This window comes from Urtica dioica, chromosome 5 (genome assembly GCF_054948205.1).
Source record: "Urtica dioica subsp. dioica isolate 48M chromosome 5, U.dioica_male_clone48M_v1_H2, whole genome shotgun sequence".
Lineage (NCBI taxonomy): Eukaryota > Viridiplantae > Streptophyta > Magnoliopsida > Rosales > Urticaceae > Urtica > Urtica dioica.
In genome coordinates, this window is record NC_142760.1 from 29,588,191 (window position 1) to 29,660,279 (window position 72,089).

At 38.8% G+C, this 72,089-nt stretch overlaps 3 protein-coding genes across 3 annotated transcripts; 1 reads left to right on the forward strand and 2 right to left on the reverse strand.

Annotated features, from left to right (window-relative positions):
- The first annotated feature begins 26,764 nt into the window (after positions 1–26,764).
- On the forward strand, positions 26,765–28,640 carry LOC149397784 (uncharacterized). Its single transcript, XM_089616076.1, has 3 exons — positions 26,765–27,021; positions 27,996–28,054; positions 28,149–28,640. The coding sequence occupies exons 1-3, from the start codon at positions 26,911–26,913 to the stop codon at positions 28,495–28,497; spliced, it is 519 nt and encodes a 172-aa protein (XP_089472202.1). The 5' UTR covers positions 26,765–26,910; the 3' UTR covers positions 28,498–28,640.
- Positions 28,641–42,958: 14,318 nt separating this feature from the next.
- LOC149397785 (uncharacterized) lies at positions 42,959–45,139 on the reverse strand. The gene is made up of 7 exons (XM_089614354.1): positions 44,975–45,139; positions 44,621–44,890; positions 44,453–44,534; positions 43,943–44,238; positions 43,451–43,849; positions 43,236–43,384; positions 42,959–43,158 (listed from the first exon to the last, which is right to left on the reverse strand). The coding sequence occupies exons 1-7, from the start codon at positions 45,137–45,139 to the stop codon at positions 43,017–43,019; spliced, it is 1,503 nt and encodes a 500-aa protein (XP_089470480.1). The 3' UTR covers positions 42,959–43,016.
- Positions 45,140–53,334: 8,195 nt separating this feature from the next.
- LOC149397786 (adenylate cyclase) lies at positions 53,335–55,614 on the reverse strand. The gene is made up of 2 exons (XM_089615925.1): positions 54,694–55,614; positions 53,335–53,601 (listed from the first exon to the last, which is right to left on the reverse strand). Exon 1 carries the CDS (start codon positions 55,302–55,304, stop codon positions 54,696–54,698), a length of 609 nt encoding a protein of 202 aa, XP_089472051.1. The 5' UTR covers positions 55,305–55,614; the 3' UTR covers positions 53,335–53,601; positions 54,694–54,695.
- Positions 55,615–72,089: the final 16,475 nt, after the last annotated feature.

Sequence of the window (72,089 nt, forward strand, 5' to 3'; positions counted from 1 at the left end):
GACCCATATGGTTTTTAGTGGCAACTGTAAATTATTATCGCCTCCACTAAAACAAGTTGGACATTTATTAATTTATCACAGAGTTTTCAAACTGCAACATCACAGATGAGTCATGGTTTGGTACCATGTCCCACTTCATTATGACTTTATCTTGAAGTGAACCTCTGAAACTACAGAGACACAAAGGCCTCCTCAAAACATGACTGTGTTTTACCGTGTAGAGCCAGAAAACCCTTCCATGACTGGAACTGATTTCCTTAAGGTCTCGAGGTGATGGTGATGATTATTTATGGTAGCAATTTTTTTTCCCTTTTGTTGCAGGTTATCGGTCGTGGGAGGAGAAGAAGAAGACAAGAAGAAAGAGGAGAGAGAGAGAGAGAGATTTTATATAGAAAAAAATTAAAAATTAATTCAATATACTAAAAATACTATTCTACCCTCAATTGAGGTAACATGTGACTAAAACGTGCTCAAAAATTGGATGTTAACGGAAAAAAATTAACAGAAGGGGCAACGCGTTAACAGAACAAGAGTTCAGGGTAGTTTTTGTTGAAAATCCGAGTTGATGGTGCACTTCGTTATTCGAGTAAGAGTTCAGGGGGGATTCTTGTAAATTATCCTAAATATAAATATTTTCTAAGTTATTATCTCTGTTACAATTTAATTAGCTTTTGAATATGTTTTATCGTTTAAGAACTATTTAGAGCTTCGAAAGCGTCTAAATAAATATTACCATTATTCGACAATGACTTTGCGAATAATAAGTAATAAAGGAGACACAACTAAAAGTTAGTGTTGATGATGAATTAAATTAGTGGGAGCTTCCTTAATTGGAATCTAGTCACTAATATTAATTCATATTGATTGAGTGGGAGCATCCTTGAATGGAACCTAGTCACTCTAGATTTATTGATTGAGTGGGAGCATCCTTAATTGGAACCTAGCCAGTCTAAAATTCAATAATCGAGTAGGAGCATCCTTAGCTGGAACCTAGCTACTCTTATTCATTGACATAGTGGGAGCATCCATAAATGGAACCTAGCCACTAAATAACCAATATTATTGAGTGGGAGCATCCTTAATTGGATTCTAGTCACTATTGTTCAATAAAAGAGTGGGAGCTTTCTTTAATGAAATCTAGCCACTTGTTGTTCAATAAATAGCAACATCCTTCACAGGATTAAACCCATCATTGAAGATGGCATCCTTAACCGGAATGTATATTCTATTATTCAATAATTAAAGTGAAAGAGTAATCAATGATTACCTTGCCACATGAATCAATGAATTGAAAGGAAGGATAATTTTGAATTATCTTGTCGTTAAAATCAATAACCTAGTGGGAGCATCCTAGAATGGATCCTTGTCACTCTCATCAACAATAAACTTTCCTTAAATGGAAAGACATGATCTTGAGATATCACTCTCGATCATACTAACTTGTCTGAAAGTTATTAGCCCATATTTAATAGATCTACTTGTTAAGCTATTAGCTTAAAGGAATAGAGAGGTCTATAAAAGGATTAATGAAATGGTTTAAGCTTTATAAGCTATAAGGTAAGGGATTGAGCCCTTAAGGAGAGACATTATCATCAATGATACTCTTCTTTATGATACCACAAACCACTTCATTAGGGATCTTCAAAATTGAAGATGAACTATCCTTTGAGGATGAAGTTCCAATAACATAAAGACATGGATCGAAGTAGTTATACTACTAAACCTTTTGAAATATGAAAGGTAGATCCTAAGTACTTAACAAACTAGTCATGATTGTACATGGATGTTTGTTATAATCGATATTTTGAGAATGATCGATAAGTATAGCTCCTAAACAAGTGTCATGAATAAAGTCATTACTATTATAGTTCTAGACCTCATTATGACACAAGTAAATTGACTGAGCTAACTGTTTCTAAAATTAAATTTAGAAACGACATGCTCGTTCCATTATGTCTCAAACATACTTATTGATATAAGGTATGAGCTCAATGTTGAGGCTATCAACATTGTCTTTAAAAGGACTAATAATTAGACCTTAGACAATGTCGTATTTCCGAGAATAACTACATGTGTTGTAAACACTGTAATTTCTGGAAATAGTGAGATATTTAGTTATTTGAATTTAGTAGATCCTTAAAGTCCCGTGTATATATTGAATATGAACACGACAAACAAGGATGAACTATAAATAACCAAGTAATGGAAACAGGTCAATAAAGTTCTTATTTAAACACGTTCAATAAATCACACTATAGTAAGTGGTGATGAGATCAAACCATGCAATGGTGCAACCTGTTTTGGCACCAAAGGGATGTACACCTTGATAGGTAGACTTGTTATCTTTAGATATAAAGTCTGGTGTATAATCTAAAGGTATGCGAAGTGTTAATTTGTTCTAAAGTAAATTTATTTACTATGGACAATTTGACTTGACCTTAAATGGTAAGTCAAAGATCACTTGCAAAAATGCATGAACTAGAATAATGGGACATATGTCAGATCGACATAAATTATAGAGTATAGATAAAATGGGAATCCATATGATGGGAATCTCAATCCTGGGTCAAAGTCTAAACTGTCTATAATGATGGCAAAGAATTAAATTGGCTGAAGGAAACTTATCTTCTCTGGTCAAAGTGGGAGATTGTTGGGAATATTGCCCACTTGAAGATAATGATTACTAAATTCGATAATAAGATTACTTTATTAGCATTATATGATTAGTGGGTTGAGTTCTAAACAATTAGAATCAATAACAACTATCTTCCACATCCTCCGTATCTAACTGAGTCACGTGCTGGGCACCTGAGTTCGGGCGGTGTGCTAAAACATGGTCGATGACTGATATACGCTTGGAAAGCTATATCTAAAGTCATATATGTGGAACACATAGGTGAAGGCTGATCACTATGTAGGAGCATTCTACACTTGTGGTAAGTGTACGACCTGGACAGGTCTTGGTGTAGATGTGTCTTTTAAGGACCGTTACGACACACTAACCGAGGTCACTATGATGGTCACAGTGAGATTTGATCTAAATCCTGAAGTGATCATGGACACTGGGTTATGTTACTGGGCTCTTTGACTCATTTGCTAAAAGGCTATTCATGCTAATCACAGCTTATGTCTTGGGAGTTTTCTCAGAGCATAATTCGAGTGGGAAGTGATTTACAGATACGGAATCAAGCCTTCCTAAAAGAAGGTTAATGTTCACTCACCTAAGGGTTGATTCCAGAACCGATAGATTGCTAGCACTTTCGAAGTAAGTAACGTTCGAAAGAATCTTTCGCTGGGGAAGCAACAATGCTTAGGGCTGATATGTATCAAGAGAAGTATAACGGAAAAATTGACTTCTCTTGACACGGGTTGAACCTGGAGGATCTTGATCACGAACTGACTATATCAGTGGACACTCGTCACGATGAGTAAATATAATTCTAGTATAAAGGAGAGTTCAGTCTTGGCTTACAAGGTGGAGTATTTGACCAAGATTAGACGAATCGATGGACAAAAGAGAAAGGACTATTTCGTCTTTTTCATCGGATTTGTTAAGCTCCTATTACTAGGTCCATAGTCCCCGATTCGGCTCTGATAAAGGCGGATAAGAACTTTCGTATAATAATGTTTATCATTATTAATCTCACTTGCTGTAATTGTGATTGACAGCATTAATTCTGGTAAACGGGTATTCGCATAATTAAATAAATATTTATGGTAGAATTGTTTATTTATTGTTTGATCAAGTAAATAAACAATTATTAATTATTTGTTTATTGTTGGACCAAGTAAATAAATGATTAATTGGGTTTTAAGCAATTGGGCCTTGCACACATGGAAAATTCGAATTTGGTTATTTGGCACTAGGGTTTGCGCAAATCTCCTTGGCCGTGTGCCATCAAATTCGAAAATACATAATTGGTATTTACCAATATTTTCTCTTTAGTTGTTTAAATATAGGAGAGAGAAAATATAAGATATAGTCCTATATTTTCTCCTTATTTAAAGGAAAGTATTTAGGAGAATATTTAGGACAATAATATATTCTCCTTTATTATCTCACTAAATAAATTATTCTCTATTTAAATAAAAGAATAATATCCCATAGATATTGATCTGATGGATGAGAGAAAAAGTAGGATTCACTTGTTGAGATACAATGGCCTAGATTTAATCCACTAGTGTGAACACAATAAAAGGAAATAAAATATTCTGGAAGATTCCATGAATATCTCTTTTTTACTACTATAAATAGGGGTTCATGAGAAGGCAAAAATAAGCAGTTAATTTGTGGAAAATTTCGTGGCTCTCCCTCTTGGGTGTGCGAAATTTTCTGCCTCTCCCCCTCGGAAATTCGTTTCCATTCTTAGTAAAATAAGAGAGAGATCTCGAAACACCTAGTTTTTTGATCTAATGAGATAAAGACTGTGCCCACTCATCTTTCTTATTCGTCTCGGAGATTACGTTTCGGAAGACTAAGGTGTCATCCTCGAGTCCTTCATCAAGACGACGCAAGGAGTACGCGATTGGATTGGAGCGTTCTGTAGCTGAACCGAAAATCAATGTAAGTACTCGTTTACTCTTATATCGGTTGCTTGACTTCTATGCTCTCGTGAATTAAATTAATTAAACATAACTAGATCTTGTTAATTATAACCATAATTTAATTAGCTTATGATCAGCGTAATTAATTATTTTTTCCGCATTTATATGGTTATATGGTGGAATCATCTCAAACGAGTCGCATCGGAGCGATCGTTTGTGTCCGATGCGCGCTCGATCCACCGACAAGTGGTATCAAAGCGATTGTTCGTGTCTGATACCCACTTTATTCCCCAACAAGTGGTATCAGAGCTAGATGTTATGATTAATTAATCGATTTGTTATTGTAATTAATTTAAATATAGTTTGAATGAAATTATATGTGGATGTGAATTTCATGCAATTCAATATATGATATGTGAATTGTGATTCGTGGTTTGATCGTAGAATATTTGATTATCGCTTTTCTAGATTTTTTGTAAACCCGAAATTCAAAGGGTATAGGTTTTATGTAATTATTATTATTATTGTTGTAATCCGATGGTGCGACGTTCTTGATCACGACGATTGGCAAGAGACGGACACACAACGAAGAAGCATGACGGACGAAGAAAGCCTCCACGACTACACCACAAGAAAACTTGTCACAAAATTTTGTGACAAGTTTCGGCCGTCCTTTTTTTGTGCCGGGCCGCGCCCTCGTGGCGGCGGCGGTCCGGTGCAGCCTTAAGTCTAATCTTGACATTAGAGGATTCGTCCGGGCCTCAGCCCGGAAACCCTAGTGGGCCCACGGGCCCACTCATTAAAAAAATAAATTTTACCGAAAAAAAAATTAAGTTTTTAAATGGTTTATTTAATTAATTGTATGGGCTGAGCCCTAATGCTTTTTTTATTTAAAACATTACAAAATAAATGATTATAATATCGATTTATTTTAAATGGGCCATTACTTAATTAATTTTTTCGATAAAAAACTAGAAAAATTAAATAATTTGATATTGATTTATTTTTCTAAGGGACGTAAGAATGGGCCCAATTGAATCCATGGGCCAATGTGATTCTATGCTCTTATACTCGTTTACTCTTATATCGGTTGCTTGACTTCTATGCTCTCGTGAATTAAATTAATTAAACATAACTAGATCTTGTTAATTATAACCATAATTTAATTAGCTTATGATTAGCGTAATTAATTATTTTTTCCGTATTTATATGGTTATATGGTGGAATCATCTCAAACGAGTCGCATCGGAGCGATCGTTCGTGTCCGATGCGCGCCCGATCCACCGACAAGTGGTATCAGAGCGATTGTTCGTGTCTGATACCTACTTGATTCCCCAACACTTTTTCCTCCCCCCAGACACCCAAAAGCCAACGACCATGTGGAAGCTTTGAACAAGATGATTAATGAGAACTTTAAGAAGAAGCTGGAGAAGAAGACACGCTTGAGTCAGTATTATTAGTAGGGGTACGATGTCGCAAATTACACGCCTTATTACTACTACACAACTGGTCATTTGCGGCGCTCAAAAAACAACGCTATAGGAGATTTGTGTCACTTTTCGAGCGCCGTTATATCGCCCGACATTTTTTACGTAAAGTGTCGCTTATTTCGAAGCGACGCTCCACGTGGATCCACGTCGGATTGGGCATTGGATTGGGATGGGGCGTCGCTTGTTAAAAAGTGATGGTATAGAGCCCGGCATCACTTGTTTTTCAAGTGACACCCCCCGTGTCAAACCGCATCACCCACTTTTCAAGTGACACTGTAGGTATATTTAATTATATTTATGGCGTCACTTGTTTATCGAGTGACGCCCCACCTTTTTTTAATATTCGATAAATATTTTGATTTGCCAATATGAAACCTGTAGCGAAAACAGATTCAAAATACACATAGAAACAACTTTAAAGGAAAAAAAAAAAAGAAAAAAAAATCCGAGTATATGAATATCAATATCCAATCACTATACTATGAATATATATATCCTCGCAAAAACATGTACAAACTTTGTAACGAAAAAAACCAGAAATACTTGTATGGATATAAAAAAACAACTTTTTCGTCACAATCACCATATATATATATATATATATATATATATATATATATATATATATATATATATATGTCTGCAGATTTCAATCTAACATGTGCATTAATCATTTCAAAAATTTATATCCATACAAGTATTTCTGAAAAACATAACATATAGGAAACTAACTTCTCACAATCTAAAAATTTATCTTCAAGTAGTTCTAGCTAGACATACCGTTGGCAATAATTTGACAATACTCATTTTAAAGCTCTTCCATATCCGCTTCATTATATGACAATAAGGGTAACTGAAATTGTAATATCATACATTATTTCTAATTAGTAACATTAGATTATACATTTTTAACTTGTGATACACATCAATAGCTAATTATATACTTACTTCTTTAAGAGCGTGTTTATATGCTCGTGCCCGAAAAATGTCTTTATCATTAGTAGCACATAATACACACATTCCCAATACGAAAGTTGAATTGGTACCTATAACAAAATAATTAATATATATATATATATATATAAATATATATATATATATATATATATATATATATATGTAACTCATACACATTATATAAAGACTTTATAAAATGTACCTTGATGATATGCCACTCGGTTGGTAAAGATGCTTCATAAGCATCATATGCCCTACATATTTACGTTTGTAAATACTTAGTTGGATAAATAAAACGTTTTAATCAACTAGACGAATTTAAATCATCTTGTAAAATTTAGAAATTACTTACTTGACGCAAACTTTTTTTAAATCCGATGGTATGGATTTTTTACCGAGCGGATCTAGATAATAGCAATTACCATCACGGTCCAACACGATAAGTGTCCAATGCTTTCTAAACAAATACAAAAGATAACGAATTAGTGACGAAAAAAAAGATGAATAACTTTTTTTTTATAAACTATAATTATTGTTATAAACTTACGTATAATTCCAAGGCATTAGTAGAACGGGAATGTCTCTCAATGTGCATAACCGCGATGTAATGTGAGTTGCTTGCTCTTCGATGCTACCGCGACGGTCTATTGCGACCTCATGCGAACAAACGAAATCATATCGGTACGATACCTCTTTAACGAACAAGTTCCTAATAAAATAACGGAATTAGTAACAATAAATTTAAAATAATTAAATATTACTATTTAATCATACCTCATATATATCATAATTGGATAGACTACAATCTCTTCTTGCTCCAAAAATTGTTGGATATCCTCTTTTAACACCATGAGCCTCGTAGGAATGCCAAAAAATATGTGGTTCGGCCTCTATGGTGTTTATCAAATCGTCTTTGGCATTGCCCATGATGTCTAAAATCTGAGGGATCGGATTAGGATTTCCTTTAGGGAGCGAGGTAATTGGAGGAGCCAAAGGAGGAGATCTTTGTTGTATTTTTGGCACCGTCGGAGTCGATTTACGTGTCTTTTTCGATCTTTGTGCATTATCCTATAATTATTGATTTTAATATAACATATTAATTAAAATTCAAAATTAAAATTTACTATCTTGAAGTAGGACGAGGTTTTTTTGGCCACGCTACGATAGCCTTTATCGCATCGGAGAGAATCAACAATTCATCTTCATCCAGCATCCCTTGTCGTATACTACTTTTGGTCCTCTTGTCCTCTTATTCGTGTCTTTTGGATTTTTCTTCACAATCTTCTTCTTCACAATCTTTCCAAAAGGCTTGAACTTCATCTGTGACACAATATCAAACGTCTCAACCCTAGTTAAAGGTTTACGAACTACTCGAAACTCCTTCTTACCGTTGAATGCATCTTTACATGTACGAAATCGATGCTTTAATGGTAAAAAGCGTCGATGATTCATGTAAACAATCTTTTTCCCATGTTTCAAGCGTATGCCTTCAGTATCTTCCCCACAAATCGGACATCCACTATAACCTTTCACCGAGCACCTAGATAAATTACCATAAACCGGGAAATCATTTATAGTCCACAAGTGGACAGCTCGAAGGGTGAATGTCTCTTTACGATATGCATCAAAAGCTTGAACTCCAGTTTCCCATAATAACTTGAGTTCATCTATTAAGGGAGCTAAATACACGTCAATGTCATTACCAAGTTGTTTAGGAGCCGAAATTAGTAACGACATTAACATGAATTTGCGTTTCATGCACAACAAGGGAGAGAGATTATACATCACAAGAACCATTGGCCAACAACTATATATGCTGCTTTGGTGGCTAAAAGGGTTGATGCCATCAGATGATAATGCCAGTCGAAGGTTTCTTGGCTCATTCCCAAACATAGGCCATTTTGTGTCAACGTATTTCCAGAACGGTGAATTAGCGGGATGTCGAAGTTTTCCATCATCGATTCTCTGATCAACATGCCAAGTTAAATGTTGAGCTTGCTTATGATTTTTCAATAATAGACACAGACGTGGAATGATCGGAATATGCCACAACAATTTCGCAGGAATAGTGGATTGCATCTGTTCATCATTCGTCTTCTTCCACCTTGGGTCTTCCCCTTTCCGCTACATTGTTGTAGATTTTGGTACTCTTTACAATAAAGGATGCAATCATTTGGACATGCGTGAATTTTCTTATAACTCAAGCCAATAGCCGCCCAAGTTTTCTTGTCCTCATACATGGAAGACGATAATTGATTTTTTTCAGACAACATCTCACTGAGCAAGTTAAGAAGTTCTTGAAACATTACGTCGCTCGATCCAAATTTCGTTTTTAGGTTGAATAACCTTATTAAAAACGAAATTTTGAACTTGACACAGCCGGGATATAAAAGAGTTTCTCCGTCACTTAATAGAGAGCAGAGCTCGTCAGAATTGTCAAATGGCTCTTCTTACAAATCATCAACCATTTGAGCTATATGAGGAGCATCAACTTCATGTCTTCGGAATTTTATTCAACTACATTGTCGTCTTCGAGTCCATGATACTCGCCGTGATGTATCTATTTTTGATAACTTTGATCGATACCATTTATGATCAAGTGATCGTATAGAGTACATATGTTAACAAAGTTATAATTTTCACATCTAATACATGGATATGGAATTCTTTCTACGTTTTCGCAAACAATTTGACAATGCTTTAAGAAAGATTCTACTCTATTCACATATTGTATTGTATCTCTACGAGCCGACATCCATATTTTATCCATAATTTATCTACGATAAAATGAATATATATATATATATATATATATATATACTTTTTAATAAAATGGATTTTTTAATAGAAAAAGAACAATCAATATCTAATTCTTAACACGTCGGTTTTTAAAAAAAATGACTTCAAAACAACACTCAACAACTAAGACACACTATATTCCAACATTAAAATAATGTCTATACCCTACCACACTTTCAATTCAGCATAAATCAATAAATATTTATCAGTAAAGAACAAAAACAACAATATCTATGACAGTCAATAAAAAATAAACATTCATACTCTACCGATCAATTTTAACATTAACCAATTACCATCTATCACTAAAGCAATCAATAAAAAAACAAAATGACACCAAAATCACAAACGCAACAAAAAGATTGAAATCAATTTTTTATACCTATATAATCACTCAATTACCAAATGATGTCCACAAGAACATTAAAAAAATTTACCTAGATTAGAAGCTTGGCTGCGGTCAAAGTGGCTAAGTCGAAGTGGCTGGAGTAGTACTGGTCTCGGCTGGGTCGAAATGGCTGCACGGATAGAAAAAAAAAATTAAACCTCAGACTAGAATTAATTCAAATGTAGTAAAGTCATACAGACGAAGATAGAAGGCTTTGTATAAATTGAATCCATACAATCACAAAAGCGTAAGATACAGATACATTTGAGGTATGATGTTCTCAAATACCCTAAAGAGTTTTATTTGTTTTTTTTTTCGTAAACAAAATCTCCTAGATGATTAATAAGACAACTAAGCGGACACGGTACAAAATAAATTGCCCCCCTTTACGATACCCAGGGTATCTAATCACAAGGAACGAATAAGCATTGTCCAATTGACATCAAGAGAAAGAAGAAACAATGAGAAAGAAGAAGGAAGATGAAAGATGGTTCATCGTCAATTCCAAGCAAGAAGCGCGCGACCAAAGACTAGAATTAATTAGGTTGAAAACTAAAAAAAAATTAAAATTTCAAATTGGGATAAAAACAACCCCTAAAATTAATATAGAAAGTCAGAATATTAATGAGGTCTCACAGATGCTTTTCCAACCGAGAAGAAGAAATTTAATACGACGGCGTGAGCGTGATGAAGACGGAGAAAAAAATAGAAGAAGAATAATCGGAGAAGAATAAACGGCCGGCGGCGTGGGTTTGATGAGCAGCCGTCTAAAAATCAAAGAAGATGAAGCAACGGCGTGGGTTGGAATACCAAAGGCCGGCTGAAGCTTCAAGAAAAGTACTCAGATTGTGTTCGAGTTTTTTTTCCCTTCAACAATCTGTTTGACGAGGGTAATGAGACTCTAAAAATGTTTTTGCAGGAAAAATTAATGGCCCAAGAATCTCTACCTTGCTTGCTTGTGAATTGGCTGAGGTTTTCTCTGTTCTTTCTTCGTGTAAACGCTGTCGAGTCCCTTTTGATTGATTTGACAGATCGTAAATCCGACCAAGAGAAGAAATTTTTTGAGGCGTGAACGATGGAGATGCCAGCCACGCGCATGTTTAAAGAAGAAAAGATTTATAATTACAACAGTTACTAATATTTAGTCCAAAAAATCAGGAGATCTCTATAGCGTCACTCATAAAATAGGTAATGCCACATCTCCGACTCCAATGGAATAACGACACGTGGACCGATTGCATAGATCGAAATTTACTTAGTGCATCACTTTTAAATTGAATGATACCCCGCCACATGTCGTCACCAGAATCATTCTCATCAATCTTATAGCGTTAAAAATTTAAGAGCGACGCTAAATCCCGTTTTGGCGGGATAAAAAAAATGTGGCGTTGGTTGTATACAAAGTGACGTCGAGATTAGTACACGTGGCACATTCATAAAGATGCCACGTCAATTTTTTACGCAAAAAAGAAGTAAAACGTCGCTCAATTGTGCCGATGACGTTATATGGGCCACTTAGAAGCCCATTCTTGTACTAGTGTATGTCTTTATTTCAGTTTTTTTAAGTCATTATGTAACAAGGCCAATGGCCAATGAATATACCAATGAAATTATTGTAATAAAATCTGACACTACGTTCCGTCACGTGTTTCCTATTTCAAAGTTTGTTAGGCTCACTTCTACAAACCCAAAAAACTTGCGGGGCTAATATGGATAACACAAACCAAAAAAAGAAAACTAACCTTCTACGCGACATACTCGCTAGGAACAAGGAAACTTTGACTTTCCCCAAAATGCTTATCGGCGCCACGCTCGCCGGGGATAAAATCATCACCTTCTGGCTCAGCCCAAAACGTGACATGCGCACTGACAGGCATCACGATCATTGAGAATCGAGCCTTCAACGTTTGGCTCTCCCCAAAACGTGACACGCACGCCAACATGTGTCATGCTCACTAGGAACAGGTCTTCGACTTTCGACTCGACCCAAAATGAGATACTCACGCCGACAGGCACCACACTTGCTGAGAATCAAATCTCAATTTGGCCGAACTCGAGACACGACATGTGCACCACCATGTGTCACACTCGTTGGGAAAGAAGCCTCGCTCGCCGCCCAAGACTTGACTCCTACGCCGATAGGCGATGGACTAGTTGGGTTCAAAGACCTGCGCCCGCATGACGACTAACGGGTCTGGCCAGTGTCCACATAAAACCAATTCATTCAACGTGACATTGTCACCCCACGGGGTTTGAGTTGTGCAAATTGATTAGACATAAAATCATTCAATCGAGAAAATAAGACACATATCGGCAAAAAGAAAGCATGATAGGGCTAAAATGTAAAACAAATGGGTTTGAACAAAATCCATAAACAATGAAAATATAAGAGAGTGACAAGAAAGGGTTCCAGAAATCAAAGTGCAAGCGCTAAACAACACCGCAAAATCCAACAACACAAAACATGCGCTAAACAAGTGCACAGATGTGAAAGACATAAAGTGACTACTCAGAGGTATAGTCGACCTACTCCTCGTCACCCAGAGGGATCAAACTGACCAACTTTGTTGCTTTCATGAGGACGACCGACCAGCTGAGGAGCCTCGCCATCAGATACAACAATACAAACACTGGCAAGCGCTGCGACGTACGGCGGGGGGAACATCGCTTCAAAGAACTTAAAAGTAGTCTTTTGGGGGGCGTTCTCGGCTGCGGTCGCATCACGACATCAGACAGTCGCGACACATTGAGCCTCTTCCTAGGTGATTTGCCAATCGTCCTCCAACTCCGTCTTCTCCCTCAGGGCGTTGGCTTTCTCCCAGTTGGCGACATCCAATTCGTCTAGCAAGGCCTCGCTCTCGCGGTCGGCTTGGACGCGGAAAGCCTCGCTCTCCGAAAGCTATTTCTACATGATCTTCAGCTCGTTGGTGCATCTATCGAACTGGCCCTGGAGCTTCAACACCTCCTTGCAAAAAGTGTCGGAAGAATGCTCAGTACTCTACAAAGAAGACTTCTCGGTCTCTAGCTCCAAAGTCAGTCGCGCGACCTCTTCACAGTATTGTTTAAGCTCCACCTTGAGTTTCTCAAACTCTGCAGCAGGACGGATACCTACGAGGGCGGCGACGTACTAGGCTTCAGCCTGCGCTACGTCATCTTTCATCAACTGCATCCACAGAGCAGGTTATGGAAGAGACGATTCACGCGCCCTTGACGAGCAAGCATCTGTGGCAAATATAGAAAATGGCAAAGTATACAGTCAAGCAAAGAAAAAACAAGCAAATGAAGCAGTAAAGAACGTGATCCTACTGACAGACGTCATCGAGGCCATTCTCAAAGAACTCCATGTCGCTAACCGTGAGGAAGTCCTTTGAAGTCTATCCACGGTATGCCCAGGATTTCTTGAGAGCACTGCTCCCACAGCTTGACCGCCTCTGCCATGAGCATCAATCTGAGGGCTCATCAAGTTCTGGAGTGCGGGACCGCTTTAGGCTCAGGGGAGCATCGCGAGTCATCGAGGAGAAAGGATGTTTCGACAAAGAGCGAGCCTCACCTGACGACAGTAGGCGAGGAGGGGCGAGTGCCCTGGCTATCGAAGACTTCCCTTCGTGAGCAGCGATCCGAGCACGGACCGCCGTTGTGGCACCAAGATTGGGCTAGGTCCTATGTAGCCATGCACGGGCACGATTGTGAGGCATATTTCCTACAATAAGAACAAAGAATAGATGATCAGCATACGAAGAATACACCAAAAACAAGAATAGCTTAGAGCATAATACGATAACGCGAGGGTGCATAAACATTCGTCTACCGTTTGAGGCTCGGTAACGGACCAAACAATCGCCCTTTGTCGCGGAGGGTCCCCAGATGAGACGTGGGCGCGGTAAATACAAATCAACCAATAATTGTCTTCAGGTCGAGGGACTCAAAGTTCGAGGCCCAGTGCCATGATGCCGTAAGTGTAGTCAATGGTGCCCATAAGAAGAGTTGCAGTCTTTATTTTGTACATTTGATGTAATAAAGTCTCACGAAGACTCTTGCTTGTAATTGCTTATTCATTAATAAAAAGTTGAAACGTTCATCCATTCTTCCTTGTCTGTTTGAAGCTTTATGATAAAACACTAGTCTTTAGTCCATAAACAAACTTAACAACTTACAAAGAGACAAATGTAGATTTGTATGAACAAACTCTTCGTAGTTTGCTTAAAACGATATATTCGCAATCTAAAGTCAAAGGACTATTGACCTCAATACGGTTGTTAGGAGAATCTACGATGTCTGGTTATGGGGCATTGAGAGTTGGAGACTCTATAGTTCTTCTAGGTATCTTCCGAAGGTACTGAATTGACCAGTGCACATCTAGAGACAAGATAAGAACAAACCATTTAACCTCTTATGTCTCGAAGTCACTACGTATGAATTGCATCATGCTTACCTTAATCCTGAAATGAGACATGCCATTTCACAACTTACGTATTCTCATTTGAGAAAGTCAGAGTTCGGACTCACTATGTGATTCCGAATAGGGCCTATTGGTGAAGTACTAAGTTGTGAGAATGTCATGAGTAGCTTTGTGAAGTTCTCATAGATATGGAATTCATGTACAAGATTGCTGAAATGCAATGTATATAACCTCATGCTTTGTTCCTTGGAATGTGAATAAATGAACTGGCCAGTGTCCAAATTGAGTCTTGACTCTTTTGGATGAAACAATGTGACTTGTTAGCTCCTCGTCAATACATTGTTTCTAACTTATTCACAAGCGACAAAGGAGTTGAGGAAATAACAGCTAGAAGGGTAAAATGGTAATTTTTGTAAATCGCGACTAGCTGATGATATTCATGAAGGGTAAGCATCGATAATATTCAGTGGATCCGCTCATCATAATTTGGTTGAATTCTTGAGTAGAAAATAAATTCATTTGAACCGAGAGATTTTCAGTGTCAACTCTTTAGTGCAGGCAGTTGGCATTAAGCTAAACTAGGAAAAGGTTTGTGAACTTTTGAGTCCAAGTATTTAGCTCAAGCTTTGTTCATTTAGATCCATGAGGTCACTGTCACAAATCATATCGAGTAGGGATAGTTAAACTAGAAGCTAAGTCAAAACAAGAACGATACAAGTTTTACGAAAATTGTCAAAATGGTAAATTTGTCTTTTTGGACATAGCATGAAATGAATGTCAATAAATTTTTTTGACATGGTCATATGATGGCCTAGATCACTTGGCCATGATGTGTTCATTGGGCCTTGTGGATTAATTTCATTTCATAGAATTTTACTTGAAAATTCTCAATGGGCTTTTCTTATGTTGTCATGAACAAGTAAAGAAATATCTAGAAAGGCTTTCTAGAAGCCCTTTGGCCGTCCAACCCAAGAGAATGGGAGACTAAATTTCGTGCAGCCCTTAGTGTGAAAAATAGATTATTTTTTGCATTAATGTATGAAGATACTTGCCAAAAGAAAAAGAGGAAACAAATTTCCTCTAGAATGAAAGTTGATTTTCGGCCAAGAGAGAAGAAACCAAATGAGGAAACAAATTCAAAGCTTCCATGAAGCATGTTGGACGCCCATGAGGTGTGAAAAAGAGGAAATAATATTTCCTCATGAATATGTGATATTCTATAGAGAAAAGGAAACTACCTTTTGAAGGTAATCCTTCTCCTATAAATACCCCACCTCATTCCTCTCATTTGATTCATCCAACATAAGTTAGAGATTGAGAGACTCTCTCTCTAGACATTGTTGGCCGACTCCTCTCTCTCTCTCTAGTCAATTTCGTTTTTGTTTTGGCACCTAGGTCCTCATTTGACCTAGTGTTTTAGCTCTTCGACTCTAAGACTTGTTCTTGAGTCGTCGTGTTTAAAAAGTGCCCACACACTAATTCCTTTTTCTCTCGAGTGATTTAGCGATAGAAACTTTCGTGGTTGCTCGAGTTGCCGAGGAAGGAAGAGAGACGTGCTGCGAGGGGAGACGAACGTTGCAACCTTTTCCAAAAGCTTCTCAACGTTCAAGCTTCTAAAAAGGTTAGTAATCTTTAAATGCTCATATTAGTTTTTATTTACATGTGCTTGCTCTTTGTCTAGGTTAGTAAAAATTGTTTTACTTGTAAAAGAAATTTTTTTAAAATTCTGCCGCTTTCCGAAGCGTTAAACTTTTTCTTAAAGCCTAGATCAATTTCAACAAATGGTATCAGAGCTATGGTCAAAGATTTGCATGTACATGTAATTAAACTTATGAGCTTGAAAATCGTTTTCGAAAGTTTACTTATTTTGTGACAAGTTAGAATTGTTTTCTTAGATTTTTTTTTTTAATTTATTGCTCTTGCCTTTAAATTAAAATCATGTTATTTTTCTATGAGTTTGGGATGGTTTTAAAACACAATAGAATCAGTTCTAAAAGCTTTTAATTTTTTATATTGAAAAACGTGTTTTAAAAGTTTGAGAAAATTTCGAGTAAATTTTGTGAGTAGTTTTCTTGTCTTACTAGTTTCTTTTATTTACTTGAATTGTTTTATGCTTGTTGTTATTTATTTTATACCATGTTATTACCTTGCTAATAAAACACAAATAAAATCTTTAACAACCTCCTAAAACGTTCCGTTACACTCGATTCTTTTTCGCACCTAAAAAGACCGAATTTTAATTATTTCTTTTTCTTTGAGATGGAGTAAAACCCGCAGTAAAAGTGGCATACCTCTCTGCTCAGAAATCAAAATTTAATGATTCTTGACTCAAATTAAAGGTCTGTCTGTCCTCTTTCCAATGCCACCGGTTTTGGGTCAAAAGGACATTGGAACCGCCAGTTATGGCGATTTTACTCCGATGTGTGCGGCTGTTCTGAAAGTCCAGTTTTTTAGAATTCCGGATTTTCAGCCCCACTACCATGAGTTATATAACTCTAATGAGAAAATTTTCTTGAGCAAAAATATTTTTCATAAGATTATAAACATGATGTGTAAGATTACAAATGTTTTGAATTTTGAAAATTTAACTTGAAATTGAATTTTTACAAAACTAGTTTGAATTTTGAAAAACCGTTTTCATTTTCAAACTTTAAAATATTTTGTAATCCAAATCAAATAAGTTTTCAAAATGTTTTCAAAACTATATCTATATCACATATGTTCAAAATCTATATGCTCTTGAAAATTTGAGTGGGAGGTCTCCTTGTAGACAAGCCAAAAAATTAAAAGATGTGTAATCTCAAACTTTCAAGTGTTCGAGGGAGTTGAAGTTCACACTTCCCTCATGCACTTTCCCGAAATAGAAAATAGAAAAAGATCCGAGTATGTCCCTTATGCCTTTATGCACTAACACTGCTCTGAACATGAAGATCTAGGATTCTTTTCTAGTTGTCCGCTCTGTCGCTCTGTAAATAGGAAATCCATTTCCGAACTTATAAGAGTCGATGTACCAACTCCAAAAACTAAGTGGGAGGGTTATATCTGTTGTTTGTAACCCACGATCCCCAACACTAATGAAAAGTGCAATTGTCGCTAGACTAAGAGTCACCATCGTGGCCCTCTCTTAAATGAGAGTACTCAAGGGCGCTTTGCACTGATCATTGCTCAATGAACTAAATCCGAAAATGAGACAATGAGACAAGACCTCCCCTCGGTGGATTGTTTTTCAAAATCGATCTTTTGGACTAAGTGGTTGGTTACACACTTAGACTCAATCCCTAGTAATCCTCCCTCGAGGCTCTGCGAAAGGATGTGAGTGATCAACCCAATTTAAAAGGTGGCTGGTCAAAATTGGTGTATTGACATCTTGGCTAAGCATTAATGATGTGTCATTTACTTATAAATGGAGATTTTTTGCGGCCTTCCCTCGAAGGAGTAAATTATCGTTTGGTTTATAACACATTTGAATTTTATCAAATGTTTAAAAACTTAAATCCTAAACCAAAGACTAAATCATAAACTTGTTTCAACTTTATTAAGCAACATGTCTCGCAAACATCCCTCAATCATCCTTTCCTCGAACAAACTCGAAAACAAAAACTACGTAGATTCGAAACATAACCTCGACATAATAGTTACCATTAACAAGCACAAATGGGTACTCACCACCCCGTGTCATCCTCTAACGAATGATGATTCGACTCAAGAGGGCAAAGACGCCTTAGCGGCCTGGCCTCGATCCGATGAGATTGCGAGATGCTATATCTTAGCATCAATGAACAATGTGTTGCAACAACAACATCGTGACATCGAGACTGCCGCCGACATGCTGAACAATCTCCATGAGATGTTTGGAGGGCAAAGGCGTCAATCAAGGCAACAAGCAGTCCGACAGTTTATGAACTGTCATATGAAGGCTAGGACTCCTGTTGGAGACTTTATGATACCGATCATTAGTTTTCTGAATAAAATGGAAATCCTAGGATCTGAGATGGATGGGAAGAATGTCATAGATATGATCTTAGAAACTCTCCCCGCATCTCTTGATACCTCAAAGATGAACTACTCCATAAACAAGCTAGAGTACACTGTTACCAAGCTCATGAAGGAACTTCACACTGCTGTAGGTCTCACTAAGAGAAAGAGGAATCAAGGAGAGGCACATGCTATTGAGCACAAAGCCTCCGCCTCTGGAACTGAGAGGAGACCTCACAAGGCCGATAAAAAGAACTGTCCTGCCTATCTCAAAGCAAAGGAACATAGTATTGTACTAGTTACCGAAGCATGCTTAGTAGCTGATAATGTATCAACGTGGATTCTTGACTCCGCTGCTACTAACAATATTTGTTGTTCCTTGACTGGTTTCAAGAAAACCAAAGGCTTAGAGGAAGGCGAGTTCTGTTTCAAATGGGGTGATGGGAGTCTGGTGTCCGCGAAGGCTGTGGGATCCGTGACGCTGTCTTTTGAAGAACACACTTTAAACTCGAATAATGTTTATTTTGTTCCTACCTTTGGGAAGAACTTAATATCTGTTGCTCGTCTTCTTGAGCAAGATTATTGTTTAAAGTTCATTAAGAATGGAATTCGTATTTCGTTTCCTGATAATTCTTTTATCACTGATAAATGTATGAAGAATGCTCTTTTCTACATCTATCCCACTCAACCTTCTCTTTTAGACACCGAAATAGATAACGATCTAGTTAGGGAGCCAAAGAGGATCAAACTATCTGAATCCTCCGATCTAATAAAATCAACATATCTCTGGCACTTAAGACTTGGTCATATCAGTCTTGATAGGATTAAGAGACTTGTGAGGGACGGTCCACTCCAAGCCTCTGCAATAGGTTCACTACCTACTTGTGAATCTTGCATAGAAGGAAAAATGACTAAGCGACCTTTCTCCGATAAGGGTCGAAGAGCCATTGAGCTGCTGGAACTAGTTCATTCTGATGTATGTGGTCCGCTCAGTCACCAGGCACGTGGAGGATACGAATACTTCGTTACCTTCACCGATGATTACACGCGATATGGTTTTGTCTATTTGCTCAAACACAAATCCGAGACCTTTAACGTATTTAAGGTCTTTAGGGCTTTAGTGGAAAAGCAAACTGGCAAAGTGATCAAAACCCTTCGATCTGATCGAGGTGGTGAGTATATGTCTGGAGAGTTCGATGACTTCTTAAAGAAGAAGGTATCGCTTCTCAGCTTACCGCACCTGGCACACCCCAACAAAACGGAGTGTCAGAGAGAAGAAATCGAACTCTTATGGAGATGGTTAGATCAATGATGAGTTACTCATCACTCCCTCTTTCCTTTTGGGGATATGCCCTTGAAACAGCCGCTTACATTATGAACCAAGTTCCATCCAAAACGGTTCCTAGTACTCCTTATGAACGATGGACTGGCCGTAAAGTAAATCTTGGCCGCATCAAAATTTGGGGTTGCCCTGCACACGTGCTGAGGCAAAAGACTAGAAAGTTGGCTAGTAAGTCAAAATTGTGTCTGTTCGTTGGATATCCGAAGGAAACAAAAGGTTTCACATTCTATAGTCCCGAGGACGATAAGACTTTCGTTAGCACGAATGCTCGTTTCCTTGAGGAGGACTTTATGAAGGATGCAAAACCTAGAAGCAAAATTGTGCTTGAAGAAAAGTTGGGTGAGGAAGCTTCTACCTCATCTGTAAGAACTGTTCTTACCCCAACTGAAACACAACCTAACTCATCAGAATCTCGTCAAGTAGTACTTCAATGTAGTGGGAGGGCTACTCAAAAGCCTGACAGGTACATGTCCTATGGAGACTCTCTCGTAGCCGTCTCTGACATGGATGATCCTGTTTCCTATAGCCAAGCGATAGCTTGTTCTGAATCAAACCTTTGGCTTGACGCCATGAAAGTTGAGATGCACTCGATGTATGTCAACAAAGTCTGGAAACTTGTAGACCTTCCTGAAGGGATTAAACCCGTAGGGTGTAAGTGGATATACAAGAAGAAAAAGGGTCCGGATGGGAACGTCGAGACGTTCAAAGCACGACTTGTGGCTAAGGGTTATACCCAACAAGAAGGGATTGACTATGAAGAAACCTTCTTGTTAGTCGCGATGCTTAAATCCATCCGCATACTCATATCCATAGCTGCAGCTCTCGACTATGAGATCTGGCAAATGGATGTCAAGACAGCCTTCCTGAATGGCAATCTTGACGAACGCATTTACATGGCTCAACCAGACGGTTTCGTGGAAAAAGGTCAAGAGACCAAGGTTTGTGAGTTGCTTAAATCCATTTATGGACTAAAGCAAGAATCTAGGTCATGGAATATTAGATTCGATGAAACTATGAAAAGCTTCGGCTTTGAACAGTCAATAGATGAACCTTGTGTTTACAAGTTAATACACGAAGGCAGAGTTGTGTTTCTGGTATTATATGTCGATGATATATTACTCATAGGTAACGATGTGGGTAAATTATCTGAGGTTAAGGTCTGGTTAGCAAAGCAATTCGATATGAAGGATCTAGGAGAGGCCGCGTACATTTTGGGGATCCAAATCTTTCGAGATCAGAAAAACCGGACCCTGTCGCTCTCTCAAGCATCTTATATTGATAAGGTGATGGATCGCTTCTTGATGCAAGACTCCAAGAAGGGCTAAACACCCTTTAGGCATGGAGTCTCACTCTCTAAGGACCAGTCTCCCAAGACTACACAAGAGATTGAAGACATGAGGAAAATTCCTTACGCCTCTACCATAGGAAGCCTAATGTATGCTATGCTTTGCACTAGACCTGATATCTGTTTTGCCGTTGGCGTAGTTAGCCGTTTCCAATCCAACCCTGGACCCAAGCACTGGATTGCTGTTAAGCATGTTCTTAAGTATCTTCGAAGAACTAGGAACTTGATGCTTACATACTCAGTTACTGACCTGACTACGACGGGATATACCGACTCCGAGGCCCAAGCGGATAAGGATTCCAGGAAATCCACTTCGGGATCTGTGTTCATCCTCAATGGTGGAGCTGTTGTGTGGAGGAGTATTAAGCAATCTTGCATTGCTGACTCCACAATGGAAGCAGAATAAGTGGCTGCTTGTGAAGCATCTAAAGAGGCTGTATGGCTTAGAAAATTCCTTAAGTATTTGGAAGTTGTTCCAAACGTCGACGAGCCCATGACCCTATATTGTGATAATAGTGGGGCTGTCGCTAACTCAAAGGAACCTCGAAGCCATAAGCGCTCTAAACATATTGAGGGGAAATACCATTTGATTCGAGAGATCGTGCAGCGCGGAGACGTGGAAGTGAAGAAGATCTCAACGGTGGACAACCTGGCAGATCAATTCACCAAGGCCCTAGCGAATAAGGTCTTCGACCAACGTCGAGAGGGATTAGGCATGAAGGACTACACACATCTTCTTTGAGTCAAGTGAGAGTTTGTTGTCAATGGTGCCCACAAGAAGAGTTGTAGTCTTTATTTTGTACATTTGATGTAATAAAGTCTCACGAAGACTCTTGCTTATAATTTCTTATTCATTAATAAAAAGTTGAAACGTTCATTCATTCTTCCTTGTCTCTTTGAAGCTTTATGATAAAACACTAGTCTTTAGTCCATAAACAAACTTAACAACTTACGAAGAGACAAATGTAGATTTGTATGAACAAACTCTTCGTAGTTTGCTTAAAACGATATATTCGCAATCTAAAGGTCAAAGGACTATTGACATCAGTACGGTTGTTAGGAGAATCTATGATGTCTGGTTATGGGGCATTGAGAGTTGGAGACTCTATAGTTCTTCTAGGTATCTTCCGAAGGTACTGAATTGACCAGTGCACTTCTAGAGACAAGATAAGAACAAACCATTTAACCTCTTATGTCTCGAAGTCACTACGTATGAATTGCATCATGCTTACCTTAATCCTGAAATGAGACATGCCATTTCACAACTTACGTATTCTCATTTGAGAAAGTCAGAGTTCGAACTCACTATGTGATTCCGAACATGGCCTATTGGTGAAGTACTAAGTTGTGAGAATGTCATGAGTAACTTTGTGAAGTTCTCATAGATATGGAATTCATGTACAAGATTGCTGAAATGCAATGTATATCACCTCATGCTTTGTTCCTTGGAATGTGAATAAATGAACTGGCCAGTGTCCAAATTGAGTCTTGACTCTTTTGGATGAAACAATGTGACTTGTTAGCTCCTCGTCAATACATTGTTTCTAACTTATTCACAAGCGACAAAGAAGTTGAGGAAATAACAACTAGAAGGGTAAAATGGTAATTTTTGTAAATCCCGACTAGCTGATGATATTCATGAAGGGTAAACATAGATAATATTCGGTGAATCCGCTCATCATAATTTAGTTGAATTCTTGAGTAGAAAATAAATTCATTTGAACCGAGAGATTTTCAGTGTCAACTCTTTAGTGGAGTCAGCTGGCATTAAGCTAAACTTGGAAAAGGTTTGTGAACTTTTGAGTCCAAGTGTTTAGCTCAAGCTTTGTTCATTTAGATCCATGAGGTCACTGTCACAAATCATATCGAGTAGGGATAGTTAAACTAGAAGCTAAGTCAAAACAAGAACGAGACAAGTTTTACGAAAATTGTAAAAATGGTAAATTTGTCTTTTTGGACATAGCATGAAATGAATGTCAATAAATTTTTTTGACATGGTCATATGATGGCCTAGATCACTTTTCCATGATGTGTTCATTGGGCCTTGTGGATTAATTTCATTTCATAAAATTTTACTTGAAAATTCTCAATGGGCTTTTCTTATGTTGTCATGAACAAGTAAAGAAAAATCTAGAAAGGCTTTCTAGAAGCCCTTTGGCCGTCCAACCCAAGAGACTGTGAGACTAAATTTAGTGCAGCCCTTAGTGTGAAAGAGAGATTATTTTGTGCATTAATGTATGAAGATAATTGCCAAAAGAAAAAGAGGAAACAAATTTCCTCTAGAATGAAATTTGATTTTCGACCAAGAGAGAAGAAACCAAATGAGGAAACAAATCCAAAGCTTCCATGAAGCATGTTGGACGCCCATGAGGTGTGAAAAAGAGGAAATAATATTTCCTCATGAATATGTGATATTCTATAGAGAAAAGGAAACTACCTTTTGAAGGTAATCCTTCTCCTATAAATACCCCACCTCATTCCTCTCATTTGATTCATCCAACATAAGTTAGAGATTGAGAGACTCTCTCTCTAGACATTGTTGGCCGACTCCTCTCTCTCTCTCTAGTCAATTTCGTTTTTGTTTTGGCACCTAGGTCCTCATTTGACCTAGTGTTTTAGCTCTTCGACTCTAAGACTTGTTCTTGAGTCGTCGTGTTTAAAAAGTGCCCACACACTAATTCCTTTTTTCTCTCGAGTGATTTAGCGATAGAAACTTTTGTGGTTGCTCGAGTTGCCGAGGAAGGAAGAGAGACGTGCTGCGAGGGGAGACGAACGTTGCAACCTTTTCCAAAAGCTTCTCAACGTTCAAGCTTCTAAAAAGGTTAGTAATCTTTAAATGCTCATATTAGTTTTTATTTACATGTGCTTGCTCTTTGTCTAGGTTAGTAAAAATTGTTTTACTTGTAAAAGAAATTTTTTAAAATTCCGCCGCTTTCCGAAGCGTTAAACTTTTTCTTAAACCCTAGATCAATTCCAACATTAAGCTATCAGATAATCACCCCAGTTTGGCCGCATCGACATCAACGATATGAGAAAAATTGGTTGTCAGAAAGACGGCCACCACCAGGGAGCCCGCTGCCCAGACACAACGACCCTTGGCAACCGAACGGTCACCAGCCGGCCGGGTTTCAGCGACCGAACGGTCAAAAGCCGAACATGCCTTTGCAACCAAACAGCCACCAGTCGACCGGATCTCGGCAACTGACCGATCACCAGCCGATTGGGCCTCAGCAACCGAACGACCAATAGACGATTGAGCCTCGTTAACCGATCGGGCCTCGTCAACCAACCGGGCCTCGACGACCAAACGACTCGACATTGCAAGACGCCGATCGGGCGTGACCGATCGGCCGTCGCTCGAGTAGTCCCCCGGATCGTGCGCAGCCCGATCGTCGGCTAGGAGGCCTTCACCCGATCGATTCTTGTCAGAGCCGATCGGTAGGTCGAGGGAGGGATACTTACTCGGGAGATCCGGTGGGCCGTGGAATGCCACTGCGTCGAGCGTCGCGCTGCCGATCGACGCCAGTCCGAAGTACGCCTCCGCCAACGACGATTCTTTCGTCGCTTCCCCGAACGCCCCGCCTTCTCCGAGCACACACACAACTTGGGCTCCACCGCTACGTCGCCCTAGTGCCAGTACTGCCTATTCTTCATCCCCGTCAAACAACCACTCATCGACGGTGCTGAGATCTTCTTCTCCAAAATTCATGAATTTCGTCTGAGAAATTCCGAAGCCAAAAGAGGGAGATGGGTCTTGGGAGAGAGATAGAATTTGTGGGATTGAGGGGTGACCCCAAATGTCATCCATATTTATGGACAAGGTGGAGAGAAGGTCGAGATGTCGCCCTCGGTACCTCTGTCAAGGGACCCATTTGACAAAAATGTGTTTGGAGGGTTCATGGGCACGTGGATGGTGAAAAGACACGTGAGGGAGGTGAGAGACACGTGCGCGAGATTTAAAGAAATGAGATAGAAGTTTACCTGGCCTGGCTTCTCTTGGGCTTCTTGGGAAATGTGACTCCGAGAAGAATTGCCACGCACGAACCTCCTTGCCACGCTCAAAATAACCAAAAGTATTATGAGTTTACCGTCACGCGCAACATCACCAAAAAGTATTATGATTTTACCTCTTAGCTCCGCTTGACAATAAACTTGGGGGGCTAATGTTGTCCATCCATTTCGGGCCTTCAGAATGACTCAATAGACCGGCCGGAAGTAGGCCCAATCCAAGGCTCGCCATCCATGAATGCTCAGACGATTAACCGGTCCGCCACACGGCCAGTCAGCCACGTAGCCACGCGACCACACGACCAACCGGACGGCTCACAGCCACACGACCACGTGGCACACGAATAACCGGTCGGCTCCCGGATTCACGGTCAGTCGGTCACTCGGCTCCCGGACACGTCAGACAGGTCGGCCCATCGATTGTGAAGCACGTTCAACATGTTTCCTCACCCCAAGGAAGCTCCTACGACTCTATAAATAGGGTCCTCGACCCAAGAACCAAGGTAATCCAATTTTGAGCCCCAAAACGCTGCCGAACCTCTGAGACGCTTGTTTAACTCATCTTTGGCCTCTAAACACCCAAACACCCATTTTGCACATCGATCCTCCTAATGTTGAGCGTCAAAGAGGTAAACAGAGGTCACGCCTCTGTTTTCCGTTTGTAGTTCACATTTCCTTCTCTTTCCAGGATACCCTGGAGGACGTGGAAGATCATTCACAGCTAGGGAAGAACTCGCGATATCGAGTTTGGGACGTTTAGGCTCGATCTGATCACTTGGTCCAACCTTGAGTCGAATCGCACGAGTCTCTAAATCGTTATCTGAAAACGGACGACAGCAATTTTAGTTTAATAGAGCAGATCAGTAATTTATTATATATTTTTCAATTAATCAATCAATATCACGTCCACCAAATATACTATATTTGGGTGTTTTTGTAATATAGACTATTTTAACATTTTTAGATAAATATAGACTATTTAGAAAAAAGACTTAATTTCAATAGACTATTTAGTCAAAACAATTATTTATTAATTTTTAAATATTGATTATTTTGTCCTCCCCAATGAGGAGAATTGTTATATGCTAATTATTTTGTAATTTTATTTCTTTTGAATGGCTATTAAAATCTCAATGTGGTATCCCTTTTATCTACAGAAAAGTCAAAACAACCAACGTTGGATGGAGATAGAAGATTAGTACGACAAATAAAACATTTTAAGGTTCGGGTGTAGCTAAAATGGACCGAGAAGCAGGAGATTCTGTTCGTAGCTAATGAGCATTAAATACGTGTCCGTAACACAGGATCCAAAGTTTTTTAAAATCTAAGATTAGTCCTCTCAAATCATAAAGAACAAGTCAGACCCAAATTTATACTAAACCCACTCCAATTTTCTCTATTTCCACGCCTCCTCAAAGCCTTTCAACCAATCAGAGGCCCAGAACCGTGACCCACGTGTGCCCATAGCAAACCTGGACGTGGAAATAACAAAATAGCGAACAAAAACCCTAACCGGACCAAAACTAACTCTGGGTTTTACACAACACACACACACACACACTCTCTCTCTAGTTTCCTTCGAATTGGGGATTCTCTGGGTCTCCGTGTGCGTGTTTTCTTGGGGTAATTGCTTGTGTACTTTTGAGCTTCTATTTTGCAGCAATGGAGGTCGGTTTGTCGCTCAGCCCTAAGGACATGAGCTCCGTTTTGGAGGCCATGGTGGTAGAGACTCTTCTCTCTGCTGGAAAGTCCCTTGCGTTGCTTCTCACAACGGTAAAGATTCGGTCTTTTATTTTTTTATGTCCATATCAACATTTAGGGCTCTTGGGTCAGACTTATTTCTCTCACTTAGTTCATAATAATACTTGTTATGGATTTCGGAATTTGTGTATATAGAGTTATTGTATCTTATTGGATTTTGGGTATTAGGTTGAGTAATTTCCCATTGAACGTCACATGTTTCTGAGGAAGTGAAAATGTTGGGTTAGTTCGTGTCCCTTTTTTTATTGAAAGATTTGTGGGCCTTAATTGTGTAGTCACATTATATTTTAGATAACTGAGGTTTGTAGCAGAATGTAAGAAAACAGAATTTTCCAATTCTTCTTCCTCACTGTCTTGATTCATGTTCCTTTTCAAAATTCTGTAGTTATATAGTTTGTATGAGATATTTGTTTTGTGCTTCAAGTGTTGGCTTGAAATGGGTGATAGAGAACAGAAAGCCCTTTTTGTTTCTTTATTGATTTTCACACAATATAACTTGTGTCTATTGGTCCATTTTCTCTGGTATCCAGTTATATGCTTTCCATTCGATTACAACGTGTGTGCTGTTATCATTCGGGTGCAAATGATTTAAACTGTTTTGTCCTATATTTTGTTTTTTCCGTCTTCATGTATGCAAGATTGGGTGATCTTGTCTCGGCACACTTATTCGTCTAAATGTTGAAACATCGAAAGCTTTTCCTTGCCCTATCTTCGTGGTAGCAGAGTTATTATCATATGTGCGTAAAAAAATATATGCTTCTTGCTACGATTGGTATCTAAATTCTCGGGGTTCTAGTGTGTTCGTGATACAGTTTGTTCAACAACAAATTGTTAAGATTGTTTGGATGACATGAGCAATAAGGATAAAACTTAGGTGTTTTTTTTTTTTTTTTTTTTTTTTTTTTTTTTTTTTTTTTTTTGGGTTTGGCGTTTAATTGTCATGTTTGTAAGTTCCCTCACCATCAACTCAAACCAATTTTTTTCAGACTGTCTCACTGCTGGAAGTCGCCGGCGAATCATCAAAATTAACTGCAATTGACGGAAGGTGATTAAATAAAGAGAAATATATATTTCACTTTCTGTAGTAGTACTCTATGCTGGGAAATCAGAATGGCTTGAAAGATCTTTGGGCATTGCAGGTTTCCCTTCGAGGAGCTTCACAAATCGGAGAGACGGGTCGAAGAAAACAAGGACTCGAGCGACACCGAGGACGACGACGACGAAGAAGAGGAAGCCAACGACCCCGACGACGATGACGAGGGCGACGAGGACTTTTCCGGCGCAGAGGACGCAGGGGGCGAAGATGCGGACGATCCCAAGGACGACCCCGTCGTTAACGGTGAAGGAGGAAGCGACGACGATGAGGACGACGATGATAATGATGACGAGGACGACGATGACGACGACGGTGATGACGATGATGACGAGGATGAAGAGGACGAGGACTCGGATGAGGAGCCTCAGCCACCGGCGAAGAAGAGGAAGTGAAAATTGATTCGGAATAAGAGTGAGAGAATGAGAGAGAGAGTAGAGAGGGATGTGATTCTTAGTTTGTCAGTTGTCTTTGCATAGAGTAGAAAAGTGTTTAATCTCCTTGTTTTTGAATTGACACTTAGTTTTTTTTCTTTCTTTTTTTTCTTTATTGTGTTAGTGTTGTTTAGATGTGTGATATATGTCCTTTTTCTGTGGAATTGGTGAACTATTGTTGAATTTCTCTTTTTTTTTTTTTTTTTTTTTTTTTTTTTTTAAATGAAGTGTTAAGATTGATCTCTCTTTCTCTCTCTGTCATTTGAGCTTTTTTGCCTCTTTAATGGCTGTGAAATCACTCTGATGCAAACTGCTAAACCTTTGATACAACTTGCTAAAAAGGCTACTATACAAAACCTCATATAACCTCTATTCCTCTGATTCCCTTTTTTTTGTTCCTCTCAAAAGTATTACTCTGTCCATCAATCCCTAACAGAAATATTCTATTGAAAGGAAATGAAAGGATTACAGGCAGTATAAACTTGTGTCTTCCAATTGACGTCCGAGGACTCAATGGCATTTAGATTAGCTGGTGCGATAAATATTCTCCCTTTCAGTTGGGAGACATGGAAAACTGGATGGATTGTTGGCAAGGAACAAGCTTTTATCCGTGGAATGAGCACTATCCTTACCACATCGCGACAATCCCACAGAGTGCCTGTAAAATGGCTAGCTAGAGAGAAGAGTCATTATTGTTGTGTTGCACCATAACTCGGCCCATACAACCAATATTTAGGGCCATGACTTGGCGGTTGTAGTTGTAGCAAAGTACTGTAAACGAGCGAGTCGCGACTCTTCTTTACCGATTCTGTTTTACCATTCATTTTCAGGGGTTATACAACTTATGTGGCACAACTCTATGCTCAAGTACAAGGAAATGCACGTACATCTACAAGCGGTCAGCGAGGAAGAGTTGTTCTACACATCCTTCCAGGGATAGCGAAATCCCCACGAAGCCCATCAGGACATATCCACCGTACTCGAGTTGGGACCAATATAAGCTTAAATGTTAGTTTTTGGTCAATTGTTTCATTTTACAAGAAAAATAGTGGCCAATAAAAATGCCCATTTTCGAAAATTTTGTCGGGTATTCCAAACTTTCTCCAGTTTTCGATGGAATTTTCGGTATTGAAAGCATTGGATTTTCACCGGTATTTTTCTTTTGAATACCACAGAATCTGAAAAAGTTACAAGGAAACTAGATAAACCACTTTCGATGGCTAAAGGGTGGCGACGATATTTTACCATAATCCATTAGAAAGATATTATTCCACTTTTATGACACTATTGCCATTAAATGCAATTGTTGAATGACATGTGTTATAATAGAGTAGAAAAAACCGTTGCTAATAGATAATGAGAAAAATATTATATTCAATCATACACTTCGTGAATGAGAAGTTGTAGGTATGCCGAGGCGGACCCTTGTAAACCAAGTGACCATCGGCGATGGAATACACAAGTTGAATTATACGCTACGCCATAAATGTCTGTTGATTTCAGCTCCATCTGATGTGGCGATCTCATTTATGAGTCCCTGACGTAGTGTGTACGTCAATGGCTGAAGACGAAGATCTGCATCCAAGGGTGGAGACGCAACCGAGGATTGAATAAAGACGCTTGTTCTGTTTGTATTTGTAACAACTTCATTTTTATTTTTGAGAGAAAAGAAAAACAAAGAACTAGAGAGAGAGTCTATGAGAGGTGTTCGTTCTCAGATGTATTGATTCTCTGAGCGTGTTTCTTTGTTGAAATTGAAGATCAGTAATTGATCTTCGAAGGTTTCTTGGAGAAGTTGTACTGAAGAAGAAGAGAATTAAGTTTTGATAATCAGTGCAAATCGAACTTCCCTCTGAGAAGTTCCCGGGGATTAACCTCAATAACGTCAAATGCGCATTTGTTCGAGTTTAGCTTAATCATGTACTTTCGAAGGAGAGCGAAGGTCTCCTCTAAGTCTTTGACGTGGTCCGGTGCCCTGAGGCTATTGACGAGCATGTCGTCAACGTGAACCTCCATCGTCTTCCTAATCTGCTTGGCGAACATCTGGTTTACCAAGCGTTGGTAGGTCGCTCCGACGTTCTTCAGCCGGACGACATTACTTGGTAGCAAAATAGTCCTCGGTTAGTGGTGAATGTGGTCTTCAGTTCATCTGGTTCGTACATTCTTATCAGATTGTATCCCGAGTATGCATCCATGAAGCTCATGAGTTCGTGCTATGCGCTGGAGTCAACCAGCTGGTCGATCCTCGACAAGGGGAAACAATCCTTCAGGCACGCCTTGTTGAGGTCGATGTAGTTGACGCAGATTCACCACTTTCCGTTTGACTTATTCACCATAACTATGTTGAAGACCTAACTGGTGAACTTTGCGGTGATCAACTTCTCAACTTCCTCGTTGATCGCGAGATATCTTTTGAGGTTGAATGATCTTCTCTTATTGACTTTTTCCTTCTCTCCGGGGAGCACATTTCCGGGTTGATTCTCGGCATATCCGCGTGCGTCCATGCGAAGACGTCCTTGTGCTCTCGGAGGAATGCTCCGAGTTGATCTTTCAATTCGGCCAGTAGTTGTGCTTCGATCATGATGACCTATTCGGGTTTGACGTCGTCGAGTATCACGAGCGTGAGAACGCTCGATGCTTCCACTCTCTTAGTGTCAGCTTCCACACAAATTCAGTATTCTGGTGCAGAAGGGTAAGTCGCACCTAAGCGGGTATTAGGTGCGACATGTCGCACCGGACATCCTTCCGGAAAACTAAAATTTTCGCTAAATTTAACTGGTATCCGGTGTGACATGTCGCACCTAATACCTAAAGGTTTCAAAAAATTTAAGCGGGCATAAATCCCTCTGAATGTTTTTCACTGTGGAATTTACTTTTCGGTGCGACACTATCGCACCTAATAAGCCCAACAGGTTCGACATGTCGCACCTAATCTGTGCACAGTTGCACCAAATATGACGCGAAAAAAATTATTATATTAATATAAGTGGTATCGAGTGCGACGTCGTCGCAGTGAATACCTTTCGGTGTGACATGTCGAACCTGATAAGTCCAATAGGTGCGACATGTCGCACCTAATAAACCCAACAGGTGCGATGTCGTCGCACTTGATAATTTTAGGTTATTTAAAACCACCCGGCCTCATTCTTCTTCTTCCTCACTCTGAATATTCTTCTTCTTCTCTCTCTCTCTCTCTCTCTCTCTCTCTCTCTCTCTCTCTCTCGCCCACGAACCCGACTCCAGCGCCGCCCGTGAACTCGACTCCAGCACTCGCCCGACCGTCCGCCCGCGACCCAGCGACGCCGCCCGCGCCCGACCTTCGCTCGCGACCTGCGCCGCTCGCCTGCCGGCCTGCGACCAGCACCGCCCTCGCCCGCGCTCGCCCCCCCCCCCCCCCCCCCCCCCCCACGCTCCTCCTCGCCGCCGAGCCTAGGTAAGCTCTCTCTCTCTTTTTCACTCTCTTTCTCTCGTCGAGCCTAGCTAACTCAGTTTCTTTCTCTGATATGTCGGCCGACGACCTCAGCCCCGCCGGCCACCGTGCGCCGCCCCTCCTCGCCGCCGGACCTCAGCCTTTCTCTCACTCGGCGTCACTGCTGCCCTCCATCGTCACCAGCACCTCGACGTCATTACTGCCTCTCCGGAGGAGACCGTCGCGAGCCGCCCAACGCCGTCACAACCCCTCCTTGTCGAGTCTGTCGCCGCCGCCGTCCCAGCTTGCCTCTCCGTGCCAAAAACTGTCCCAAGTAAGTTTTTTTTTTTGTTTATGTATTTATTTAATTAGTAAGTAAATATAATTAGTTCTAATTATAATTAATAATTAGTAATAAGTAATGTTAGTCTAGGATAATAATTGTTAATTGCAAATGAAGTATTTGAATTTCACTTAATTTAAAATATATTTAGAATATGATTAATTAGTTTAAGTTAATTGTAATTTTACATGTTAAATTAGTTAAGCAACATATTTAGGTAGTTTGATTAATTTAATTGTGATTTAAATTTAATTGCAATAAATTTAATAACATGTTTAAGATGATTAATTTAATTGTGATTTAAATTTAACATGATTAATTTGATTTTACATGTTAAATTAGTTAAGCAACATATTCACGTGTGCTCGGGCACGTCGCCTTGGTCACCCTCGTCGTGGAGTTCTCCAACGGGTGCTTGCCCACTTGTCCGCTTCTTGCCCGGGCGTGGCGCTTCATGACTCGCTCTTCCCTGTCTCTTGCGAACTTGCTCGTTAGCAAGAAAAGACTATTCTCGAGACGCTCCATCCGGTCATCTCACTCGATGAACACCGAGCCGGTGGGATTTGTCGCGCCGGTGGGATTCGGATTGCCCGTCGGGGCAGCGCTCATTGACGGACCTGCGCTCGCCGGTGGGGCTCTTGGTGCATGTCACTGCCTTGCTTGCATTTGTGCTCGCGTATGGAGTGCCATACTCTCCCCTCGCCGGGGAGCGCTACTCTCAGAGAAGGCTGCGCGGTTCGACATAGTGGTTTGTTGGCGTAGGGGAAATTCCTTGGTTGTCGTTGAAACTCCTTCCTACATGAGAAAAGAGAGTTTTTCCGGTGGAGAGCCCGTACGTGGTTCTCGGGATTCTCTTATTCTAGAGCCAAAATGTTAAAACCGTTTTTTGGATTAACACTTCCGGCTACGTGGCGTGAGTGGACTTGGACACATACCTTTGAAATCGTGGGATTAGTGGTGAATTTTCCTCTTATCAAGTGACGAACATGATAATCGATTTCTCAAGCTCATGGACACTTTTGTAGAGGGAATATAATTTGGCTTCGAAGCCTTTGTTTGTGAGAGAGAGAGAGTGAATTTTTCTTCTCCCACTCTAGAGGAATGGAAGTAGATTGTTCCTCTTTTTTTGTATGAAATTGTATGAGTGGAGTGGATTTGATTTCTTTTTGTTCTTGATTTTAGTCTTAAATGTGTTTTTTGTGAGATAAATAGTTGAATAGATAATTTGGCATAATCTAGTTAGAGAGAGAAAACGCCTCCCTTTGACATGTGTCTGTATTAGGTATTTATAATGATGGGATAAGAGTTGAGGTAAATTCGTCATTTAATCTGGTTTTTTTTTTTGAGGCAAAGATGAGCACCTCCTTGGAAGAAAAGAGCGAGGACCCTCTCCTTGGTGGAATAGGATGATGACCCCCTCCTTGGCGAAAACATTGAGGACTCCCTCCTTGGTAGAAAAGGCTGAGGAACCTCTCCTTGGCAGAAAAAGTCGAGGATCCCCTCTTCGGCGGAAAAGGTTGGGAACCCCCCTCCTTGGATCTTTCAGACTCTCGGACTGATCTTTTGATCTTTCCAATTCGTTTCTTGTGTCGGGCCTGCCATGCTTCTTCGTATTTTTTTTTGTTGGACTTTCATATTTTAAAAGGTACTAAAGATCATTTTATGGTAATTGGACCATGTTCTTGATATTTCCAATGAATGAGGACGAGAAATACCTCAGGCGTTGAGAGCATGATTTCTGTTTTTAAAGGTTCGGTATTTACGTATATGAAAATCATGAATTAATGTCACTCATGCTCTGTTAATGGAAAAAGAAATATATTTTGGAGGCAGAATATATAATAGGCGAAGAAGAAAAGAAAATAGAATTTCGTATACTAGTGTTTGTACATGTAATTGTCTATAAGAATAAACAGATAAATCTGAGAATGGTCATTAGGAATGGCAACGGGTACGGGTTTTAGTGGGTAGACCATTACCATACCCGTACCCGCAAAAAAAAATACCCGTTAGCCCGTACCGTTAACCCGTCTATTTAAACGGGGCGGGTAACGGGTATACCCGCCGGGTGACGGGTGCCAAAAGTGTGAACCCGTTAACCCGCTTTTTTTTAATAAAAAAATTGACTCATACACAGGTTCTATAAAAAAAAAAAAAAAAAAAAAAAAGAACACAAGCTTGTACGTAGTCACAAGTACACAGGTTCTATAAAAAAAAAAAGGGATTATTCCTATTCTATGACCTCCACAATGATTTTGGACCAAAATCAAATAAGTTCAATTTAATCCTAAACTATGACTATCTATTTTCTTTAAGTACAAAAATACCCTCAATAACTCACTGTGACTTTTTATTGACATTAATACAAATAAGTTCCCATGTTTATTGACATTAATTTAAAAAAAAAAAAAAAAAAAAAGACCAAACAAAATCCATAACAATGCAGTTACACACGGCAAAAAAAAAAACTAGCATACACGGTCAAGTCTCACGGCCAAGTCCAAAACACGTCCAAAAATCAGCAAATCCATGGTAAATTCATCCAAAATTTGAAAACAGCCCAAATCAACAATCTCAAGCATAATTCCAAACACAAAATCGACTCACAATATCAACAATTCTCAAGATTATCAAAACCCCCAATTTCTAATGAACATACCCTGATTTTTCGGCCAAAATAATCAAAATAATCTCCGACGCTGAAGCTCCTGGGAACGACGGTCATGGCCGCCGAAGAGCAGCCCATGGCCATCCCGGCTACGGCGACCTCGAAGTGTCCGCCGGAACAGCCCGCCATGGATTCCGCGTAGAATTTCTGTGGTTTTTAAAGTTAAAAAATCAAAGAAAAAACGATTCTCGGGATTCTGGATAATTTTGAAAAGTTTCTGAATATTTCTGGGTTTTCGTTGAAGATTTATTGACGTTGATGTCAATAAAAATGCATATTTATTGACATCAATGTCAATAAATCTTCAAATGAATTTTCCAGAATCGTTGAAGATAAATCTTCAACGAAAACCCAGAAACGTTGAAGATTTATTGACATTAATGTCAATAAAAATGCATATTTATTGACATTAATGTCAATAAATCTTCAACGTTTCTGGGTTTTCGTTGAAGATTTGATTCTGGATAATTTTGAAAAGTTTCTGAAAATTTCTGGGTTTTCGTTGAAGATTTATTTACATTAATGTCAATAAAAATGCATATTTATTGACATCAATGTCAATAAATCTTCAACGAAAACCCAGAAATTTTCAGATTTTTCTTACCCAATTCCTGTGAAATTCACTATCCTCGGTGGGTTCTCTTCCTTTCCCGGCGTTCGTTTCCCGGTCGGTCTCCACGGCGACGCGCGGCGTTCTCGTCTCCTCGGTGGGTTCTCTTCCTCTTCCTCCGCGAGCTCAACTCCGTCTCACTCTCACTCTCTCTCTCCCGAATTCTCGTTCTTCTTCTTCCTCGCTCAACTCGACGACAAACCACGAGAACCCCAAACTAATTTTAGGGGTTTGAAACCCCCGTGATAAGCCTCGACGGAGTTCTTCTTCTTTTGGACGCAAGAGAGAGAGAGAGAGAGAGAGAGAGAGAGAGAGAGAGAGAGAGAGAGAGAGAGAGATTTTGAACGAAGAAGAAGAAGAAGAAAAGAAACGCAGAAGAAGAAAAAAAATAAAGGATAAAAAAAGCAATGAGAAAAAATTGAAAGAAATAAAAGGATAAAAACGTAATTGTGTAAAAAAGCAAGTCATGTTTTTGGATTAAATTAGAGATATTGGATTTTGGTCCAAAACTATTGTGAAAGTCATAGTTTAGGAATAATCCCAAGAAAAAAAGCATTCCACAAGGTCTAAAAAGAACACAAACATGCTACCAAGTGGTAGTATCCAGTACTAGTAGCCACACACACACGTTAACCCTTAACATATTAAGAACAACAAGTTGTTGTGGTTACAATAAAATAACATTTCCTTCATGATTTAATAATTTAGTTTGAGGGCTCCTCCATGACGTTTGATGAAGACATTTCCTATACAAAAGAACATTTTTTTTCTTAAGTCCAAAAACACAGTAGCTGAAATTACAAGTATTAAAAAAAGTACCTCTTGGTCACTAGTATCACCATCATCCCAATAGTACATATAGACGTCATCGGAAGACTTCTTATCTACAAAAAAAAAAAAGATAACAAAGACAATGAGTACAAAAATAATTTACTTTGAAATTAAATTGTAAACACAATAATATTACCTTGATTTTCACTCAACAACCAATTTTGAGCACACATCAATGCTTCTAAGGTTGATGGCAAAAGTCTACTACGGTGCGGATTTACAACTCTTCCACTTGTTGAGAAAGCGGATTCGGAAGCAACGGTGGACATAGGAATAACTAATATATCCCGAGCTACTTGAGATAGTATCGGAAACTTCACTCCATAAGTTTTCCACCAACTCAACACATTGAAGTTTTCTTTCATAGGCATGAGAGATTCTTCCAAATAAAAATCCAAATCACTCTTGACATTCTCAACAACATCTTCACTTTGTAAAAAAGTTTCAAACCTCGTCTTTTTTTATTGGGGGACAAGTAGAACGACCATCATCCATCAAACAACCCTTTTCGGAGTTTTCGCTCTCTTTATTCTTTGTCTTCAATTCATATTCAGCCACTAATGATCTTAACATGACCAAGACCTTTTCAGTTTCCATGCCACAACGTTCCTTTCCGTATATCAATGGAAAATAACATTTAAACGACTTCATCTTGTACCTGGGATCTAAGACTGTCACTATACACAATATTCCTTGGATATCATCCCAATATTTGTCATATTTCTGAATCATGGATTCTGACATTTCCTCTATTTCTGGTATTTCAGATTTTTTCCAATCAGGAAGAGACAATTTAATTTCAGCCATCTCTATAAAAAAAAGGTTAGCAGTAGGATATTTGATACCAGAAAAAAATCTCGGTCACGTTGTTGAAGTTCTCGAGCCTGGCACACAATTCTTCGGCTATCTTCCAATCATCGTCGGACGGCAAACAATTATATTGAGTATCGCGCTGTTTCAAACGAAAAAAGACAAGCTTGTACTGCAAAGCAACTTTAAGCATCAAATATGTTGAATTCCATCTTGTACTGTTATCCAAAACCAACTTCTTAGTACATTTCACTTTAAGTTGTTTTGCAGTTTCTTCAAACTTTTCTTCCCTTTTAGGAGACCCCGATGTCGTAAACGTCGAACCGATCGAGATTCGAGAGTGGCAACAGTGATGGAAAATAGATGCCAGCGGTTGGGAGACGTGAGACAATTTGCGGCAACGTAACAAAACTATCGCAGAGAATTAGAATCAGAGAGGGAAAAAAATAAAGAGAGAGAGAGAGAGAGAGAGAGAGAGAGAGAGAGAGAGGAGTTACCGGAAAACAGCGACGAACCGATGGCAGCTAAATGGAGATACGACGAGCACCGTCCGACCGGCAAAAAAAATAGCAAATTAACGGAGATTTGATGAGCACCGACGTAGTAATACGGACTGCCATAGAGACACAGTGTGAGAGTCAGAGATATAATAAAAAAAACATGTCGATAGAGATGAAATATTACCCGATAGAGATGGAGTATCAATGACCACGACGGCGAGATGTTGACCACCGGCGATCAGATGGGTACATCGAAGGTGAGTTGTTGACCACCAACGATCGGCTGGGTGGGTGAGGCGTGAGGGTCGTCGACTCTTGAACTTTCAGATTTTTTTTTACTGCTGCATATATATATGGGTGTACGTATAAGTTATACAAAAATTCTAGGGTTTTTTTTTAATGTTTACGGGTCGGGTTAACGGGTTACCGGGTCGGATATGTTATTTTCGTCACCCGACCCGTACCCGCTAAAAATGATAACGGGTATTACCCGTTAACCCGTAACCCATTTGAGCGGGTATCACCCGGCCCGTTTAGCTCGGATACCCGACGGGTTAACGAGTTTCGGATTAAACTGCCATTCCTAATGGTCATCGTAATATTCCAGTTTCAACACGTATCCACATGAAGAAGAGACGAGTTGTGTATGGTAAAATATGATATAAATAAGAAAAGCTCTCATTAGATTTTCATATACGCTGATAAAATATTATTCCCCATAACAAAAATGTCAGCTAGTATATACCCAAAAATAAGAAGAAAATAACTGGAAATTATTAGATAAAGAATTGTGACTGTTCCAAGTTTATACATTGATCGAGTAACCATATCCATGATTAACAAATGACACAGTCAAATGATTGGACACTAGGACAAAATACGTTTTCCGGTGCGACGAATGTCGCACCCAATGCTTAAAATGTCGCATCTAAAAGTTTATTAGGTGCGACATTAGGTGCGACAGCGTCGCACCGGATAACCCGTCGCAGAAGGTATTGGGTGCGACAGAGTCGCACCGGATAGCACTAATCATCAGCGAAATTTTTAGTCGCTTGGAGGATTATCTGGTGCGACATGTCGCACCTAATATGTGCTTAGGTGCGACATTTAGGTGCGACATGTCGCACCTAATACCCTTCCGCACCTAATATGTTAATTTGTAGTAGTGGAAGTCCTAGAAAATAGAATAAGTCAGCAAATAGTATATCAGATTTATATGAGGGTTATTTAAGCACTCCAGTAGGAGATTTATACCTTCAGAATTTCGATACAGGAATTGGAAGCTCACGCCGGTATAACTTATTAACCTCTACTTTGCCGGAACAAGTTAGAGGGAGGCATGGGGTTTCGGGACAAAGCGTTACTAATTAAGAATATTTGGCGGGCAATACGATTCCCGGAGACTTTGGTAAATAGGGTATCACGTGCGAGCTATTTCCCTGATGACGATATTTGGGCAACCCCGTGCGGTTCGTATGGGGGCATGAAATTGCTGTAGCCAGCTCGCATTGGCGGATAATTGGAGACGGTGAATCGGTAGGAGGTTGTTCCGCCTTGTGCTGAGAAGGCTCTCTTAGAAGATTTGTACCTTAAGGAAATGAAATTATGATGTTTTATAAAACAAAAAAAATAGTACCAAAAAAGTAAAATTATATAGTAGAAAATGAGACAATCAAGAGTTCCCATGTGTCTTTTTGAAAGTTGCACTATTTTCTTGGAAGTTGATGGTTTTTATTTTTCATGTATTGTATTTTTCTTAGATTGATTTTTTTTTTCTTTTTTAGTTCTCAAGTAAAGATATAGAGAAATTTCATTTTCTAAACCTCGAAGTTATGAAAATATCTTAGTTAGACTCACTAGTTCATAAATATCTAAAATTAGACTTTTGTACAAATTTCGGACAAAAATACCCTTTCAAGGTAATATAAATCTTCACTTCATTCTCTACTTCTTTTCATCTCTCAACCTCTCTCATTTCCTCTAGTTTCATCATTTTTGAGTATCCACTTCAATCAATCCTGTCGAAATGGGTTAGTATGCTCATTCATTCATCTTTTATAGTTATGTTGATATAGTTTGTGTAAAAAAAAAAAAGTTGGTAGATTTAGGTCAAATAACCCGGAATTTAACGTTATTTCCGATGAAATCCGATAATTTAGGATGAAATTTAAGTACTATTTCCGATAAAATTTAAGCTGAAATTCTGACAGGATCCGACCGGATCTGGCCGGATCTGACTGGATCCGACCGGATCTGGCCGGATCTGACTGGATCCGACCGGATCTGGCCGGATCCGATAGTGTATGAAGAAAAAATAAAAAATATTTTTTTTTATTTAATGTATTTTATGTGATATTTGTTGCAGTTTTGTTGATGGTTAACGACACATGGGAGAGAAATGGACACTTATACGTGTTCAAAAATGCAAGAACATTTCCGCTTGAAGTTTCGAAAGAGACGACATACACGGGGTTAGTCGACAAGGTGTACAATAGAGTCGATATAGACAGATCAAAGTATGACTTAAAGTTAGAAGTTCCATATGAAGCGAGTAATATGCCGATTGAGCCTGCTTTGTTGAAGGACGATATTGATGTTAAGTATTATACGAAGTGCAAAAGTCGTAGAAAATATGCACTTTGTGTAACTTTGATATCGAAAGAAATCACAGCGTTCAGTGCAAACAAAGTAGATAAAGGAAAAAATGTTATCAATGAAGAGTTGCCTCGTGTTGAACTCAACAAGAGACGAAAGAATTTGATAATCAGCGGTCGAGATGATGAAGTATACGTGCATGATAGAGATAATTATCACAACAACAAGGAAGAAGATGATGAAGAACAAAATAACAAAGTTGACGAAGATAAAAGTGACAAGGGAGAAGATGGACACAACAATGACAAAGAAACAGAATTCGAAGAGTTTGTAAATCATGAAGAATATAAAGATTTTGTTAAACATTTTGCAGTACCATCAGGACACGGTGAACCATCAAAACAAGGTGAACCGTCACGTGACCCTCGTAAAGATGTTTCACAAACGGATTTTGTGCGTTATTCATGGGAAGCCCCTGACTTCACAGCGGCTGATGTTGTCAAAGAAGAACGTAATGAAGGTCCAACTCTATTGTCACATTCTTCCACAGGTAATAAAAACAATGATATCTACTTATAATATGGAAAATGTTATGTTATATATTTTATAACCATTGATTACATGCAATAGGTAGCACAGAAGATATATACCTTGGGAAAGAGTTTGAGTCAAAGAAACAGATGAAGCAACAGATTCATGTTTTTGCTCTAAAAAATAATTTTGAGTTTAGAGTGAAATCGTCTTTGAAAAAGAGATGGTATGTCATATGCAAAAATGAGATGTGCACTTGGAAGCTGAGGGGTGTTGTGCAGTGGTCTGACATGTGGCAGATAACGTCGTATGAGAGTAGACATTCTTGCGCGCGTGTGGTTCGAACAGAAGGTCATAGAGGAGCTGCACCTTGGGTTATTGGGCACGTCTTCAAAGATAAGTACAACATTAGCTCTATGGCTGAATATTCAGTGCATAACGTAAGAGAGGAAGTGCAGACAAGATGGGGTGTTGGCATATCGTACTTGAAAGCTTGGAGAACAAGGGAGAAAGCAATTTCTTACGTAAGGGGTACGCCAGAAGAATCTTATCAGAAGTTACCATCTTGGTTATACATGTTGGAGCAGAAGAATCCAGGGACTCTTACGGCGTTTGTGAAAGATGGCGATAGATTCAAATACGCGTTCTTTTCTATTGGGGCGTGTCATAGATGGTTCAAGTCTTGTCGACCCGTCATATCATTAGACGGTGCATTTTTGAAGACAAAATACGATGGACAGTTGCTATGCGCAATTGCGATGGATGCTAATTCTCAGTTGTATCCACTTGCATTCGGGGTAGTAGATAGCGAGTGTCATGCTTCGTGGATTTGGTTTTTGAGAAAGTTGAGAGAAGCTATCGGTGAAGACCTTGAAGAGTTGGTGTTCATATCAGATCGACATGTTAGCATCATACATGGCGTCGAAGTGGTGTTTCCCGGTATCCCTCATGGAGCATGCTTCCATCATCTCAAACTAAATGTCCAGCACAAATTCAAGACTGATCATTGTGGAATTGAACTGTATGATGCCGCTTATGCCTTCAACAAGCGGGCTTTCGAAGCTCATTTTCAGCAATTGAGGAGAAAAGATGTCGAGATGGCTAAGTATCTCGAGGAAGTCGGTTTTGATCGGTGGGCAAAAGCATTTTTTCCTGGAAAACGGTAAGACTAAAACTTTTCCCTTTATCATTACAAGTGTTTTAACCAGAACGTCGCTAATATGTAACTGTTTCTATAGGTATGATATAATGACAAGCAATAATGCAGAAAGCTTCAACAATAAGACGAGGAATGCTAGAACGTTTCCCATCACCACTTTGCTTGAGTTCATTAGATTCACACTTCAAACATGGTTTTTTAATCGAGAAGAAATTGCTAGAAAATGTGATACAAGACTGTCCCCGAAGTTTCAAGATAATCTCGAACATCTGAACGGCAAAGCACAATACGTGAATACCTACGGACTCGGGATGTTTGAATGTAATGTTAGAGACGAGAGAGATGACTTTGATGTGCATTTGATGAATAACACATGCACTTGTGGACTACCACAACTACTTGGAATCCCGTGCGAGCATGCCATCGCATCCGCACAACACAGGAGTGTGGACATTTATTCGTTGTGCAGTCCTTTCTATTCGAAAGAGATATGGATTGAGATGTACAAGGAGTCTATATATCCTGTTGGGAATGAAGAACAGTGGAACGTTCCGGATGACATAAAAAACATGAAGGTGTTGGCACCAGTTGAAAAGAAACAAGCTGGTCGGCCGAAGAAAAGTAAACAAGGAAGGCGAAGAGTCAATCGATACCCATCTCAAGGAGAAAAAGTTGTTATCCATCGGAAATGTGGTAAATGTGGTGGTATGAGACATAATAGGAAGACATGCACATGGAGAGAGTGAAAACTTGTTTATTTTCATTAAGTTGATCATTATCTTTTTTTTTTTAAACTTATTTTGTTGAACAATTGACGTTTAAGTTTGAGTTGAACATGTTTGTGGTTATGTTTATGTTTATATTTTTTTTTATTACTTTAAAATAATTAAATATAAATTTAATGACATGAAACTATATCATAAAATGAAACTAAAGATATCCAATATATTTAATGACATCAAACTAGAAATATCAAAAATATTTAATGAAATAAAACTAGAGATATCCTAATAATTAATAAATATCATCGCTCTTCTAATTGGTAAAATAGGTCCGTCGACCATTTCTTCCTGAACGTCTTCATGTTCTCGCTTCGTAGTGTATCAAAACTGGCGTTGACAAGGATATGCTCCATGTATTTGATTGCGAACATCCCACAATCACCACTAAAAGACAAAATCAGAAAATGTTATACACAAATAACATAACTCTTAAATAATACTTCATAATTTTTTTTACATACCTTGTCACACATTGTGGGATGGTATCGTCAACTACCCATCCGAACGGTGGAAGTCGAATTTCCCCGCCATCTAGCTCTCGCTCCACCTTCGGATGCTCGTTGAATAATCTCGACATTGCCATAACCTTCGATATCGCTTGACACCAATCCTACGTTAACATGAGAATGTAAGAAAATAAATATATGATTTACTATAAACTTTAAAGTTTACTAACATCCATCATCGTTCTGAAGTTGTTGGCATGTTCTCTCATCTTCACAATATCATTTTGGCAGTCCAAGACGGTTATGGTCAGCTCTTTGAGGTCGACTCGGAACGTGAACCAATGCATCTGTTTGAAGTTCACGACGAACAAATTCTCCACGGCACAATTCCTCGGCAAGACTTGAGAGTTCCTGTATCCAGTCATAGGATCAAACACGAGTCGTTGATCCCAGTCTACGATCTCCGCCTCATTGCCTGTTTCGTCGGCAATCTTCTTGAACTCTTGTTCTTTCGTATAACGCCCATATACATGTTGGACCCATTGGGTATCCATGATGCAGACGTCTTGACGATACCCGTCATATTGTCGTTGGCGTCTCCGTAGCATATGTATAATAGCATCAATATGCTGTCAACGTATTTGGATTAACAAATATGTTTAAGTCATAATAATTAACTTTTAGATGAAAAAACATATTAAACGTAAAGTAGTTATACATACCGTGTCGTCTAGCCATTTTCCGTTCTCGAGAAGGAGCTTGAAAAAATTTTCTTCCACGCTAGCGATCTTCACATAAATCCTCGGCATAAAATGACCATCAAGTTTTCGCGTTTTACTCCACTTCACAACGGCTTCCCAATCTTTAAGTATTGGCTCCTTCAACGGTTTGAACGGCGACACCCGCTTATTTGTTGCATACTTCGGCGGCGTCGGATCCGTGAAATCGGCGGAGAAAGTATCTTTTCGAATACGCTTTTGAGATGGTGTTCGTACCTTCTCTTTCGCCTTCTTCTTTGCTAGGGTAGACAACGGGAGCGTCTTATCTGATGCATCGTTCCGCCGGAGACGTTTTTTTACTAGGTGAAACCGGCTTCCTCGTCGTACACGAGGGATGCGAAGACGACGGCTGTGACGCCGCATGTGAACGAGGACTAGGAGGGGCAGGAGGACTAGGAGGGGCCGGAGGATTAGGATGGGCCGGAGGACTAGGTTGAGGTGGACGAGGTTTACATGCTTGTGTAGTTGGTAACGGCCCGGGACATAAACCCGTCACGTCCGAGAAAATGTAGTTTATCTTCTCGAACATGTCAAGCTGTAAGTTGATGACACAAAATACTGAATAAGAAACTAAATTTTTATAGAAATGACTAATTTATTTAAAAAATAAAAAAAACTAACCTGAGATCGCCTCATTCTCTCTAGCCTCCGACCATTTGTACTTAGAGCCCTCAAGACTGTTGCCTGAGATCGTACCAACTGACTCTGAGATTTTCGAAGTTCATTATGAGATTTTAGAAGTTGATTCTGAGTCTCGATCATATTATTCCACATTTCCTCCGTCAAAGACCACATAGGGAGATGATCGGGACGAGCCGGATGATCGGGACGACCGGGACGATCGGGAGGAGCGGGATGATCGGGACGACTGAGAGGTGCACGAAGTGTGGGCTGAAATGATTGAAACTAATAACTACTTCACATGATTGATACTAATAACTACTCTAAAACTAGTAATTACTAAATAAAATTTACCTGACGAGGTTCTCGCGGTGTATCTGAAACATGATCATCATCATCGTCTTCATCACTCCACAAGTTCTCCTCTTCGTCCTTTTCCGCTTCTCTGAGTCCGTCGGCTTCTTTCGCGAATGATTGTACTAAATCAATCTCTTCCTCGATATTACGTGGCTCAACCATGTTTTCGCCTTCAGTCGGATAGAGCGATTGACTGAGTTGCGTTTCTAGTTGCTGGAAGAACTCGCGCTCGCCGGTCCTTGGTCTCAACATCTGAAGAACACCGAGCTACAAGAGGAAAAAAAATTATAAATACTTAACATCTAGATAAGTGTATAAATTATGTATAAAAGATATAAATTATAAATTACCGTTTTTTTAAGGAAAACCTTCTCGACGTCCTTGCGTGTCACCACTCGAACGCTTGACCACGAAAGCATCCTCGGTACTCGAACACCGATATTGTTCCCGAACTGCTGACTAATCTCCGGAATAGCCTCGAACGCCCAATATTGCACGGCGTGCAAATTCCCCGGTAAGGAATACTTTGCCTCCTTCTGAAGAATGTTCTCGTTGGCGGATTTGTCCTTTTGTTTTAGACAGTAGCGTTTCATGTCCACAGAGAGGGCGGAGAACGTCTCTGTCCACGTGATGTTCCCCCATGGCAGAGAATAGAAGAATGGCAAGTCCTCAACCATGTAGAGATACTTGTCGTTAATGACTCGGGTGTGTTCTACTCCGAGGAGATACCCAATGACAAACACGCACAATCCAAGCTTGTACGCGTCCTCCGGATCTTGACATGTCTTGAACGCGTTCGTCAAGACTTCGAGCTTGGCGTTTCGCATGCCGTTTAAGTGATCGATCACGAGCCTATTACTTCTTCGCTCGTTCTGTTCCTCCGCCGTCGGACCGTCTTCCATACTGAATCCGGTGATCAACGCGTATTCGAGTTTACCGAATCTCACGCGTTTATTTCCGATACCGAAGTGAATCTCACCCCTTTTCGTGGACTCCACCTTTCGAAGAAGCAGAGAGTGTAAGAGTACTGAAGAGAAATTTAACGTCGTCGCCTCGAAGAATTGAGCGAACGGAGTCTCTGCTATCCTTTGAAGTAGATCCAGAGCTGTGAATTTTTCTTTCACAAGCTTCAACATTCCCGAACCACTATACGTGATTCGACCCGGAAAATTACTCTCACATAGCAACGTCAAATTCTCCTAAAACACGAGTTATATTTAGTTTAATCACTAATAAATTATAAAAACAAAACAAATATCATTCAAAACACAACAAAAATTAAATATCATTCAAAACACAACTAAAATTAAATATGATTCAAAACACAACTAAAAACACAATTATATATCATTCAAAAGACAACTAACACAACTAAATATCATTCAAAACAATCCAACAAAAAACATAACTAAAATCTGAAAAAAATAAAAACAAACACAAATAAATTTAACTAGATTCTCTAAAGATTTAAAAAAAAAAAAAAACATTTCAAACCGACGGGACCCAACCTCATCGGAGACGGTCGGATCCCATCGGAATCAGTCGGATCCCGACTGATTCCGATGGGATCCGACGGGATCCATCAAAATTTAAAAAAAAAAAAAAAATTTCCAACTTCCCGATTCGAGACATCCATAGCGACAACTTCATCGGATCCCGTCGGATCCCATCGGAATCGGTCGGATCCCGACTGATTCCGATGGGATCCATCAAGATTTAAAAAAAAAAAAAAAAATTCCAGCATCCCGATTCGAGACCTCCATAGCTTCAACTTCATCGGATCCCGTCGGATCCCATCGGAATCGGTCGGATCCCGACTGATTCCGATGGGATCCGACGGGATGCATCAAGATTTAAAAAAAAATAAAAATAACAGCGATTTAAAACAAAAAACCATTAAAAACCATGAAAAAACCACTCTAATCTTATTTCTTATCTATGCTACACTAAGCAACCATGAAAAAACCATTAAAAAACATACCTTTTTTGTCATTTTGGAGAGCTATGGAGGTTGATGGAGGTCGGGGTCGGCGTGGTGGGCGTCGGAGGTGGTGAGGTCGGCGTCGGAGGTGGTGAGGTGGGCGTCGGAAGTGAGAGAAAGTGAGAGAAGTGAGAAGAGAAAGGAGATATGAGGTTTATTTTGAATGTGAGAGAAAGTGAGAGAAGTGAGAAGAAAGTGAGAAGATGAAGGAGAAAGTGAGAAGAGAAAGTGAGAAGTGAGAATATGAGGTTTATTTTGAATTGAGGGTATTTTTGTCCAAAAGTCCAATTTTAGATATTTTTTAATTAACGGGTCTAATGAAGATATTTCCATCACTTTTAGGTCTAGAAAATGAAATTTCTCAAGATATAACTGCTTATCCACTTACCTCCAGTATATGTACGTTGACTCTTACCTCTCATTAAGTACAACATATAGAATAAAAGTGGAAATATATCAAACAAGTAGGAATGTACGTATAGTGTGTCTTAAGCATTATTATTGCTCGAAGACAATGTCGACCTCGACCACACATTCCACTCCGGCTAGCTTTGAAGATATGGCGTTGCAACAGTTGAAGCTGACGGGGGCGCCCCGGTTCCAAAGTGCTCCCCGTACTCTCCCGCGCGCAGGGACGGAGCTGGACTAAAAAAATTAGGGGGTTAAAGTGAATTTATTTATTTCGGGGGAACTAATCTAAAATTTCTTAGGGTAGAAATAAGAGAGAAAAAATTAAATTTAGATAAAAAATATCATAAAAAAAAAATTAAATCAAAATTTTTGCTTCCGTCCCTGCCCCCCGCACATCTTGCATTTTTCTCCAGCCTACGATCGTCTAATCCCAATTGACTACTACCTTTTCTCTCAGCCGTCGATTCGTTTCAAGATATAGTAAAGCCGAGCCTTCTGAGAGATCGATGGTCAAGAAATGATGAGACAGGGTGGCTAATGATGCTGCCTGCCTCTGCCACGTGGCGGGAGCTGATCCCTTGCTGCGGCAAGGTTTAGGAGAGATAGGAAGAGGAGTATCTTGGTCTTCATCGGTGATAGATAGATATTTGAGGGTTGGAGAGTGACGAGATGTTAGTAATATATTTGAGGGTTGGAGAGATAGATATTTGAGGGTTGGCCTTCTTGGTCTATGTTTTTGACGTGTTTTGTGTTAGTAATATATATAGAATGGAACTTTTTAATTTTTTAATTTTCTTTTATTTTACATTGAATAATATTATACTAGCCTTAAAAATGAAAAATTTCATCTAAACGTGGTGTTTATGGTAACATTGTATTATCGGTTTCAAATATTCAAATATCGAATGATGATGGTTTGATATGATGTTATATCTTCAACCAAGTCCTATTTATGGGAGGTTTTAATTTATTTTATTTAATTTTTTTAAACTACTTTAAATTGATTTCATATTAAATATATGTTTTGTTGATTTTGGTTATTATTATTGCTTGGATCTTTAACATGTTGATTAGCATCAAAACCTCAATATAAGGAACTTCAAAGTAAGATTGTAATGTTTACCCAACTATTATGTATGGAAACCAAGTGGAAACTTTGATAACACTTTAAGAACAATCAGTGGCCAAAACATATTCATATACTAAAAAAAAAAACCCATAACACACTTGATCACAATTCAATTATAAAAACAAACGAACAATAATAAACTTCCTAAAAAAAAAAAAAAACCCAATAATAAACAAAACTGGAGAGAGAATAAAATTGGAAGACTACTACTGGTATCGTGCGTTTATGCAAGAGTCGGCCACGTGGACCATGAAGCCACATCCGAAGGCGGCTTCGATGGCGGCGTTGCAACACCTGACTCCGATGGCGGCGCCGGATATCACATGCTCGCTGATCTCGGCCATGCATGTCCTTAGACGGTGCGCGTGCTTGCACTTGTTCAGCTCATCGCTCTCCCACAACCCTCTTCTCTCGCCCGCTTCCCCAGAGACCGATGGTGTGGCGGCTTCCGGGGCCTCCACGGGGGCAAAGAAGAAGAATCTCTCTGACACTTCCGGCGCTGGAGCTTCTGCTTCTGGGGCCGGAGATGGCGAGGCGGCGTTTGGGGCTTCAACGGGAGAGAAGAAGAAGGATCTCTCAGACGTTTCTGGTGCCGGAGCTTCTGCTTCTGGGGCCGGAGAGGGCGACGCGGCGTTTGGGGCTTCAACGGGAGAGAAGAAGAAAGATCTCTCTGACACTTCCGGCGCCGGAGCTTCTGCTTCTGGGGCCGGAGATGGCGAGGCGGCGTTCGGGGCTTCAACGGGAGAGAAGAAGAAGGATCTCTCAGACGTTTCTGGGGCCGGAGATGGCGTGTCGGCTTTTGGTGCTTCCACGGGGGCGAAGTAGAAAGATCTCTCAGACGTTTCTGGTGCCGGAGCTTCTGCTTCTGGGGCCGGAGAGGGCGACGCGGCGTTTGGGGCTTCAACGGGAGAGAAGAAGAAAGATCTCTCTGACACTTCTGGTGCCGGGGCTTCCGCTTCTGGGGCCGGAGAGGGCGATGATGGCGTGTCGGCTTTTGGTGCTTCCAAGGGGGCGAAGAAGAAAGATCTCTCGGACGTTTCTGGCGCCGGAGCTTCTGCTTTTGGGGCCGGAGATGGTGAGGCGGCGTTTGGGGCTTCTGAGGGGGAGAAGTAGAAAGATCTCTCTGACGTTTCTGGTGCCGGAGATGGTGCGGCGGAATTCGGGACATCCCGAGAGAAGACACCTGGCGAGTGCAAGGGACAGAGCCAAAAACAAAAATTTAAAAGCGGAGCCAAAAGTCTAAAAATAAAATTCTTAGTTTATAAAGTTAAAAATAAAATTTAACAAGAGACTGGTTAATTTCGACTGTTTGTTTAATATATGAATAATTGAATTATAACTTTAATATCGAAGACAATCTAGTTTCTTCAAAATTAAACATAAGATAAATTTAATATTACTTTATATATATAAAATGCAAGTATAAGCTTCTTCGTTACCAAGGTATTATCGAATTTAAATTTTCTTATATATAAAAGAACACCATTAGAGAATATATTATAAAAGAAAAAAGATTTATCATTTCGGTGACTCAAAATTTTCATTTCGGGGCGTTGAGAGGTAAAATTTTTTATCAATATTGTTACGTAAACAAGATGATGAAAAATGGACTAAAATAATAGTAATAAAAAAAAAAAAAAAAAGGTAACTTACGTGGCGCGGGAGCTACATCACGGACAGGCGGTGAGTGGTGAAGGCAGTGGCGGTGGGCGGAGCGGAGGACGGGTCCCACGGGATAGCGCACGGCGGCGGCCTTTCTGACGACGTCATCGATGAGGACGCAACAATCATGGTGGATGTGGGCCCCACGGCGTTGGAACTCGTACAGCTCAGCCCGACACGTCCAAGGAAACCGGCCTCGAGCCAGGATTATTAGACTGCTCTCGTCGCTGCCAAGTGGCGGAAGCTGATCCGCCGCCGCCGCGAGGGACAGGAGAGAGAGGAGGAGGAGGAGGAGGAGAGAGAGCAGGACTTTAGTCTTCATCATGCTCATTTTGATTATTGACGAGATATCAACTTGTGTTTGTGTGTGTACCTGCTTTTTTTGTGTCAATATATATAGTTGTAGGGTTTCAAGTACGCGATGGTTATATATGATATTATTTGATAATCGTAATCGGGGGGTTTATTTTTATTTTATTTCTTTAACGTAGTATATATGCAGATTGATTTTTTTTTTTTTTTCGTTGATTTAGTTAGTATATCAAAATCTCAACCTATTGAAATTTCGAAGTATGATTTTCGTAATGTTAACTATAGCCGACTCTTGTGGTTTTGATTCATGCGCTGATACGCGAGAGGTTCTCATGATTTCAGGATCTTTTATTATGAGTTTATGATCGGCCTCTATTTGCGAAAATATATATAAATCAAATATTGGACGGCTGAGATTTTTATGTGAGTTTCAGATTTATATTCGATTGCTTTGCGGTTGAGATTTTTATTTAATTGGCTATTTTGCGAAACATTTTATTTCATTAGAGGTTATATATCCACGTGAAATAAGCGGATCCAAAATTAATAGGATCTTACCTGGGCTATTTTTAATTTTTTTTTTTTTTTTTTAAATCGATGATATTCACTTCTCATTTTTTTTTTCAAGGGACTTCTCATTTTTAATACGAGAATATATCATTTTTTTTAAATCTCATTTTTTTTTTCATGTTCATCATGCCATTTCATTTTCTTAAGTTATTTTCAGTTCATTTGATATAATAACATATTATCTGAATATTAAAAATAAATATTTATTGAATATTTGAAAATTGGTGAGAATTATTATCTCAAATGAAATATTCGGAATTCCCCTAATGTTATATTTATTGATATTGGCAATTTTTAAAAGCAGATTAATTTGGGCCTTTACCATGTAATTATTTGTATTATTTTCCATTCATACATTCACGCACATAGTGTATAATTGATTAAAGTGAAATTTAACTACAAAGAGATTCTTTAAACTTCAATAATAAAGACATGTCATATCTAAAAACTAGGTCGAATAAAAATGGGAAAAATTGACCCGCAGTTATTTTTCACGAAAATTAGATGCGAAATGTAACTTGTAATGCCAATATAATCAATTAGATGTGACATGTCGCATCTAATATGAATTCAACAAGAAGATTATGAATCCAACACCTGACAAGGATTTAGGTCTGACCACGTGTATATAGAATTTCTTTTTAGTCTACTTAGTTTCGGGATTTTTTTTTCTTCTGCAGCTATTTTTACATTGCTCGAGAGTAAAGAACGACTTGTGTCTTATTGTCTTGGGCAGATGTTCTTTTTTTTTTTTTTTGAAGAAGAAGGGCAGATGTTCTTATTTCTATTGATTTGTAATACAATCTAAGAGGATGAGAGAGAGTGTTTAGGAGAAAAAAAATCGAAGTGATCTTCAAATTATCTTAGATGAATCGGCTGTAGAAAACTTCTTTAATACAAAACAAAGTAACTAAAAGTTATGTTGGAAATCAAACATCCAAAACTCAAGACAGTATTTGAAATTACTTGAATCACACGCAACACACAAACACAACTCGAAATAGAGAAATGAAATACAGAAAAATGCAAATGAACCCCGTGAATTGTTGACGAGGTTCGGTGCTAAGTATCCTAGGTAGCTCGATTTGCACTAATCTCAAGGACAATTACAACTTTCGATGATTACACCTCTTCTCCAAGAGCAAACTCAAATAGCTCAAGAAACCTTCAGTTAAGAACAATGGCCTTTTCCTTTTCTAAGAATCTCACTCAGATACGCCTTTTTCTTTCTTGTTTCTTTTTTATCTGAGTTACTCGGATATCTCTCCTCAGCTTACATATTAATGCATGTAAAATAGGGTAAGAATCGGCATAACATAATAACTGCCACAAACTTCAATCCTGGCTGATAACGGTCTGATGCTATACCTGAATATCAACAAATTAGTTACCACATAAAATGCCAGCTAGAATAATAAAGCAGGAAAATAAATTACATTAACTCATACACATGTAATGTGTAATCCTAGTCAGCACATCAAGCTGTTCTAATACACCTCCTCGAGGTAGATGGAAGATCTTTTGAAGAGACATCTTGTACATAAGATGCCGAAGTGATGAGGCGGAAGTGATTTGGTAAAATGTCGGTGAGTTGATGTTGAGTTCTAATTTGGGAGAAGCTTGTTCTATAAACGATCACGAACAAAATGACAATCTATCTAGACGTGCTTTGTGTGCCCATGATAAATTGGGTTACAAGCAATGTGGATTGCAACTTGATCGTCACATAAAAGCACCGCCGGTGATGAAGCAGCTTAGCCAAAGTTATGAAGAAGCTATTTGAGCTCGATATCCAGCTTCTTCACTCAACATGCAGTCACTAAATTTCGTACGTTCGTTAGAGATTAGTTGTTATAATAGTCTGCATTCATATGGTAATTTGAACACATAATTTGAAGATGATAAATTTCTTTATTTTGCAGAAGGGAAACACTTTGGAACAGTCACAAGAGTTGTCGAGTGAAAATCTTCTTTTTGTACTACGTTTAGCATATTGGTGCTTATTATTCTCCATGGGTATAAATCCTCCTAAATGTAGGTGATATTAAACCAGACTATAGGTTCCGCACTAGTCGATAATATTAATTATTGTGACATTCACTTGAACAGAATTTCACATACATTGGCGTTAAACAATCAACTACAGTAATTGATTTTTATTATTTTTTTAAATACTTTTTTTTTTTTTTTTTTTTTTTTTTTTTTTTAATTTCTTGCAGTGTGATACGGTCGTGGGACTAGGGGTCTGTTGACTATGCCCTCACTTCAGCGGTAACAAAAAGAAACGAAAAATGACATCTAAAATTTCAGTGCTTCCAATAAAGAATCGACAAGAACGAGTACAATTGTATAGCCATGCTACAAAGGAGCCCATAATTTGGCCGACCAAATTCAGGTCTAATTCAAGTTGATGGGTAAGGAAAATCTGTGATCTTGAGATTCACTTTCTCAGAATTATTAATCTTGGTTGAAAACTGTATAAAACGAAAATAAACAGCGATGAGAATCCCAACTCTAAACACCCAGTTTTCTCTGCAATCGGGCTCGATCTGAATGTGCCTGGAAATTGAGAGAACAATGCATTAGTAATCTGGGAAAAAAACCGACTGAGAACTATATTGAAATGTAGCAAGTAAATGGTAACATTTTATCTAGTCTTAAATCATAACATGCATTTTGTCTCCGCCATTCATTTAACAAATAGAGGAGAAAGTAGGCTTAAACGTAAAAGTGCAGACTAACTGAACTAGGAAATGTAACAAGCAACAAACAAAAATGGGGTTAATGGATCTTAAAACCCATTTCTATGCAGTAAAAGATCATTGCTAGATAGATCCTAAATGATTTGAACTGACAATCAACAAAGAAAACAAAAGATATCCAACTATGCACAGAGGTAAAATCTTCATTCAAGACATAATAAGCATAACAAAAAGCATTCCCATATCAAAAGGGCATTCAATAAACAAAATAAAATTACATGATTTTTCCTAAGCATTTCACTCACCTCAATATGGTAGATTCCCAGAATGTTTTTTCCATTTTTTTTTGTTCTTCAGAATGGAAGTTTATAAATAAATGAAAAAAAAAAATCAATGTTATAGCACGGCCAAGGCCATTTTATCATCTAAGAAACAACTTCACAAAAAAAAACATGGGAAATTGACAGCAATAATACCAATTGCTTGTCACTTCCAAAAAAAAATAAGAACCAGAACCTAAATATTGACACATCTAGTACCAAATGTGTCATGGAATCAACCAGTTCGTGACCAATTCGGTACTAGATGTGTAATATTTGAGTTTTGGTTGATTTTTGGTAAGTGACAAGCCATTGTATTTATCCCGGTCAATTTTCCAAAAAAACATCCAATGCATTCATTCTAGAGCTAAATAATTAAATGCAACAACAAAAACAACAACAACAACAACAAAAGTAAAGGCAATAAAGAATCCCCAAAAGACAGTTTGGAACTTTTGTGAACAATAAACATCCAAGACATAATCTTCCACATAGCAATTCACAAACTCTACACAAAAGAGAATTGAATATGTAGACAAACCAAGGAATTACAACACAGTTTTGAATCCACAAACAAATAACCAGAAAACAAACAAAATTCAAGTACTCAAAACAGAGTAAGAACTCACTGTCAATGAGGCAACTTCCCGGACAGAAAAATGGCGAACTTGGACTTCTCAGAGTCACAATGATCAACCATATTCTCCTTCAGAAACTCCTCGAGCAACCTCTTAGCCTCCTCTGGCTCACGAGACTCACACTCAATCTCATAACAAACCCCAAAAGAGTACCTAGTCTCGTCAACCTCCAACTTCAAGCCTTCCCAGTCATAAACATTCCTAATATTTTCAAACCCACCCAAACCAACGTAATCCCTAACCCCAAACTCATCCCTGACCCTCCTCAAAACCCTAGATCCCTCCTCCGCAGCCGAGCCCAGCCTCGCCGGATCGGCGACGGAGCTCCGGCCGAGGAACTCGTCGAGCTGCTCTTCGTCCTCTTCCACGCGGCTGATTCCTCCCGCTAGGACAGCCTTTCCCTTGAGAGAGAGCATGCAACGAGGCTCAATGTCGGAGAATCGAACCCTAAGGACCGATCGCTGCGAAGTGAGCTCCGATTCAGCTCCATCGAAGAAGAAATTCTCCTGGCGGTGAGTCTTCACGAGGAACGGCGAGAGAGTCTTTACCACCCGCGCGTGATCCGACGCGCTGCCGAGCCGGATCTTGACCTCGACTTCCATGGAAAACTGAAGTAACCGAAAATTAGTGTTTAGGATTTGTGGGATTTACTAGGGTTTTTCTTCAGAGGCCGATTCGCTGCGATTTGGAGTCTTTGTTGTTGCGATCGAGTTGCTGAATGAGAGTCGTTGTTGGATTCGAAGTTGTCGCTGTTGTGTTGTTGGATCGTTTGCGAGCTTGTTCGAGTTCTTCTTTATCTTCGATTCTGACTTCGATCTTCGTTGGCTTTCGTCGAAGCATCTCTAGTTCCGATTCTCTGAATCTGAGACTCAACGCTCGTTCCCTTTCAATTTTGGCTCTCGTGTCTGCTTTAGGCACGTGAATTTAAAGCCACAGAGATCTTAATGTTGACCGTTGACTGTTGTATGCTTAAGGTTTTTTTTTCCTAAGGGTAAAAAGTGGAAAATTAACGTCCATCCGTTTAACTAAAATGACAAAATTATATATTGAAAATGAATAACCGTGTTACAAATCTCTCTTTCATTGATATTAACTCTTATATAAGAAAAACTGAATCAAATCCAAACCAGTACACTAATTTTCAAATTTCTAATTTTGAAATAAAAACAATCTTAAATTGAAATTAAATAATAAAATTCATATCTACGAATTCATTCCGTGGTCGAACTGCAACTCTGAATCCTGGATTCTCTGTTTGAATCTGTGATTTTGATGACTATTAATTGTCGATTTTTACCTCTTTTTGTGTTCTTCACGATTAAAAGACCGTTGTTTATTTTTAATTTTTAAATAAATCATATATATGGCACGAATGAATAAAAATAATTGATGTTTGCATATAAATATTATAGTCAACATCAATGAAAATTCAATAAAAATTTAAGAAAAAGAAGATTTGTGGCGTTGTTGTCTATTTCAGGGTATAATTTAATCATTTTACTTAAACATAAAGTATGAACTCGATATTTTTTAAAATTAAAAATTGAACTCGATATTTTTGAAAATTAAAAATTGAACTCGATAATTTTGAAAATTAAAAGTTGAACTTGACATTTCACTAAGTATTTTGAAATTTCCCTAATCCAATATTTTAGACAAGATTTGCTTGTTTGCTTTCACCATCTTCTTTAGGCCTATGAGTCATATTCCTCTAGCGGGCCATGTATTCGTATGGGCCAAAGTTATAATTCCAGACAATTGCCACATTTCTACATTTGTGGAAGGTGGGAATTTAAAAAAAAAAAAAAAAATTTGCTTATAGTAGTGGCTCTAAATTGATTTTAGCTAAATTATTTTAAGTTTGGTAACTGAAATAACCATAATTTAAAATTAATAAATAATTAGCCACTTGGTCCATTAAGTCTACAATTAAAAAACAAAACAAAATAAAAGCCAATAAAATCTAATAATTTTTTGAGCAAAAACTAGCGACCCATTCACACGACATTTAATAATAATAAAAAAGGTCAAGCGGCTATATAGCCAAATAGAACTTAAACTTTTGCAAAATAGCCATAGTTTGTCAACTATAAGCAAACTAGTCAAAGTAAGATTAATCTAAGTTGGATTAAATTTAATCCCAACGAACTATAAAGACATAATGTAAGGTTTATGATGGCTGGATTAAAATTAATCAAGGCAGGATTAAATTTAATGACAATCTGGAAATCAAGGATATGAAGCAGAACCGAAACATCTCCTTCTTCGGCGACGCGATTCTTGCGTCCTCGACGCTCGCGATGTTCCCGATCGCTCCGACGGCGGCGGCGAAACCGGATCGCTGCGGGAGAAGACTCGACGGTCTTAGGGCGCCTTCTTCGAAGACGATTCTCCGAGCAACGTTGTCACCGGAGGCGGCGATGACGGAGACGGCGAGGGCGGCGAGATCGCGGAGGGAGTGGTGGTCGATGAGGACGAAGCCGATTCCGCCGATGAGGACGAATTCGATTCCCCCGGTGGCGAGAGTGAAGCCGATTCCGTCGATGAGGACGAAGCCAATTCAATCATCTGGTTAAAGTTTTTGAGAGATGGCTATTTTACCAAACAAATGAAACTATGGCTATTTCGCAAAAACAATAGTTTGAGATTAGCTAGTTCATACCATTTTTCCTACAAAAAAATTAAAAATAGAAACCAAAATTTGGGGAGTATTACAAAAAAAAAAAAATATATATATATCTGAGTAAGTTTTGATAAAATCAAACAATTCTATAGATAACCAAACATATTAGTAATTACACTTTATGATGTGTTTATAAAACACAATAATCGCGTTCATAAAAAAACAACCACTATTTAGGCTTTTTGTTGACAAACATACCAATAATTACGCTTATTGATTTCGTTTTTTAAAACACAAAATAGTTACATATAAAATAAAATATAATAAAAATAAAAAACATGCCAATAACGGATAAACATGGCTATTTGTAAAACAAAGAATATAGTAATTACACTCATTAACTTCATATATTTAAGACACAAAATAATTCCATTTATAATCCAACAAACTGACTTGTACGGTGTACACACTGCTATTTATAAAATAAACAAAACCTGTAACAGTTTCCTTTCAGAACACTTACATTTATTGTTGTTTTTGAATAAAATGAATGTATTAGGTATAGTGAAATTGGAGAAGAAAAATTCGTTTAATATAGTGTGTATTGATTATTCTCTTTAATATTCCTTCTTTTTTAATTGGCTAGTCAACCTCCTTTTTCTTATTTCTATTATTCTCTGTTAATGGTTGAATATTTTTTTTAAAGAAATATTAAAAATGAAATAACTTATCATTTTTTAAATTAATTTATTTTCAAATAAATGAATAAAAAATAGTTAAATTTCTAATCAATTAATGCGTAACTAGAAGGGCTATTTCTTAATTGAGTTAGTAGCAAGTGGCTTATAATATGAGAGCTAGATATGAGTAAAGCATACGATCATATCGAAGGTCGTACTTAAGAAGAATTATGGAGAGGGTGAGATTTGATCCACGATGGATTGCGAGAATTATGGATTGCATCACGTCGGTGAGCTTCGCGATTTTGGTGAATGGGAACTTGTCCGAGGTGTTTAAGCCCACTCGTGGAATCCGACAATGTGATCCGATATCTTCCTATATGTTCACTCTTTGTCAATGATAGTCTATTTTTCTTTCAAGCTAGTGAGGCGGAAGGTGGGTGTATAGAAGCATACTCGAAGGCTTTGGGACAACTAGTAAATTTCGACAGGTCGGCGATCTCATTCTCCCCGAACACCACAGTCGATGTTATGTCCTGATTGCAAGGACTGCTCGGCATTCCTGTGTCATCGCGTTTTGATTATACCTCGGGCTTCCTACCTTTACTCTTCGGGCAAAGCGGATTCAATTTGACTTTCTTCGATCTCGAGTCATGAAGGATGGGGTTCGAGGTGTTTCTTGGCCGGTAGAAAGGAAACTCTTATCAAGGCAGTGATTCAGTCTACACCTACGTGCACCATGGGAACCTTCAAAGTATCGATAGGTATTTTTGAAGCAATCGAAGCCATATGCCCTAAATTGTGGTGGTCCTCCAAAGAAGGGAAGAAAAAACTTTATTGGACTAGTTGGAGAAAAGTTGTGTTAAGCTAAGGTTGATGGTGGTCTCGGATTCGGGAGTCTAAAGCAATTCAATCAATCTCTTCTCGTAAAAGAGTGTGGCGGCTCGCAAGGGCTCTAAATTCACTTGCGGCTCGAGCTATTTCAGGAAAGTATCATCGTCATTCAACCATCCTTGAGGTGACATTAAAACCTGGTGGCTCGTATGTATGGTAAAGTTGGATGTGGGGTAAGGAAATAATTGACAAGGGTTGGCTATAACGGATTGGCTCCAGAAACAACATCTTCATCTACGATGATCATTAGGTTCCTTCCCCGACAAGTTTTAAGATTCAATTCCCAATGCAATTTCCTCCAAATGCTAAAGTTGGCGACCTCCTTTTAGAATATAGACAGTGGGACTCCATCAAAGTTAGGAACATGTTCCTCTCATTTGAAGCGGAGACTATCCTTGCGTTGCCAAGACCGATTGTAGCTTGGGAAGACCCAATCATTTGGAATTTTGATAAGAAATGGGCTTACTCGATCAAGAATGGGTACAAGGTCCCAAGATGCTCTTGCTGCGCCCCGAGAATCTTTCTCGACAAAGCAGGTCAATCGCTAGCCAGAACTGTGGGGGTTGAAGGTCGCCCCAAAGATTGAAATATTTTTGTAGCTGGCCTATTCAAATCAGATCTCGACTCGTGGTAATCTGGAGTGACACCACCTCTCTGTCTCCGTGCAGCATTTATTCTATATGTACCATCGAGAATCATTCTGGACCAAAGTCAAAACTACGAGTTGTAGGACAATCTCATGTCGCTCGAGGTATCTCTTTCCCCTCATAATCTCGGGTTACTCGTTATCTTACTATGTGAGGTCTGGACATGGCGGAATAAACCCATTCTTGAAAAATCGGATGCTCGAAAATGAAGAAGCTTTTTGATGGGGCCGTTGTGTTTTATAAAGACTACCGCCTTTTCAACAACACTGCCCCCAACCTCCAAAACAAAATTACCATGTATATTAGACTCCACCAAGGAAATGGACGAGAAAACTTAATGTTGATGTTGCTTATAAAATTGATTATGTGAGATGCTGGATATGGGACTATTTATGTGACTCACCTCGTGTTTTCATGATGGGGTTTTGAAGACCTCTACCACATATGTGTTCAATTCTTGCAGCCGAGCCATTTTCTATCAAGGAGGGTGTTCTTATGGCGCACACGTTTGGTTTCACTCCTTGAAAATCGAGTCAGATTCTAAGAAAGCAATCCAGCACTTGAATAAAACAGCTCGAATGTGCAAAAACTGTTTTTCTTTTTCCTTTGTTATAAGGTCTTGAAATTTTGTAACTCATTCTTTAGATTCTCTGGTGTTGTTACTGTGTGTTGGCATTTTTTGTTATGGAAAATCTATTGTTCTCTATGATGTTGTAAACATCCTCCTTGAACATGAGGTGTCTGCTTTACACATCAGTACACTGACGTGGATTTTTGCTAATATGCTTTTTGTCTGATTTGCTTTCGCGCTTTTTCTTATTGTCCAGTGAGCGTTCTCCATATGCATTAGGAAACTCTAGCCAAGGACACTATGCTTGTATGTGTCTTATATAAGGATTTTTTTTTCTATTTGGTAGCTTACGTGTAGGTATTTGTTGTAGTCGCCATCACAAAAATACTGTGTCCTATGTGTGCTTTTACACTTTATGTTGTTGACAACCATTATTAGAGCTTTATCATAGAGTTACTTGTGTTGTTGATTCAGATTATTGCAAAAACGTATTGTTTCAACGTGAAACACTGGGATGGTGTGAGTGAAAAGTGAGGGGAGCTCAAACACAGGGGGAGCCTGAGTTAGAATCTCTAGGGTAGTTTGAAGGTATCAAAAACCTGGAAGGTGATCATCCATGGTTGTCCAACGTTGTACTTACTCTACCGTCTAGTGAAGTTTTCTTTTCATTGGGAGTATCATCTCTCCAGAAGTATGCACATTTTGCCAAACTGGGTTATCAACTCTTGTGTTTCTTACTTTCACTTTATGTGCTTATGATACTTATCTAAACTGATAAGTTACTTCATAACGTGTTAGGACATCTCTAAAAACATCACTTAAACCGTAGATCTACGTTTACAATTGATATTAGAACGGGGCACGCGGCATTTCTAAGGTGTAATTCCTGGTATTTCAGACTATTTTTGTGAGAATGAACGCTTTCAGGGAATGATGCTCAGTCAGTCGAGCTCATTTACTCGATGGTCTGAATTGTGCCTACTGGAAAGCTCGAATGAGCGCCTTCATCAAGTCTATTGAACACAAGACATGGAAGATTGTGGTGAATGGTTCGAGCCCTCCTACCAAGCTGCTTGAACATGGTGTCACATTAGTTGCAAAGACTGAAAAAGAGTGGGTACTGTAGAAGACGATGTTGCCCTTGTTGTCAATGGTGCCCACAAGAAGAGTTGTAGTCTTTATATTGTACATTTGATGTAATAAAGTCTCATGAAGACTCTTGCTTGTAATTGCTTATTCATTAATAAAAGTTGAAACGTTCATTCATTCTTCCTTGTCTGTTTGAAGCTTTATGATAAAACACTAGTCTTTAGTCCATAAACAAACTAAACAACTTACGAAGAGACAAATGTAGATTTGCATGAACAAACTCTTCGTAGTTTGCTTAAAACGATATATTCGCAATCTAAGGGTCAAAGGACTATTGACCTCAGTATGACTGTTAGAAGAATCTATGATGTCTGGTTATGAGGCATTGAGAGTTGGAGACTCTATAGTTCTTCTAGGTATCTTCCAAAGGTACTGAATTGACCAGTGCACTTCTAGAGACAAGATAAGAACAAACCATTTAACCTCTTATGTCTCGAAGTCACTACGTATGAATTGCATCGTGCTTACCTTAATCCTGAAATGAGACATGTCATTTCACACCTTACGTATTCTCATTTGAGAAAGTCAGAGTTCAGACTCACTATGTGATACCGAACAAGGCCTATTGGTGAAGTGCTAAGTTGTGAGAATTTCATGTGTAACTTTGTGAAGTTCTCATAGATATGGAATTCATGTACAAGATTGCTGAAATGCAATGTATATCACCTCATGCTTTGTTCATTGGAGTGTGAATAAATGAACTGGCCAGTGTCCAAATTGAGTCCTGACTCTTTTGGATGAAACAATGTGACTTGTTAGCTCCTCGTCAATACATTGTTTCTAACTTATTCACTAGCGACAAAGGAGTTGAGGAAATAACAGCTAGAAGGGTGAAATGATAATTTTGTAAATCCCGACTAGCTGATGATATTCATGAAGGGTAAACACTGATAATATTCTATGGATCCACTCATTACAATTAGGTTGAATTCTTGAGTAGAAAATAAATTCATTTGAACCGAGAGATTTTCAGTGTCAACTCTTTAGTGGAGTCAGTTGACATTAAGCTAAACTTGGAAAAGGTTTGTGAACTTTTGAGTCCAAGTATTTAGCTCAAGCTTTGTTCATTTGGATCCATGAGGTCAGTGTCCAAATCACATCGAGTAGGAATAGTTAAACTTGAAGCTAAGTCAAAACAAGAACGAAAATTGTCAAAAGGGTATTTTTGTCTTTTGAGACATAGGATGAAATGAATGTCAATAAATTTTTTGACAAGGTCATATGATGACTCATTAACACTCGGCCATGACTTGATCATTGGGCCTTGTGGATTAATTTCATTTCATAAGAATTTTATTGAAAATTCTTAATGGGCCTTTTTCATGTTGTCATGAATAAATGGAAAAGCTTCTAGAAGCCTTTTCTAGACTATATGGGCGCCCAACATACCCAAAGAAAGAGAGAATATTTTGTGCATAAATGTATCATGATACTTGCCAAAAGAAAAAGAGGAAACAAATTTCCCACACATGCTTGTAGGAATTTCGGCCAAGTAGACAAAAAGGCAAGGCAAGGAACAAAAAAAGGAAACAAATCCAAGCCTTCTAGAAGGCTGCCTTGGCCGTGTGGAATAAGAGGGTAATGGGTAATATTTGCTCATGAATATGTGATATTCTATAGAATAGGAAACTACCTTATTGAAGGTAAGACCTCTCCTATAAATAGGAGCCTCATTCCACACATTTCATTCATCCAAGTTTAAGAGATTTGAGAGACTCTCTCTCTAGAACTTGGCCGAACTCCTCTCTCTCTCTCTAGTTAATTTTCGATTTTTGTTTTGGCACCTAGGTCCTCATTTGACCTAGTGTTTAGCTCTGCAACTTCAAGACTCGTTCTTAAGTCGTAGTGTTTAAAAGTGCCCACACACTAATTCCTTTTCTCTCGAGTCATTTAGTGATAGAAACTTTCGTGGTTGCTCGAGTTGCCGAGGAAGGAAGAGAGACGTGCTGCGAGGGGAGACGAACGTTGCAACCTTTTTCCAAAAGCTTCTCAACGCTCAAGCGTCTAAAAAGGTTAGTAAACTCCTACGCTCATATTAGTTTTTATTTACATGTGCTTGCTCTTTGTCTAGATTAGTAAAAACTGTTTTACTTGAAAAAGAAAATTTTTAAAATTCCGCTGCTTATCGAAGCGTTAAACTTTTTCTTAAACCGTAGATCAATTCCAACAAATGGTATCAGAGCTATGGTCAAAGATATGCATGTACATGTATTTAAAATTATGAGCTTGAAAATCGTTTTCGAAAGTTTACTAATTTTGTGACAAGTTAGAATTGTTTTCGTAGATTTTTTTTAATTTATTGCTCTTGCCTTTAAATTAAAAATCATGTTGTTTTTGTATGAGTTTGGGATGTTATTAAAACACATTAGAATCAGTTCTAAATGTTTTTAATTTTTTATATTGAAAAACGTGTTTTAAAGGTTTGAGAAAATTTCGAGTAATTTTGTGACTAGTTATATTGTCTTGCTAGTTTCTTTTATTTACTTGAATCGTTTTATGCATGTTGTTATTTATTTTATACCATTTTATTACCTTTCTAATAAAACACAAATAAAAGCCTTAACAACATCCTAAAACGTTCCGTTACACTCGATTCTTTTTCGCACCTAAAAAGGACCAAACTTTAATTATTTCTTTTTCTTCGAGCTGGAGTAAAACCCGCAGTAAAAGTGGCATAACTCTCTGCTCCGAAATCTAAATTTAATGATTCTTAAATCAAATTAAATCTCTCTCTGTCCTCTGTCCAATGCCACCAGTTTCAGGTCAAAAGGACATCGGAGCCGCCAGTTATGGCGATTTTACTCCGAGGTGCGCGGCTGTTCCGAAAATCCAGTTTTTTAGAATTCCGGATTTTCAGCCCCACTACCATGAGTTATAGAACTCTAATGAGAAAAATTTCTTGAGCAAATTTTTTTTTCATATGATTATAAACATGATGTGTAAGATTGAAATGTTTTGATTTTTGAAAGTTTAATTGAAATTGAATTTTTACAAAACTAGTTTGAATTTCGAAAAACCGTTTTCGTTTTCAAACTTGAAAATATTTTTTCATCCAAATCAAGTAAGTTTTCAAAATGTTTTCAAAACTATATCTATATCACATATGTTCAAAATCTATATGCTCTTGAAAATTTAAGTGGGAGATCTCCTTGTAGACAAGCCGAAAAATAAGAAGATGTGTAATCTCAAACTTTCAAGTGTTCGAGTGAGTTGAAGTTCACACTTCTCTCATGCACTTTCCCGAAATAGAAAATAGGAAAAGATCCGAGTATGTCCCTTGTGCCTTTATGCACTAACACTGCTCTGAACATGAAAATCTAGGATTCTTTTCTAGTTGTCCGCTCTATCGCTCTATAACTAGGAAAACCGTTTCCGAACTTATAAGAGTCGATGTACCAACTCCAAAAACTAAGTGGGAGGGTTATACTTGTTGTTTGTAACCCACGATCCCCAACACTAATGAAAAGTGCAATTGTCGCTAGACTAAGAGTCACCCTCGTGGCCTTCTCTTAAATGAGAGTACTCAAGGGCGCTTTGCACTGATCATTGCTCAATGAGCTAAATCCGAAAGTGAGACAATGAGACAAGACCTCCCCTTGGCGGATTGTTTTTCAAAGTCAATCTTTTGGACTAAGTGGTTGGTTACACACTTAGACTCAATCCCTAGTAATCCTCCCTCGAGGCCCTGCGAAAGGATGTGAGTGATCAAACCAATTTACAAGGTGGCTAGTAAAAAATGGTGTATTGACATCTTGGCTAAGCATTAATGATGTGTCATTTACTTATAAATGGAGATTTTTTGCGCCCTTCCCTCGAAGGAGTAAATTATCGTTTAGTTTATAACAACCTTTGGATTTTATCAAATTTTTAAAAACTTAAATCCTAAACCAAAGACTGATCATAAACTTGTTTCAACTTAAATAAGCAACATGTCTCGCAAACATCTCTCAATCATCCTTTCCTCGAACAAACTCGAAACCAAAAACTACGTTAATTGGAAACATAACCTCGACATAATACCTAGCATTAACAAGCACAAATTGGTACTCACCACCCCGTGTCTTCCTCAAACGAATGATGATTCGACTCAAGAGGACAAAGATGCCTTGGCGGCCTGGCTCTGCTCCGATGAGATTGTGAGGTGCTATATCTTAGAATCAATGAACAATGTGTTGCAACAACAACATCGTGACATCGAGACTGCCGCCGACATGCTCAACAATCTTCATGAGATGTTTGGAGGGCAAACGCATCAGGCAAGGCAACAAGCAGTCTGACAATTTATGAACTGTCATATGAAGGCTAGGACTCCTGTTAGAGACTTTATGATACTGATCATTAGTTTTCTGAATAAAATGGAAATCCTAGGATCTGAGACTGATGGGAAGAATGTCATAGATATAATCTTAGAAACTCTCCCCGCATCTCTTGATACCTCCAAGATGAACTACTCCATAAACAAGCTAGAGTACACTGTTACCAAGCTTATAAAGGAACTTCACACTGCTGTAGGTCTCACTAAGAGAAAGAGGAATCAAGGAGAGGCACATGCTACTGAGCACAAAGCCTCCGCCTCTGGAACTAAGAAGAGACCTCACAAGGCCGATAAAAAGAACTGTCCTGCCTATCTCAAAGCAAAGGAACATAGTATTGTACTAGTTACCGAAGCATACTTAGTAGCTGATAATGTATCAACGTGGATTCTTGACTCCGCTGCTACTAACCATATTTGCTGTTCCTTGAATGGTTTCAAGAAAACCAAAAGCTTAGAGGAAGGCGAGTCCTGTTTCAAATGGGGTAATGGGAGCCTGGTGTCTGCGAAGGCTGTGGGATCCGTGACGCTGTCTTTTGAAGACCGCACTTTAAACTTGAATAATGTTTATTTTGTTCCTACCTTTGGGAAGAACTTAATATCCGTTGCTCGTCTTCTCGAGCCAGATTATTGTTTAAAGTTCATAAAGAATGGAATTCGTATTTCGTTTCCTGATAATTCTTTTGTCACTGATGCATGTATGAAGAATGCTCTTTTCTACATCTATCTCACTCAACCTTCTCTTTTAGACACCGAAATAGATAATGATCTAACTAGGGAGCCAAAGAGGATCAAACTTTCTGAATCCTCCGATCTAACAAAATCAACACACCTATGGCACTTAGGACTTGGTCACATCAGTCTAGATAGGATTAAGAGACTTGTGAGGGATGGTCCACTCCAAGCCTCTGCAATAGGTTCACTACCTACTTGTGAATCCTGCATAGAAGGAAAAATGACTAAGCGACCTTTCTCTGATAAGGGTCGAAGAGCCACTGAGTTGCTGGAACTAATACATTATGATGTATGTGATCCGCTCAGCCAACAGGCACGTGGGGGATACGAATACTTCGTCACCTTCACCGATGATTACTCGCGATATGGTTTTGTCTATTTGTTCAAACACAAATCCGAGACCTTTAACGTATTTAAGGTCTTTAGGGCTTTAGTGGAAAAGCAAACTGGCAAAGTGATCAAAATCCTTCGATCTGATCGAGGTGGTGAGTATATGTCTGGAGAGTTCGATGACTTTCTTAAAGAAGAAGGTATCGCTTCTCAGCTTACCGCACCTGGCACACCTCAACAAAACGGAGTGTCAGAGAGAAGAAACCGAACTCTTATGGAGATGGTTAGATCAATGATGAGTTACTCATCACTCCATCTTTCCTTTTGGGGATATGCCCTCGAAACACCCACTTATATTCTGAACCAAGTTCCGTCCAAAACGGTTCCTGGTACTCCTTATGAACGATGGACAGGCCGTAAAGTAAATCTGGGTCACATCCGAATTTGGGGTTGCCCCGCACACGTGCTGAGGCAAAAGACTAGCAAGTTGGCTAGTAGGTCAGAATTTGATGTCATATAGTCTTACGAAGACTCTTGATTGTAATTGCTTATTCATTAATAAAAGTTGAAACGTTCATTCATTCTTCCGTGTCTGTTTGAAGCTTTATGATAAAACATTAGTCTTTAGTCCATAAACAAACTAAACAACTTACGAAGAGACAAATGTAGATTTGCATGAACAAACTCTTCGTAGTTTTCTTAAAACGATATATTCGCAATCTAAGGGTCAAATGACTATTGACCTCAGTATGACTGTTAGAAGAATCTATGATGTCTGGTTATGAGGCATTGAGAGTTGGAGACTCTATAGTTCTTCTAGGTATCTTCCGAAGGTACTGAATTGACCAGTGCACTTCTAGAGACAAGATAAGAACAAACCATTTAATCTCTTATGTCTCGAAGTCACTACGTATGAATTGCATCGTGCTTACCTTAATCCTGAAATGAGACATGTCATTTCACACCTTACGTATTCTCATTTGAGAAAGTCTGAGTTCGGACTCACTATGTGATTCCGAACAAGGCCTATTGGTGAAGTGCTAAGTTGTGAGAATTTCATGAGTAACTTTGTGAAGTTCTCATAGATATGGAATTCATGTACAAGATTGCTGAAATGCAATGTATATCACCTCATGCTTTGTTCATTGGAGTATGAATAAATGAACTGGCCAGTGTCCAAATTGAGTCCTGACTCTTTTGGATGAAACAATGTGACTTGTTAGCTCCTCGTCAATACATTGTTTCTAACTTATTCACAAGTGACAAAGGAGTTGAGGAAATAACAGCTAGAAGGGTAAAATGGTAATTTTGTAAATCCCAACTAGCTGATGATATTTATGAAGGGTAAACACTGATAATATTTTGTGGATCCACTCATTACAATTAGGTTGAATTCTTGAGTAGAAAATAAATTCATTTGAACCGAGAGATTTTCAGTGTCAACTCTTTAGTGGAGTCAGTTGACATTAAGCTAAACTTGGAAAAGGTTTGTGAACTTTTGAGTCCAAGTATTTAGCTCAAGCTTTGTTCATTTGGATCCATGAGGTCACTGTCACGAATCACATCGAGTAGGAATAGTTAAACTGGAAGCTAAGTCAAAACAAGAACGAAAATTGTCAAAAGGGTATTTTTGTCTTTTGAGACATAGGATGAAATGAATGTCAATAAATTTTTTGACAAGGTCATATGATGACTCATTAACACTCGGCCATGACTTGATCATTGGGCCTTGTGGATTAATTTTATTTCATAAGAATTTTATTGAAAATTCTTAATGGGCCTTTTTCATGTTGTCATGAATAAATGGAAAAGCTTCTAGAAGCCTTTTCTAGACTATATGGGCGCCCAACATACCCAAAGAAAGAGAGAATATTTTGTGCATAAATGTATCATGATACTTGCCAAAAGAAAAAGAGGAAACAAATTTCCCACACATGCTTGTAGGAATTTCGGCCAAGTAGACAAAAAGGCAAGGCAAGGAACAAAAAAAGGAAACAAATCCAAGCCTTCTAGAAGGCTGCCTTGGCCGTGTGGAATAAGAGGGTAATGGGTAATATTTGCTCATGAATATGTGATATTCTATAGAATAGGAAACTACCTTATTGAAGGTAAGACCTCTTCTATAAATAGGAGCCTCATTCCACACATTTCATTCATCCAAGTTTAAGAGATTTGAGAGACTCTCTCTCTAGAACTTGGCCGAACTCATCTCTCTCTATCTAGTTAATTTTCGATTTTTGTTTTGGCACCTAGGTCCTCATTTGACCTAGTGTTTCGCTCTGCGACTTCAAGACTCGTTTTTAAGTCGTAGTGTTTAAAAGTGCCAACACACTAATTCCTTTTCTCTCGAGTGATTTAGTGATAGAAACTTTCGTGGTTGCTCGAGTTGCCGAGGAAGGAAGAGAGACGTGCTGCGAGGGGAGACGAACGTTGCAACCTTTTTCCAAAAGCTTCTCAACGTTCAAGCGTCTAAAAGGTTAGTAAACTTCTACGCTCATATTAGTTTTTATTTACATGTGCTTGCTCTTTGTCTAGGTTAGTAAAAACTGTTTTACTTGAAAAAGAAAATTTTTAAAATTCCGCCGCTTATCGAAGCGTTAAACTTTTTCTTAAACCCTAGATCAATTCCAACAGCCCTTGAAATTCCAAAGCTTTAAATGCCATCCACAATGGGGTTGATAAAAATGTTTTCAAACTGATCAACACTTGTGTGAGTGCCAAAGAGGCTTGGGAGTTTCTCAGAAATCTTCTACGAAGAAACAGACAAGGTGAAGAACTCACGTCTCAAACCGGTCATCACAAAGTTTGAAAATCTGAATATGTTGGAGGAAGAGACCATCAGTGAATTCTATATCCGCGTGAGAGACTTCTAAAATGAATCTCATTTTCTTGGTGAACCTATGTCAGATGCTGCTCATGAAGATGATCATTTGTTCACTCCCAGAGAGGTTCAAGATCAAGGTCACTACCATTGATGAGGTTAATGATACCTCGAAGATGAAGGTAGATGAACTGATTGGATCACTTCTCACCTATGAGATATCTCGTGATGATCAACAAGAGAGGAAATCCAAGGGGGTAGCCTTCAAATTTTCCTATTTAGAATCTCACATCCAGAAGTCAGATGCTCCTAGTGAGTCTTATGAAGAATCTCTTGCCATGATGGCTAAGAATTTTGGTAGAATTTTGAGAAGGTTTGAGAAGTGCACTAACAACAGTAATGGTCCCTCTACTGCTCCTTTCAATAGGGATAAATTTACTTAGGGCTACAAACTTGGGAACATCTACAAGAAGGGTAGAGAAGAACGTGGATATGCTAAGTAAAATAAAGGGAAATGGATTCAGTGCAAGGATAACGAGTGATTTGGTCACATTCAAGTTGAATGTTGAAATTACTAGAAGAGGAAACATAAGTATTTAAACTCAACTCTTAGTGATGAAGATAGTGACTATGACAGTGGTGAAGAAGATAGTGGTGTAAACAACTTCGTTGCCTTCAACTCAAAGATATCTGCTTCACTTGAATCCATTCCCGAGGAGAAGAATGTCATGTCAACTGTCTCTCAGGCCAACTCCTCTAGTGTCCCTCATTTTGTTCCTCTTGATGATGATGAACTGAGTGATGAAGTTCTTCTTGAAGCTTACAAGAAACTCTTTGTAAAATGGGCAGATGAATCGAATGTCTTTATGAAATAGAGAAAAAGAATTGAAGATCTTGAGGCTAGTCTTCTGGAGACCATTGCGAAATTGAAGAAAGACTTTCATGATTCCCTGAAAAAAAAAGGACTGAGCCTTTTATCACTGAAAAGACAAATTTCTTGGAAGTGAACATTGATTTGAAGAAGCAAATAGTGAGACTCCCATTTAATCTTTCTTCCATAACTAAGTCTATCCAGATGCTCAATTTAGGAATATCAAATTTGAATGATATCTTGAATATGTGACAATGTTTCTCCAGTCACAGAGGTCTTGGATATATGTCTTCATCCAACTCCTCCCTGAAAACAGTGTTTATGTCTCCTTCAAAAACTGCGGATCAGATGTCTCCATCAATGTCTCCACTAAGTCAGAGAACATCAAGAAACATAGACTCTTTCTACTACCCCGAAAAGAACAAGAGATGCAACTACTGTGGGAGATGAGGTCATATTCGTCCTTTTTGCTACTCTCTCTATGGAAGATACTTATAAAGGAAGCCTCAAGGGGCAAGACTTAGACAATCCATTTCTTTTGCTCATAGCAGGTTCCCAATAATGAAGATTGATATGAAGGAGTATGCCATCAATAACCCGTCCATGGTGGTTAATAGGAAGTTGAGAGTCAAGAATGATCACAGAGCTATGGTTGCATATACCTCTCTTAAAGCTACAACTAGAGAGGACTGGGACTTTGATAGTGGATGTTCACGTCATATGATAGGTGACAAGTCTTAACTAAACAATGTAAAGTCATGTTCCAAAGGTCATGTCACATTTGGTGGTGGAACAATAGGAGCCGTGGTTTGCAAAGGAAAGTTAAATGTCTCTTGATTACCAGTTTTTGATAACATTGTGTTAGTAGAAGGTCTCAAAGAAAACCTTATTAGTATCAGCTAGCTTTGTGATCAAGACATGATCCTTCACTAAGGATGATTGCTATATTGTTCGCAAGGATGATTATATCTTCATAAAGGGTACTAGATCACTAGGTAAATACTATCTTTGGAATGCTCCCTCAACTATTCCTTATTCTGCTTGTCTAGTAAGCAGAGACGATGTTGCATATTTATGGCACAAAAGGTTTGGTCATCTCAATCCGAAGCTTGGCTAAGACCATCTCTAAAGAAGCTGTTCGTGGCCTTCCTAATCTCAAGGTCAGAGAAGGAAAAAATATGTGGAGAATGTCAGGTTGAAAAGCAGACCAGAGCCTCTTATAAGAGTGTCGATCATCTCACTACTAGCAGAGTTATAGAGTTTCTTCATATGGACTTGATGGGTCCTATGCAAGTGGAGAGTTTTGGTGGGAAAAAAGTATATTTTGGTATGCGTTGATGATTTCTCGAGGTACACTTGGGTTGAATTTCTGAGAGAGGATTTTGATGCCTTCCACTCCCTATATCTCAGACTTCAACGTGGTAAAGAATCCTACACATGAAGAATTATGCGCATAAGGAGTCTTTATGGGAGAGAGTTTGAAAACAGCTGTTTCACTTATTTATGCAACTCATAAGGTATTGCTCATGAGTTCTCTGCTCCCATAACACCTCAGCAGAATGGTATAGTTAGGATAAGAAACATAACCATAAAGGAGATGGCTAGTATCTTGATTTTAGGCTAAGGATGTGAACACTGCTTGCTATTCGGGCCTCCATTCGACCGATATCTTCTTCCACAAATATGAAATTTGGAGGGGAATGAAGCCTAGTGTCAAATACTTTCATGTTTTTGGAAATACTTGCTACATCCTA

Coding starts and splice junctions, on each gene's coding strand:
- LOC149397785 (XM_089614354.1), bottom strand. CDS start 45,139: ATGGTTGAGCCACGTAATATCGAGGAAGAGATTGATTTAGTACAATCA. Junction 44,535..44,620: donor AGAGAATGAGGCGATCTCAG/GTTAGTTTTTTT, acceptor ATCAACTTACAG/CTTGACATGTTCGAGAAGAT. Junction 43,850..43,942: donor GAAAATGGCTAGACGACACG/GTATGTATAACT, acceptor ATACGTTGACAG/CATATTGATGCTATTATACA.
- LOC149397786 (XM_089615925.1), bottom strand. CDS start 55,304: ATGGAAGTCGAGGTCAAGATCCGGCTCGGCAGCGCGTCGGATCACGCG.
- LOC149397784 (XM_089616076.1), top strand. CDS start 26,911: ATGGAGGTCGGTTTGTCGCTCAGCCCTAAGGACATGAGCTCCGTTTTG. Junction 27,022..27,995: donor TTGCGTTGCTTCTCACAACG/GTAAAGATTCGG, acceptor AATTTTTTTCAG/ACTGTCTCACTGCTGGAAGT. Junction 28,055..28,148: donor TTAACTGCAATTGACGGAAG/GTGATTAAATAA, acceptor TGGGCATTGCAG/GTTTCCCTTCGAGGAGCTTC.